The following is a 72,089-nucleotide window of genomic DNA, read 5'->3' on the forward strand; positions in this document are numbered from 1 at the left end:
TGGAGTGACATGTGATTTGGATCTACCACCTGGATAGGCATGCAATCATGGATCTCTGTCGTCAGTTGGAGCCAGATCTAATGTCTGTCATTTGTAATCCCTATAGTATACCTACCATTGTACAAGTAATGTCAATGCTCCACTTCCTGGCCACTGGCTCCTTTCAAAATACCATAGCCCTAGCTGCAGGTAAGTCTCAGCCTATGTTCAGGCTCTACTGTATGCATTTATTAAACACCCGGACAGCTAAATCTGATTTCCACAACATGAAGATTTGACCCATGTAAAGGCTGATTTCCATGCTTTGGGACATATTCCACATGTGGTTGGAGGCATAGATGACACCCACGTAGCCTTGGTTCCCCCTAATGCCAATGAACAGGTGTATAGGAACAGGAAAAAGGTCCACTCCATTGATTTCCAAGTGGTCTGTTTGGCTGACCTCTACATTTCACAAGCTTGTGTAAGGTACCCTGGGTCAGTCCATGAATCCTTCTTGAGGAACAGCAATATCCCACTGCTCATGACACAACAATACACAGAGAGGGCCTGGCTGGTTGTCAAGTCACATATGCCATGTGTGTCTGTACTTATATCTGTTTCCAGATACATATATGTACAAGATTTATGTTTGGCTTGTTGTAACCATTCCTTACAGGGGACTCTGGCTACCCAAACCATCTTTGGTAATTGACACCAGTGACACCCAACCACACCAGGGGAAATCCGCATCAATGAGGCCCACGGAAGGACAATGCGTGTTGTGGAGCGGACTTTTGGGCTCCTGAAGGCAAGATTCCACTGTATCAATAAGTCTAGAGGAGCTCATCTCTACTCACCCACCAAAGTATATCGAATTATTGTTGTTGTTGCCTGCTGCATGCTCCACAACCTCGCCCTGAGACGTCAAATACCATTTATATATCAGATGATGGGCAGCCAGCAGTTCCAGCGGGTGAGAATGTAGGTTTGCCAAGTGAGGATGAGTATGATGAGGATGAAGCAGGAGACATCAGGGCTGATCTAATCAAACAGTACCTCGTCTGACTTTAGGTATGTGATGTGATCTAATTAGAGTTATTAAGTGGGGAATTGCTGAGGTTAAGAATGCTTGATAAGGGTCTTAGTATGAGCATCAGAGAAGTCATAAGTAGCTCCAAAGACCATGACTCAGTTGTGCATGCAGATTGTTACATGGTCTAGTGTCCAGCCATTTGATGAGCCTGGTCTAAGTTTTTCACAATGCACAATCCGAATCACATTTGTATATATTAATTGTCTGTGTAATGTTTATGTATCATTGTGGCCTATTATTATTTTTGTCAATTACAAATTGCAGATTAAGTGAACAGGCTCATTCTCATTTGGCAATGTCAGACAAAGTCACAGGCGGATGGGATTTGCAGACTGACAATTGAGATGGTCATGGATTGTATTAGGTACTATCAGGCTTGAGATTTGTTGTGTGTGAGTCATATGCCCAGATTGTCAGGACAGTGGGATGGCAATGTCCTATTCCACACTAATGACCTGTTTGGCATTGGATGTGGGGCCAATGGTGCCATGTGTGTGTTCATTTGTTTCTGAAACATGTAGTCATGTGCTATCCATACCCTCTAACGTCATAACTGTTTATGTTGATAAAACAAACTTGTATGTTGCAGTCAGTGTGTTTCCTCGTTGCTGACCAATGTGCATGTGCCTGAAGGCTGATATATGTGACTGGCAAGCCTACAGATACCAGACCCTGGTGAGCTAAAGGTTCCATGAGTGGGGACATTTGTACTGACCTCTTTCTGTTTCATGGGGTTATGGCATGGGTATGTGATTAGGCTTTAGTTGATGATACACTGAAACAAAATGTTTGCCTCCTAGAATGGTGTAAAACTGACCTGTCCCTAACCTCAAAATTATGTGGGTTGGATAGTGCCTGACACCTATGCTGTAACTCTAAAGTTAGCAGCAGTACTTCACTGTGTGATCCTTGGCATTCTCCACACCTGTACGTGGGAATTGAATTACAGGTGATTTGAGTTATGTCTATCATTATCAGGCGATACAAAATCTAGCCTGGTTATACAGTACAGGTCTATGGAACACTACAAAGGTTTTACAATTGAGAGACACTTTTTGTGCAAGAGGTATTATACATTCCAGTTGTATATGGTTCATAAATGACTCTAACACATGATCTGTGGTTAAGTGGTATTTCTTGGGGAGTGCACAGCAAAATGAGTGAATTGAAACAAAAATAGAGCACAAGGTAAACAGTGACGGGTTCTGTTATGGTGGATGAAATCATTAAGGTAGCTGCTACAACATTTGTGGACACAAGTCCAGTGTCCTTGTAGCATGGGTAAATGGAGATAGGTCTCAGAACAGTCAAGTGGTGGTATCTGTGCAACATAAGGGGAACCAATCAGTAGAGGTTAACTCTTGGTAGTGGTTTTGGTCTTGGCATTTGCTCCTCCTGGATGTTTGGGAGGATATGCATGTTTGGGGGGGGGTGTTCTTCAGCTACAGGGGCTGGGGTGTCTGAGTTATACCCTTCCCCTGGCAGGGCCTCCATTCCACTAGCTGCCACAGATGTTGAAGGGCCTAATGTTTCATTGCTAGTGGAAGAGGCCAGATGTTGGGTACAAACCCTACTCAGGGTGATATTTATGTCCCTCAGCACCCCTGCAATGGTAACCAAGTGGGCATTTTGGGCTTGACACTGCTGCATGACCTCCTGGTGATTGTCCCTCTGCAGCTGTCTGATCTCCCCATCATGGTAACTACCTGGCCCATCATGCCTTGGGATTGTTGGTAAGCTCCCAAGACTTGGGAGACGGTGTCCTGGCCAGTTGTGTACCTAGGAACCTCCATCCTCTGGCCCACACCATCCCTCCCACATACCCTACCACCAAGTGGCCTGTGCCCCTGGCACAGTTTGCCCACTCCCACTGGTGGCAGGTCCATCACTGTCTGGGTGCACAACAGGAAACTCAGGTACTTATAATGGGGGGCACAAAATGAAGACACTGCCCTTGGGACACAGGTTTGGGTGCGAATGGTTGCCTGTGATGTTGATGCAACAGGGCTGGGAGGAGTCAATGTGGGCAGGGTAAGGCTGGCAGCTGTTGACTGACCAGGTGTCTGAGATGGGCCAGCTTCGTCCTCAATGTCCACACATCCAGGGCTGTTTTTCTCACTGGGGCCTTCATCTAGAGGGCTATTGGCAGTCTCTGGTGTCCTCTCCATGGTGACAATGGCAAGGTTACGTGTTGGAGAAGTGGAACACACAGTTGGTGAAAGTAATGCAACATGGTGATATGATGCACGATGTCCAAGACCTTCTCCTTCCATGATGTGAAAGTTGGGGGAGGAGGTGGGGTCCACCCCCAGTCTTGAGGACCACCAGCGGCCGTGGAATTGACCTTCCCCCCTGAGGTCATTCCACCTCTTCCTAATGTCCTCTCTTGTGCATGAATGGCTCCCTACAGAATTTACTCTGTGGACTATCCTTTGCCACAACTTCATTTTCCTGGCAATAGATATGTGCTGGACTTGTGCTCCAAATAGGTGTGACCTTACTCTTATAATTTCATCCACCATGACCCTCAACTTATCATCAGTGAAACGTGGATGTTTTTGTGGGGATGGTGGTGTTGGGAGAGATGGTGAGGTACAAGAAATGGAAAGGAAACTAAATTGGTGATAAGGTGTCTGTGCTGTGATGTGAGTGGGTGACGGTTGATGTCTATTGTGTTGGTTACTAATTTGTGTGTTGTGTGTGTTGTTCAGGTGTGGGATGAGTGCTAGGTGAAATGTGTAGGGGTGCCTTTTGTATACTTTGTGATATTTTTGTGGCTTTTATATGGCTCTATTTGGCCTTTTTGCTGCAAAGTATTGCAGAGTGTGAAGGGGTGTGTTTTATAGTGCAGTGTGTGTCAGGTGTGTGAATGTGTGTCAGGTGTGGGGTTTTCAACTATGCAATGTGGTGTGGTGTTTTACTGATGTGACCGCCGACCATCGCGGTTCACACTGCCATTGGTTTTTCACCATTGAAGAACTGCTATCATGATTTGTGGATCATACTATGATTGGTTTTTGGTGGATTGGTGGTGCTGTGGTGGAACTGCCTCTTTCCCATCCTCCAGTGTCCTGGCAGTATTGGAAATTTGACTGGATTTTGGCAGACTTCGCTGTGTGAATCTTAATGTGGCGGGCAAATAACCATCAACATGTCCGTCTTTTGGGGGACACCATCACAGCAGTCTTGCCAAAAGACTGCCAAACTTGTAATGAGGTCCATAGTTTTGCATTCTATGTCCAAGTTATATGATCATACTGGTATATTTGACTTTACCCAGTAATGATAATAACCAAAAAACACATAGGCCTGTATTTATACTTTTTTTGCGCCACATTTGCGCCGCTTTTTGATGCAAAAGCAGTACAAACTTACAAAATACAATTGTATTTTGTAAATTTGCACTGCTTTTGCGTAAAACAATTACGCAAATGCAGCGCTAAAGAAGTATAAATATGGCCTTAAGGCCTTATTCCGAGTTTGGCGGTCTGTGCACGGCCATTGCAATGGTGGCCTTTCAACTGCCATCAGCTTGGCAGTCGGGCCACTGTATTATTAGTCATGCAGGCCTATGGAGCAAAGACAGCAGCGGTCCCACTGGCACCCCCATGCAGCGCAGATCACCATGGTGATGAGGCAGCACAAACAGGCAGGCAGAGACAAAGTTTATTATGAGGTTGCACACCACACATGTGACCCTTGCAGTCCATCCACCATGTCCCAGCAGGTGGAAACAGAGAGTATAAAGGGAGCAACTCACCCACAGGCAGTTTTACACTTCCTGTGTTGCCATGGAGCCATCACACTCATCCTGCCACTGCTGCTGCTTATCAAAGATGCTCAAAATCCATGCTGCCATAGTCGCAACCAACCATAAGAACACCCACCTACATGTGTCATTAAGCTCAACAACAGCTTGTCACGCCATCATATACATGATATGGGGCTTACGCTATGGGAGCCAAGTACACTTGCCGTTGTGTATACAGTCAGAGTCATTCACAAAGAAGAGCACATTCTCCCCCTTTGGACAGGTCACTCACACTGCACTGTCACACTACACAAAAACAAGTGTCTGCACATCTTAGGCACAGGGACAGTGAAGTGTACACAACATTGTGTCACACAACAGCAACAACACAGCAACATCACATCTCCCAATACAACTGACAACCTCACATTCCTCACATGCCGTCGACTGTTGTCAATACAGATATGTATGGATGTGTCATGGAACACAAACACCACTCCCATTAAGCAACCCTGCAATGGACCCACATATCACCCATATTGCAACACAATGGAAGGACAATGGGATGCACAATAGTCAGTGAGACAAATATACAACACTCACTATGCAAACAATAGTGCACAATAGAGATGGGGCATTAGGAGCACTCAGAGAAGGATGTCGCACTGGGACACATTACACTTTGCACAAGCCCCTAAAACAACTATTGCACAAGAACTGGCCATACATGTATCTCTGGGGAAAACAATACTAGAGCCAAGTGACATGTCTATCTGCAGAATGTGGAAGTGCAAGTCAAGAAAGCAAATACAACAGCAGCTGCATGGGACATAAATCTAGATGAAGGATCTGCAAGGTACACACAGAAAAATGGACACATGCACAGTAAAATACAAAGGAAGACAGCACAATTGATCACCTTCTATGTCTGCACTAAGAAAACTCAAGCTGCTATGCATGAGACGACTACACAATCCACATCAGGTGGAAAAGTCTAACACCAAACATGCTGACAGCGGACCACACAAGATGAAATACTCACTATACCAAATATAACACAATGCAATGACACCACATTTGAAGTAACACCCACATATCCCTACAGTCAACATCTACATTTGTCTTGAGTGACACCAGCACTGCCCACAAAGTCAGATATTGCAAACAACAGCAAACAGATGAGCAAACAGGCTGAAAAACAACCATAACTGTAGGCAGACAACATAAGTTACACAGGAACAACATAAAGGTAGAAAAGGAATTGCAGGACAAGTATGTACCCAACAAAACAACTATTTGGGTTTATTAATAAGAAAATGCAAAATCTCAAAGGCCATTGGCTAGCCCAGCAGATTATCATTGCACAGTACTGTGCCCACACTTGACTCTTATTACTGCCAGGGAACCTCCACAGGAAGGGGCATCAAGTGGGCAGGCAGGCATTTCAGGGATTCATCTGGGGGGGAGGAATTTGGCATGGATAGGTTTGGTTGTGGGTTTGAGAGGGGAGACTGTTTCTTAGGAGGGGTGGTCTTCTTGAGGGGGGGTATGGGTGCTTGCAGGAGGGAGGTGTGAAGGGAGGACTTGGATTTGGAAGGGATGGGTTCGGAGGATGTGGGTCAGGTCCTCTTGGGTTTGGGACCAGCTACAGAGAACAGGGAAAAGGGCAAGTTCAAAAAGGAAACTTTCCTTTGGAACACACGGGGCGATCATCAGAAGGGGCTGGGGATTTCGAGATTGAGGGAGTGGTTGTCTGGTGTATCAGTGTTGATGTTTTTGGTGTGTGTGTGTGTCAGGTATGCTTATATTTGGGTGGTGTCTGTTGCGTATGTGAGTGTGGGCATTTGCATGTCTTGGGGGACTGGGAGGTGGAGGTGCAGGGTGATGAGGGAGTGGTGGATGTCTGTGTCTGTTGGGGTGGTGTCTGAAGGTAGGCTTGTAGTGGTGGATGTTTGTGTGTCTGTTGGGGCAGTGTTTGCAGGTATGATGGATGTGGTGCATGTCTGTGTCTGTTGGTGTGGTGCCTGTGAGTATGGTGGAAATCTGAGCTTCTGTTGGGGTTTTGTTTGTGTGGGTGGGTGTGGTGGGCATGTTACTGCCTGTTGTAGTGGTGCTTGTGGGTATGTTTGATGTGGTGTGTGGGTTGGTTGTGGTGCCTGGGGAAGTGGTGACTGATGTATGTGTGGGTGTATGTTAAGTGGTTGTGTGCCAGTATGTCTTGTGGTATTTGTGTATATGTGTGCTGCTTGTGTGTATTGAGGTTGGTGCATGTGGATGTGTCTGTGTGCTTGGGATAGGTAGGGGAATGGGGGATTTGGACTGGTAAGAGGGAGGTGGAGAGGGAACGGAATGTGGGGGTGACTGGCTGTCATCAATGAGGAGGTCAGAGTCTAAAAAGATTTTTGTAGGCCAGGCATGGTACTATGAATGCCTTCCAGGAAAGCTTTGGTCTGCTGAAGTTGACTGGCCAAACCCCTGGATGGCATTCACAATGACAGTCTGACCCACAGAGATTCTCCATAGCCTCCTCCCTCAGGGCACCAGGGGTAACAGGAGCAGGGGCAGATGTGCCTGTGGCAAAGGAGACTCCCACCCTCTTAGCGGGCACAGCCAACTGAGTGGGGAGCGGCAGGGAGGATGGCGTTAGAACTGGGGGTGGCCGACAAGGATGGTACAGGAGTATGCCCGGATGGGTCCGCCACCACTAGAGACTGGACACTGGAGGTAGAATCTGATGATGATGATCCGATCCAGTCTCCTCCGTGGCATTCCCCTCAACCTCCAGGCCACTGAGTCCCTCTTTGTCAGTGGTGTCAGATGTTTCCCTACATGGCTGTGCCCTGTCTACTTCACTTGCCCGAGCTGATGGTGCAAATACAAAGGCAAATAGGGTCACCACAGGTCCCTGAACACACTTGAACAACAGCTCTGATTAGCAAACATTACCATGATGTCATATAGACCCCAGCAACAAACTCCACCTAAGTGCCCCTTACATGTACCATACCATACGCATGTTTGCCACATGAACTGTCAGCAGTTGCCCATGGGAAACTGAGCATCTCAGACAACTACAGTTGCATGGCTGAAGTTGTGCAATCTCAGTAACCATTGAACAAGTAGGAGACCACATCACCCTCAATGCTTTGCCTCGTGGAACATACCTCAGTTACCTGTCATCGTACAATAGGAGGCCAATGCCAACTGCATTCCCACAGATCCCACATAAGGTCATGCAGACATTTATTTGTCACATGCAAAATAACATAAGAATAAGAAATGATGCTCCCAGAACATGCCATGTTGCTGACAACAGTACAGTAGCCTGGAGAAGGCGACATGGAAATACTCATGTCACACTGGAAACATATCCACAATGCACACTTCAAGTGACATTTGTCCCAATGGAGTCATGGAGGTAGTACCAACATTGATATGGTATTTCACATATTTGGCATGGAAATGTACACTGTAGACATCATGTGCAAATTGTCAGGGAGATATTTCCCTAACATCCACAACACAATGAATCAGCAAGCCCCATGGAAATCATCACTAACGTATAGTACCCCTTACAATTACATACTATGATTGCATCAGTAGAAGCCATTAGTCCTTTGTATGTTTGGGAGACACAGAGATTTGCAAGTACTTGTAGAAGGCCCTCAACAAGTTGCTCAGTCGGAAGCTACATCACTGTCTCCATTTTGGTCCTGCAAACCCAGATGTCTGTGGATGAATGGTTGTACCCAAACACATGTCATGATGTATGCCAACAGTCAGATAAAAACCTTTCCCATCAAACTTGTGTAGCGTACTTTGCTAGATGATGCCACATCCATTTCTGGAAATGCACTCTGTGGCTAAAAAATCTAGTAATTCACATCTTGTTCCTCATTGCTACTGCAGTTGTACATGCCAAATGACATCCAATGACAGCTGAGGGTATGTGTGAACAAAGAATCAATGGTGAGACACTCCTGTCTGTGGCACCACATGAAATATACTCCAATTGCAAATGTTCTATTCCATACCCAGGGTGGCATTCTCATATATGTGAGGGGAATACAGGAATCATCCCATGAACACAGGTAGAACATGCATGAAGCAACAGCCTACACATTTTGTCAAAAGCGAAAGGGACACATGCCAACATGTAGGCACAAGGAATGTTGGCAACAGTGATGGCACACAAATCATGTCCATGGACATTTCCCACTTACCAAGGGAAATAATTTATATGTAGCTGCACCCAAAGAACAATGTATGCTCTGTCACATGTTTGAAGGTCTTCTCCACATTACAGACAGTAGTAAGGCACCAGCACCCATTGCACACTGAAGACAATTAGCCTCTGGGTGGCTGATGCCAAAATACTAATTTAACCAGGCACATGATTGAGCACATCACTTCCTTTCATTTGGCCTGTAACACTGAGGAGTAGTGTTCTGTTGCACAGAATTGACACCCACTGTAACAACAAACAGTGCTTGATTGATCAATGTACACAGCCATATGTTCCTGGAGAGCAAATTGTTTGTGGATTGCACACAGTAGTGCCCTATGTCCCTGGGCCAATAGGCAAGGCACATCAGTATGCACCACATTACATAGCTACCCAAACAGTCACTCATTTAATGTGTCACACATGGTACATCCCTAATCATCAGGGGGAATATTCAGAACCTAACACATTAACATGCCAATGTGACAGGCAAGATTATGCCCTGTACTCACCCCGTTGTGGCTGCTGTGCTCCTCTCAAATGGCCATCTCCACCACCAGGACGCTGGACAATAGGGGGGGGGGGGGGGGTCATGGTCCGACATGTACCCTGTTCACGTTGGGAAGACAGACACAGCTGGACCTCGGTGATCTTCCCAGCCCAGTGTCTCAGGTACTCCCACCTCTTGCGACAGTGGGCACTCCGCCAGCTGTGAACCCCCAGGATCCATTCCTTCCCGGACATTGCTCTCCATATCTCCTTCTTCTGGCATTGACCCTCATGGATGCCATATCTAGAGATTACAATTCCAAGTTTTGTCACACACATGTCAGAAACACCACACTAGAAATGTTAAATTAGTTAACACACCACAAATGTAAAGCACAGAGGCCCATAAGTATATGGATATGACTGTATACATATATCTCCATCTGAAGATTAACCCACCGCCCTGCTCAGGGCCTACAATGACTAATCAGGCCTACTGACATCAAATAGCCCATGCTCCAGCAAAAAGTACTTTGATGTGAGCCACAATGAAATACTACACACATATGTGGCTTCTGAAGGGTACACTCCTGAGGTCTGACTGGATTAACACACTCACACTGTGAGATTGGCTCACTGCATACAGTCCCTACAGGCAACTGCCATAGTACAGACTTCACTCTTATATTTGAGTGACAATGAAGGGGCTGGCATGGTGGTACTGAAAGTGTATTCCTTGTGTATTTGTGGACATGTGGTCTACAAAATGCAGACTCAAGACACTTCAGAGGGTGGGTATGTACCTGGGCCACAGAACACTCCTTTGGACATATGTGTTTATCCTATAGAGATGGCATCCAACATACAATGGTATGCACTATACAATTTCTGCTATGTGACCAAGGTGTTGACTACATGTCATGGCCTCCCAGGAATTAACACACTGTCTGTACTGTGGTACTGTCATGAGTGCAATAACCCTGTGCAGGACAAGTATGACTTCTGGAAGGTGGCAACAGAGCTGTGGGAGTAAGGGACCAGTCATGAGTCAAAGACACACACTGATAATGATGCTAAATGCACTTATGTACTAGTTCATAGATTTACCTCAGTGTCCATTCCTAATCTAGTCAAGGGACTGAGGCACTCAAGGCAGGTTTAGGCTAATATTGGCCACATGACAGGATCTGTTGTTATACAGGGAATGGGAACTGTGCCTCAGTTGCATTACCACAGTGACTCTTCCACATACTGGGAGATACATGTGACAGACCCTGGTCTCTGCAAGCTGAGCATACAGACCCTACATGTCACTCCATTTCCATCACTTCCATCCATGCCAGTACACCATGTGGCCATCAGCAATTTGGCACGTGGTGTGTGTGGCAACCTGAAGGGAAGAGTGAGTCAGGATATGCCTTCCAGACTACAGTTGGCAAGGCCAGATGTGGGTTGCTGTGAACCCACACGCATTGCTTACAAGATCCTCAAATGGCTCAGACAAGATGCTTACTCAGCTCATGTTATCATACACATACATGATGTCTAACATTTACAAACATCCTATAGAAAAAGATGCCAGTGGATGGCAGTAAAGTCTCCATACCTAGTTATGTGCGTCCAACACAAGGAGGATCTAGGACCCCAAAAACCTTACACAACACACTGTGACTGAACGTAACATATAGTACTATCCACCAATACCTGCACCATGTACATCCCATTGATGCCACAGAGACTGCAACAGCAGGCACACAAAAAATCTAACTGGCACACCAGGGCACATTGTAGTAGTCTGTGAAGATGGTCTTGATGAGCATCAATTGTGCCTATGAGATTCTTACCTGCTCTTCTGGAGAGCCATAGAGCTGTTCATACAGGGATAGTACCTCATCATCAAGCCTCTCTAACTCCTCTGGAGAGAAGGCAGAAGCCGTATCACCTCCTGGACATGGCACAATTGCTCCCCGAGGCAACACATAGCAGCTCAGGTCATGGAGGTGTTGCTTGCTGCAATGTCAAAAGTCAAGTGAGTGAATGTACACAACATAATGGCCACGCCCACCACATGCGCAGTCATCACCGCCTGCGGACACAGCCATTGTGCAGCCAACTCCACAGGCAACAACGTTAGCCTATGGCTGGGTCTGCCACGGTTGCAACCGCCTACCGCCCTGGTGACTTCCACCAGTGTTCGCAGGCGGTTCCTAATGTCCAGTGGAGTATGTCAGGCATGTGCCATTTTGACGGCCTGACATGTTTTATTAGCCTTTATAAACTGCAACACACCTACAATATAGTTTTTTTTGCATTACAAACATCCTTATTCACTCTTGTCATGTAGGTCCTTCTACTCAACCACCAATGTAGTTTGTTGCAGGCACAGATGGCATTTAATGACAGTACACGGACCACCACGGCAATAGTCTTTTTGGAGGTTGGAATATATAGTCACATTTCGAGGGGCAATAGTGTAGCGCAATTTCGAGTTTTGTCGAAATACATGTTGTGGATGCATGTGATGAAAACCATGGGGGTCTCATGTGACCGTTGTATAGTTGCCAGCTGTGATGTGTACAGGGTGTCATGTCTATCAAGTAAGAAATGCTTTGCCACATGATAATGTTGACATGCATCATGTATGTTGCTGTGGCACACTGACTAATGTTCCAAATCATGTCTTATCACACATAGGCACCCTGGGAGAGGAAGAACGCCACGTCATACAGCTGTACTGTCTGAATAGGCAAACAATAGTGGACTTCTGCCATCAGTTGGAGCCAGATCTGATGCCAACTATTAGTTATGCAACCAGCATACCACCCATTGTACAAGTCATGTCAGCATTGCACTTCCTAACCACAGGGTCATTCCAAAATGCAGTGGCCCTGTATGCTGGTATGTCTGAACCTAAGTTCAGTCTGGTGTTGAAAGATTTTTCTCAGCAATGGTGAAACACATTGACACCTATTTCAGGTTGCCCTGAAATGAGGATTTAGCCAATGTGAAGGCTGACTTTTACAGTTTTGCCCTCCTCCCATGTGTGGAGGGGGCCATTGATGGCACACAAGTTGGCTTGGTGTCCCCACAGGCCCCTGAGCAAGTCTATTGCAACAGAAAGAACTTCCATTCTATCAACGTGCAAGTCTTCTGTTTGGCAGATCTCACATCTATGCTCATTATCAAGGTTCAGCCCATGATTCCTTCATAATGCCGAACAGCACTATACCTCAGCTGATGTCACAATTGCACCCAGAGAGTGTCTGGCTGGGTGGTAAGTCATGTCTGTCCTGATTATGTGTGCGCAATGTCATGTGCTACAATCATGAAGAGAGTGACCCATTGTTGCACTTATGTCCCATTCCTTGACAGGAGATTCCACATATCCAAACCGTCCTTGGTTGTTGGCGCCTCTGAGGAATCCAACTACGCCAGGGGAAGTCTGCTTCAATGAGGCCCATGACAGGACACAGAGACCATTTGAGGGGGCTTTTGGGCTCGCGAAGACCAATTTTGCTGTCTGGACTGGACTGGTGATGCCCCCCTCTACTCACCTGGGAAAGTGTGTCAGATCACTGTGGCATGCTGCGTGATCCATAACATCACTCTGAAGAGGAATATCCCATACATCCCAGAGAAGAGGGAGCCTGCAGTGCCACCGGCTGAGAATCATGAAATGCCAAGTGGTAATCGGAAGGAGCTGACTTGCAGGAAGATCTCATCAACAACTACTTTTCATGAGTTTAAGTATGTTATGTGATGTCATGACTATGACTGTACAATGAACTGTAGTTTTGAGAATGTGTAGAGTTGAGTGTTTTATAAACAGCTAGGGAGCTTATAATCTGCAATATTCAGCCAAAGGCTGCTTGATAATATAGCTTTTGACACATTCCCACCTTGATGATGTTGCTTTGTTTGTGTCAGTTTCCTTGCAATGTACTTTGTTTTCCAGTTGTTTGCTATGTGACTTGTGTCATATGTATGGTTTTAAGCCTATTCTCCTTGTTTTGTTCTTTGTACAGGTACTGTCACCATGGTATCTTCTTGTGGGCATTTCAGAAATGTGACATTGGCAGGTGTCTGATGCTGTTCTGATATACAAAGTGGGCATGGACTGTTCCAGGTAATGTAGGTCAAAGAGTTTGCATTTATGAAACCTTTACCAAGACATTTTGCACAGTGTTTGGGCGAAGGTACAGAAGTGCACATTGCATTTATTTTGTGTCTTGTGGTGGGTCTGATGCATCATGTGTGTCATCATGTGGTCTGAAAATATGTAGTTGTAGCTTTTGACCAAGTCATTTTTCCTTCACATTGGCTAAGCACTCTTTCCGTATGACCTGTATATAGCTGTACATGTGTTTCATCATTGCAGGCCACAGTGCCTGTGCCACAACACTGACAAATGTTTGTGTCATACCACCATATGTCTGAGCATTGGATTATGATGTCCCTGTAATCAGGGACTGTTGTACTGCCATCTGTCTGTATCTTGGATAATGTGATGTTGGATTACTTTGGTGTGGTATGTGATAAGGTTCAAGCTGCTGATACCAACCACTTTAATGTTTGCCCATTCTACAGGACAATGTCTGACAAATCCCTTCCTTCTGTGGTCTTGGGGTCTGTATCTTGAAATATGTACATTGACTTAGTGTGAGTCACACATTCTTGTTTCTAAAAGTCCAGACATATTAACAGACTATGGGGGTCATTCCAACCCTGGTGGTCGGTGTTAAAGATGCGGCTAAACCGCCAACAGGCAGGCAGTAAAAAAAATGGAATTCCGACCCTGGCGGAAACCGCCAACAGTGACCGCCACATCAACACACCGGCCGCCACGGCGGGACAAACAAACAGCGCGGCGGTCACCGCCAACAGACAGGCGGGAGACAATGTACCGCCCACCCTATCACAACACACCAATCTGCCACCTTTTCCGGGGCGGTAGACCCGCCGATAAAAACACGGCGGAAACAGCCATTTCAAACGGAAAACGATCACCTCCATACACCCCACGAGGAATCAGGACAGCATGGAACCCGAACTCCACATCCTCCAAGCGATTGTGTTCCTGCTCCTCTACCAGGAGCACGAACTCCGGCGCAGAAGACAATGGTGAGTACTGCACCTACGACACAGGGGAGGGGGGAGGAGAAAATATTACGGGCACACACATACGCGACACACCCACCCCCACCCTCACCCACTACAACACACACATCAACGCATAGAAATACATCACAGTTCCCCCCCCCCCAAACCCCCCGGAAGAAAGCAAAGACAAAAGGAAATGATTCTAAACATTGGAATATATTGTAATGCTGGCTGAATTATATATATTTATTTCTACACATCAAAAACACTTATAAACATATATGTACAAGTCCGAGCATTGTAGCAGGGATTGCCCGTGGACCACTGGGCCCAAATCACATGGGCAAAGCCCACACAGGATACCTGACTCCAACGGAGAGAACACTGCAGGGGCATCAGATAGGAAAACTACAGGCACCTCAGGGGGAAGGGAAGGGGGGGCACCTCAGCCAGATGAGTGCACAACGCCAGATCCACGAGGGGCCTCCATGGCTACTGTTCAATCCTGGGGAGTGCAAAGCCACAGTCTCTCAAGTCTCTACAGTGGGTGGCTTGCCCACTGTTCAATCCTGGGGAGTGCAAAGCCACAGTCTCTCAAGTCTCTACAGTGGGTGGGTTGCCCACTGCCATATCCTGGGGAGTGCAAAGCCACAGTCTCTCAAGTCTCTACAGTGGGTGGCTTGCCCACTGTTCAATCCTGGGGAGTGCAAAGCCACAGTCTCTCAAGTCTCTACAGTGGGTGGGTTGCCCACTGCCATATCCTGGGGAGTGCAAAGCCACAGTCTCTCAAGTCTCTACAGTGGGTGGCTTGCCCACTGCCATATCCTCAGGAGTGCAAAGCCACAGTCTCTCAAGTCTCTACAGTGGGTGGATTGCCCACTGTTCAATCCTGGGGAGTGCAAAGCCACAATCTCACAAGTCTCTACAGTGGGTGGGTTGCCCACTGTAACATCCTGGGGAGTGCAAAGCCACAGTCTCTCAAGTGGATGACAGTCTCCACTGGTTCTGGAGGGGGACTGGTGCCCAGAGTGCTTCGTGCAGCCCTGCCCGACACAGATGCGGGCCTGCCCCAGCCGCGAATGGGCCAGCCGTGCTTGAGACGGCGGTGCCCAGTTCAGCGGTGCTTGAGACGGCGGTGCCCAGTTCAGCGGTGCTTGAGACGGTGGGGCCCAGTTCAGCAGTGCTTGAGACGGCGGTGCCCAGTTCAGCGGTGCTTGAGTGAAAGGGCCCAGTTCAGCGGTGCTTGAGACGGCGGTGCCCAGTTCAGCGGTGCTTGAGACGGCGGTGCCCAGTTCAGCAGTGCTTGAGACGGCGGGGCCCAGTTCAGCGGTGCTTGAGACGGCGGTGCCCAGTTCAGCGGTGCTTGAGTGAAAGGGCCCAGTTCAGCGGTGCTTGAGACGGCGGTGCCCAGTTCAGCGGTGCTTGAGACGGCGGTGCCCAATTCAGCGGTGCTTGAGACGGCGGTGCCCAGTTCAGCGGTGCTTGAGACGGCGGTGCCCAGTTCAGCGGTGCTTGAGACGGCGGTGCCCAGTTCAGCGGTGCTTGAGACGGCAGTGCCCAGTTCAGCGGTGCTTGAGACGGCGAGGCTTGAGTGAAAGGGCCCAGTTCAACGGATCCGGCCATGGCGTGCAGGTCATTTGCCACCTGTCCTGTGGCTGGCGGGGCCTTCCTGCCCATCTGTCGGGTGGCTGGCGGGGCCTTCCTGGTCTGCGGTACCGGGCCTGTTGGTGTCCTCCTGCCCACCTGGGATTGGGCTGGCGGGGCCCTCCTGGCCAGCTGGGCTGATGGCGGTCTCCTCGGGCGTGCTGCCCTTCCCAGCCTTCCCTGTTCGCCTGTGGCCCTTCCCCACCTTGGGCGGTGTGCCACCTGTCTCCACACTTCGTGCCGGAGCCATGGTAGGGATTTTAGTGCCTGGCGTTTCACCCTCTCGCGCCAGCCGCTGACTATCTTCGGGTGTTTCTCCGGGGGTGGGTTGCCCGTGCCTTGGCTCCATACTGAACTGGCTGCCCTTGAGGGTGGGGGACTCCACAGTCCATGGCAGACTGTCATCACAGGGCCCGGTTTTGTGGTGGCTGAGGTGCTGACTGGAGTCCTATGAGATGGACGGGGTGGGGGAGTTGTAGGAAAGAGGTCAAGTTTGGACAGGAAAGCAATTTAGGACCAGTGGGACGGGTAGGTGTAGTGGGTATGGGAGTGGAGGAAGAGGTTGTGGTTGTAGGAGTTTTAAGTCTGGTGTCTTTGGGTGCAGGTGCTTGGGCTGGAGGCTGTCGTGAGGTGGATGGCTGACATACAGGCTTGACCGAGCCACTATTCAGGAACTGTGTGCCCAGCTGGAGCCAGACCTGATGTCACCCATCCGCCAACCCACAGGGATCCCCCCTCTAGTGCAGGTGCTGTCAGTACTCCATTTCTTTGCAAGTGGGTCATTTCAAACAACAGTGGCCATATCATCAGGGATGTCCCAGCCTATGTTTTCCAAGGTGTTGTCCAGAGTGTTGTCTGCCCTTCTGAAATACATGCGGAGCTACATTGTTTTCCCTGAGATGGAGGATTTGCCTACAGTGAAAGGTGATTTCTACGCCCTTGGACATATCCCCAACATCATAGGTGCCATTGATGGGACCCATGTGGCATTAGTACCCCCCAGGAGGAGTAAACAAGTGTACAGAAACAGAAAGAGTTATCATTCGATGAATGTACAGATGGTGTGTTTTGCAGACCAGTACATCTCCCATGTTAATGCCAAGTTCCCTGGCTCTGTGCATGACGCCTACATCATGCGGAATAGCAGCATCCCTTACGTGATGGGTCCACTCCAGAGGCACCGTGTGTGGCTAATTGGTGACTCTGGTTACCCCAACCTGTCATGGCTACTGACCCCAGTGAGGAATCCCCGGACAAGGGCAGAGGAACGGTACAATGAGGCCCATGGGAGAACTAGGAGGGTGATCGAGCGGACCTTCGGCCTTCTGAAGGCCAGGTTCCGCTGCCTCCATATGACAGGTGGATCCCTATTGTACTCACCAAAGAAGGTGTGCCAGATCATTGTGGCCTGCTGTATGCTTCACAACCTGGCTTTGCGACGCCAGGTGCCTTTTCTGCAGGAGGATGGTCCAGATGGTGGTGTTGTAGCAGCTGTGGAGCCTGTGGAGAGTGAAGAAGAGGAAGCCGAAGAGGACGAAATAGACAACAGGAACACAGTAATACAGCAGTATTTTCAATGACCCGCAGGTAAGAGTCCAACCCGTCATATTACATGTACTTAACCCCTACTACCTCTCTACTGTCTGACCTTTTCCCCCTGTGTATGGTAACTGAGTTGTGACTTTCCCTTCCAATTTCAGAGATGTGGGCCATACTGCGTGACATCTGCTTTGTTTCCCCATGGACTACAGCTGTGTGACAGTGGTATGTTGGCATCACAATGTAAATATGCATTTTGGGACGGTAATGTCTAATACATTAGTACAAAATCACAGCCAGACTCCTGATTGTTTGGACGTATAACTGTTTATTTCAGTGATCTATATTGGTGGGTAGTTGCAAGTCGGTGAGGGGTCATGGTGGAGGATTGTCCATGGCAGAGTCCAGACTATAAGTATCACAGGTGCAATGTCCAAATGCCTGTGGAAAGTGGAGCATGGGCAGTATAAGAATGGACAGGGTGTCAATGTGGGACAGTGGGATGACAATCAGGGAGGGATCCTTTCCTGGCGGGGTCTTGGCATCTTACTCTGTCTTCTTCCTGGATCTCAGGATGGTTCTCCTTCTGCAGGGGGTGGGGTGCTGGTGGCCTGTTGGTCCTGTGGCGGGCCTCCTGTCCGCAGTTCTTGGTCCATGCTAGTGTCAGGGGCCCTTTGTCCTGCCACAATGTCCCGCAATGTGGTGACTACCTGATTCAGAGCCCCTACAATGGTGGCCAGGGCGGAACTGATGTTTCGTAGTTCCTCCCTGAACCCCAAATACTGTTCCTCCTGCAGAAGCTGGATCTCCTGAAACCTGGCCAGGACCGTCGCCATCGTCTCCTGGGAGTGGTGGTAGGCTCCCATGATGTTGGAGAGGGCCTCGTGGAGAGTGGGTTCCCTGGGCCTGTCCCCCCCCCTGTCGCACAGCAGCCCTCCCAGTTCCCCTGTTTCCCTGTGCCTCTGTCCCCTGGACAGTGTGCCCACTACCACTGCCTCCAGGTCCCTGTTGTTGTTGGGGTGGGGGGTTAACCTGGGTGCCCTGTAGTGGTGGACACACCGCTGATTGACGTGTCCTGGGGACTGAGGGATGGGCCTGCTGGGTGGGTGCTGTGCTGGTGTTCCCAGAGGGGGGAAGGTCTGCTATGGGCTGTGGCTGTCTGAGGGGAACCGACTGTCCGAGGTCCCCGATGGGCTGGGCTGGTCATCTAGATCCAGCTCGACAGAGGTTCTGTCCTCACTGTGGGCCTCTTCTGGGGGTGGAGTGGACATTTGTGGACCCTCCTGCGCGGTGACGTGGCGTTCAGGTCCTGCAGGGGTATAAAAGTATGGTTATTGCATTTATGTGTGCCATAGCGTGTAATGGGTGGGTGCCCTTGTACCCCAGTGCTGGCATTCCCGTGTGGGGGCTTTTGTGACGGTGATTTGGTGGGGGATGGGTATGTGCAGTGGGCATGCTTTGGTGATGGGTGTCCATGCTTTGTGGTCGCATGCAGGGCTTGGTGTTGGGATGGGTGGGCTGTGATGGTGAGACATTTGCAGGATGTGATGGGGGTGAGGGTGAGGGTGGGGGTATGAGTTGGCATGCTGGTGGGGTGGTGGGGATGAAGTAGTGAAGATGAGACTTACCAGAGTTCATTCCTCCTCCTACTCCTGCGAGGCCCTCAGGATGCAGGATCGCCAAGACTTGCTCCTCCCATGTTGTAAATTCTGGGGGAGGAGGTGGGGGTCCGCCGCCAGTCCGCTGCACCGCGATGTTCTGCCTGGATACCATTGAACGCACCTTCCCCCGTAGGTCGTTCCACCGCTTCCTGATGTCATCCCTATTTCTTGGGTGCTGTCCCACAGCGTTGACCCTATCAACTATTCTGCTCCATAGCTCCATCTTCCTGGCAATGGTGGTGTGCTCCACCTGTGTCCCGAAGAGCTGTGGCTCTACCCGTACAATTTCCTCCACCATGACCCTGAGTTCATCCTCGGAGAACCTGGGGTGTCTTTGCGGTGCCATGGGGTGGTGTGGGTCATGTGTGGGGTGTATTGGTGTGTTGTGTGAAGTGCGTGGAAATATTGCTGGGTGAAAGTAAAGTGCGCGTCTGGGTGCTCAGTTCTCTTTTTCTCAGTGCGTGGTCCCGATTCTGTAGAAGTGGGGTTTGTGAGTGATGTGGGTGTGTGTTTTATAATGTATTGGGTGTGTGGGAGTGGTGTGTGTATGTGTATCAGGTGTGTGTATTTTGAATTGTCCAATGTGGATGTGTTTTGTATATGTGTGTGTATTTTGAGCGCGGCGGTGTGTACCGCCAATGGAATACCGCGGTTGAAAGACCGCCGCGTGGATTCGTGTGTCGTGATAGTGTGGGAGTATTTCTGTTGGCGTGACGGTGGAGGTTTGGTCATCGCCAGTTTCTCGCTGCCCTTTGGTGTGGCGGACTTTTGTGGATGTTTGTATTTTGGCGGTTTGCCTGTTGTGGGTCAGAATGACCGTGGCGGTTTACCGCGGCCGCGGCGGTATGTTGGCGGTCTTCTGACAGCGGTAAGCGGCTTTTACCGCCAAGGTTGGAATGACCACCTATGTGCTGTACAATGGAATAACATTTTTGTTTGGCCGGACACTTGTACTTATGTGTTGGTGTGTAATGGTTGTAATCCTGAGCTGGACACCCTTGTACCTGTAACATATCTCTAATTGCACAAGTAGCTTGTGTCTTCATCGTATGGTTCACATGGTCTGATATCTCTACATGGCTAAATGTGCAATGTAGGCAAAAAGACAATGAGTTTGTGATGGGTGAATTTATTCCAATGATAATACAGAAAATACATTTTGGACAGAAACAAAAAAAAGTTGTGAAGTGAACAGGTCAGTCATGGTGAATGAAATCATGGGAGTAGATTCTACACCATTGGGAGTCCAAAGTCCAGAGCGCTCCTTTCATTGGAACTGGTAGGTAGTTCATGACAAGTCAACAGAGCGAATGTGTGGTACACAAAGGAAGCCTTTTAGGAAGAGCTCACTTGCTGGCAGTGTTGGGTGTCTTGCCATCTGCACCTCCTGGATTCTTTGCTGGATGTCCCCGCTGATGTGTGTGCTATAGAGGCAGGGGTATCTGGGGCTGGTTCTTTCTCTGGTAGGGCCTCCCTGCCAGTGGCTGGTATCGATGATGAAGAGCCAAAAGAAGGGGTAGACTGTTGTTGAAAAGCCCTGCTCAGGAAGGTGTGAATGTTCCTCAGCACCCCTGTCAGGGAGGCCATGTTGTTATTGTAGGCCTCCATTTGTTCCTGCATGTCTCTGTGCATGTCCTTCTGCGGCTACCCCCACAGGCCTGTGCCCTTGCCATAGGGTGCCCTCTGCAACTTGTTCCTGGACTGTCACTGTCAGAAGTGTTGTGCTGCAACTCAGGATCCAGGACTAGGGACACAGGTGGAGGGCCGAATGGTTGCCTGTGATGTTGAGGCAACCGGGTTGGGAGGTGTTGATTTGGGCAGTGAGACTCACTATTGCCATCTGGCCAGGTTGCCCAGATGGGCCAGACCCGTCCATGTCCAGATATCCAGGAGTGTCGTCTTCACTGAGGGTGTCATCCAAGGGGCAGTGGCAGTCGCTTCTGTGGCCTCTGTGTGCCCAGAGGCGGCTCAACCTGTTCATATAAAACGTACAATGTTACTGGTTGTATTGTGAAATCAACCTCCAACGGTCTAGTCTCACAGTAAGCAGAGACCTTGTACAAGGTTAAGTTGCAGCTATTCCAATTGTGGCAAGTAACCATGGTATTAAGTGTATAACATCACATGTGCAAAGCATGCCAATTCATTTTGACTGAAGCAGCTGCTGAAATGTGCAATCATTTGCACTTGGGAGGATGGCCTGAAAATGACATCTTGTCACCAGTGCAGGCAAAACAGTGACTAGGCAAGATATGGCTTTGCCCATTAGGAGGCTTAGTTGAGTGTGATGCAAGCAAACCCAGGACTTTGCTGCATATGTGACTGGAGTCATTGCATATGTGACTGGAGTCATCATGTGCCGAGTGCAGTATGAATGCGCCTGTTACCAATACCCAAACTGGTGATACATCTTAAGGCCTTATACATTCTTGTTATACACACTGGGTAAGATTTCATTCCTGTCGTCCAATATTTCATATTAGGTTAGGAAGTCAAGATGGATCAATGTTGACAGATACATATGTGGTTTGTGCATGATCAGTCCCAGGAGAGTATGCATTTCAGTGTTTACAAACAAGGGTATTTGGACAAGTGTCCACTCTGCTGGTGGTTGGAGTTAGAGTTACATGGCCTTTTGGGCTTTGCAGTCATGTCACTCCCTCTACTTCCCAACACTTAGTAAATGGTATCCTCCCAGGTGAGTACACTTTGAGAGTTGTCAAACAAGGACCTTTAGACAAGTGAACAATGTTCTAGTGTTTGGAATCAGAGAAACAGTGCCTCCTGGAGTTACAGTCAGGTTATTCCCTCTACTTCACACACTTGACAAGTAGTATCCTCCCATAAGAGACACAGGGCATCCTGGGAGTTACAGTTTTGTCACTATCCTAACACACACACTATTCACATGGTATCCTCCCAGGTGAGTACACTTCAATTGAGAGTTGAGGAACAGGGATATTTGGACAAGTGACCACTGGGCTGGGCTGGTGGATAGAATTATAGATACAGGGCCTACTGGCCTAAGCAATCATGTCACTCTCTATACTACACACACTATACACATTTTATGTTCCCAGTTGAGTACACTTCTTTTGTGGGTTACCAAACAATAGTGCAGTGAAGTAGGTTAGGCACCCGCCTGAGGTTGTCCTTTGTGCACAGGGTGGTGTCTACAGTATTCACTCTGTAGGCTAGCCTGCCTCACATTTTGAGTTTCCTACTTAGAGGAGTATGCTGGACTTGTGCTCCAAACAATTGTGGCTCTGCTATTATGATTTCATCCACCATAACTCTTAACTCATCTTCAGAAAAACGTGGATTTTTAAAACGTGACATGGTGGGAAAAAAACAGGCAACAGTGAATTACTAAACAGGGGAAGTGCAAAAGGGTATGAATGGACAAAAGTAAGTGTAGGGTATTCTATGGGATGGTGAAAAAAGGGGTGTGTATTTTATAAAGTGTATGGGAAATAAGGTGCTCTGGTTTCTGTGTTTTGCATTGGAAATGCAAAAGATTGTGGTCTGTGAAGGGGTGTGTTTTATAGTGTCCTTTGCAGGTGTTTCCACTGCAGCAATGTGTGTCAGCTGTGTGTTTTCAAATTCATCCAATGTGCAGTTGTCTATTACTCTGCTGACCGTGAACTACTGTGGTTGGGGCCGCCAAAGGCTGACTGCCATGAAGGGTTCGCCACAGCGACTATGTGCTTGTAATATGCTCGGTGGTTGTTCGCGGCGCTGTCGGCGCTGGAAGTCAGACCGCCTATTTCCAGGCTGCCACACCGTTGGTGGTCTACCATTTTTGCTTGGCGGTCTGCAGTCCCGCCTGCGTAACTCGTAATAGGGTGGTCTGGGAGACCGCCGACATGGCAACATGGCTGTCTTGCGGTTCGACTGCCAAACACGTAATGAGGCCCTTCTTAAATTCCCTTTCCTATTATGACAAATTTGTGCTATTGTTTCCTTTAGTAATTTTCAAAGAATGCATCCTTCCAAAGCGATTCTCTATGTCCAAAGGTTCAGGAAAAATCGTGTGCATAAAATGTCACGAGGCAAATGTTAAATCCACATCAAAATCACTGAAACGTTGTTTAAAATGCATATTAACTGTGATTTTTGCCAAAGACTTCTGCTGGTGAATGTATTCTTGTTTCTTGTAAGACAGTTCATTCGGGGACTTTTTTAATGTTCAATATCATCTTTAAGCGACCCTCTTTTTAGTTACCTACACTTGTTGCTTAAGTTGTTTTTGCTTAGAGCGGATATGGATTTGTTAGTGGGTATATGCCAGCCGTGCATGTCTGATACATTTCTTTCACTAAGTTCTCAACACACCAATGCCCTTTCCACTTTAGAAATGGCCACTTTATCATATCTAGAAATCATAAAACAGTACAACTGCACAATTCAAAATATAAATTGCAGTTGGCTGTACCAATGTGTATACCGTGGTTATTAGATCTCAAATTCCAGGAACAAAAATACGTTTATCCCAGTCTCTCTTCCAAGGCAATTAACGATTTTTCATCGTTACCTTCCGAAGGTGCCTGTCAATTTCCAATAATAAACAACTTCAAATTGGCCAAGGGCATTGCACAACCACTTTTGATGGAAGTTCCAACCAACACATTTGACAGATCAGAATCAATACAATAGTTAACTATTGTCAGAGCTCGTGAAGCTGGGATAATTTACTCAGTTTGTGTGCAATATGCTCTATTTAAAGAAGACAGGAAAAGGAGTCAAATTGCACAAGGGTTATTTTATGACAATAGTTATAGGTTAGTAAAGGTACTGTTCAGATATATTACAATTATTCCCCAGCATTTACCCAATTTATGAAGAAGGTTTTAGAAAATATATGGAAAAAATTACATGACTTTGATTTTAGACTGCAAGCTTCAACTAAGTTTATGTACAGATTGGAACTTCTGTTACAATGGACGGCGTATTCCAGCCTTAGTTGTTTACTCGACATCTGAACAACTGTTTAATTACTGCTTTCTGTCCTGATTGATTCATCTTATTCTTAGAATTAGGGCTTCAGCATTCAATCTATGTTTGTAGCTTTTTCACTTGTGCATAGTAAGTGTGAAACCTGGAAAACGTCAAACTGCTTTACTGCGTGCACTAGTGGGACGGGGTTTTAACTTTTTCAACTGAGTTGTTTCACTGTGCCCAAAAAGTCATATTGTAATGTTAGTTCTCTAGTCCTACAAGCAGCAGAGGACACGCCAGTTGCTTAGTCATCTTTACAAACTCACCGTTAAACTATTGAAAGCTCACAAGACTCTATCTGGCTTAAAAAAACAGTAAAACAGCATATACCGATTGCAAACACTTGCACATTATGACTACACATAGATTTCTAACTTCACCTTATTCGGAGAGAGTCGCCGAGTATCGATTTGAACCAGCCTTGTTTCGTTAGAGAGTGTAACATTTTTATTTCATATCGAGTGCAAGACTTTTTGACACACTCGTTATTTTGATGCCCCTCCCCATTAAATAGGCACTCTCTCATGTGCCCTGTACCTCATGCATTAAATGACACTATTTGTGTGGCATGGGAATATAAAAACAGTACACTCTCACGCACTTCAGTAGCGCTGGCAATACTGCTTACACCCTCCCCTTGGTCACTTCCTACACTCATGCCTCCCATCTTAAACCTAGTCAAATCAATTCTTCACCTCCTTGAACAACTAGAAGGACTAATGACTACCCTTTAGTCACTACTGCTGCCACACCAGCCATAACAACAATTATATGAGTGTCTGCAGAACCAATCGCTGGAGCGACTACCAGACCAATCTTCAGAAGAAACAACCAAAGTTGGACACCTAGGCCCGTATTTATACTTTTTGACGCTAAACTGCGCTAACGCAGTTTAGCGTCAAAAATTTTTGCGCCGGCAAACGCCATTCTGAAGCACCATGCGGGCGCCGTATTTATTGAATGGCGTTAGCCGGCGCAAGCAGACCGGCGCTGCCTGGTGTGCGTGGAAAAAAACCACGTACACCAGGCAGCGCCGGCGTTGGGAAAAATGGCGCTAGGGCGTCTTAAAAATGGTGCAAGTCAGGTTGACGCAAAAAATCGCCTCCACCCGATTTGCGCCATTTTTAACGACGCCCAGACGCCATTTACATGACTCCTGTCTTAGTAAAGACAGGAGTCATGCCCCCTTGCCCAATGGCCATGCCCAGGGGACTTATGTCCCCTGGGCATGGTCATTGGGCATTGTGGCATGTAGGGGGGCACAAATCAGGCCCCCCTATGCCAAAAAAAAAAATTAAAAAAAAAAAAAAATTATACTTACCTGAACTTACCTGAATGTCCCTGGGGTGGGTCCCTCCAGCCTTGGGTGTCCTCCTGGGGTGGGCAAGGGTGGCAGGGGGGGTCCCTGGGGCATGGGAGGGCAGCTGTGGGCTAATTTTGAGCCCACAGGTCCCTTAACGCCTGCCCTGACCCAGGCGCTAAAATCCGGCGCAAATGCGGGGTTTTTTGCCCCGCCGACTCCCGGGCGTCATTTTTGCCCGGGAGTATAAATATGACGCATTTGCGGCGCAGTCATTTTTTTAGACGGGAACACCTACCTTGCATCTCATTAACGCAAGGAAGGCGTTCACGCAAAAAAATGACGCTCTTTACTCATAGTTTGGCGCTAGACGCGTCTAACGCCAAAGTATAAATATGGCGTTAGTTTTGCGCCGAATTTGCGTCGAAAAAAACGACCCAAATTCGGCGCAAACGGAGTATAAATATGCCCCCTAATTCTTTAGATTTGCACAACACCTTCAAAGATATTGCCTCTCCCTTGGGGTCGACTCTTGCAAGAAAAGTCACCAGTGCTATCCTGTCTTCCATATTTTCCCAAAAAAATCCACTGAGCAACCATTAAAGCAGTCGGCTCAATACTGGTCATCTAGAGTCTGATCCCACATCTTTCATAACAGCCTCCCATATGTGTTATAAAGCAAGAGAAGAGGAATGATCAATATCAGCTCTGCTTCTGTAGCAACTAAATTAATCTTCAGAACCATTATAGTTGCTAGCTACAAACCATTTTTCAATAAAAAGTACTAAATTCTGAAACAATACTAACACAATAATATCCATTGTTGCATAACAGGCAAAAATAATTAATAATCCGAACTCTGCTGTCATGTTGGCTGAGGAAACAACTAAGTATTCTTCTGTGAAATCACCAGGATCTTGATCAATAAACTCATAACTACACTTGTCTAAATCTCCACCTGTGGCTGACAAAGCCTCATACAGCAGTGCTTCCCATGTAAACAAGATGCCTTCCTCAACAGCTCCATGAGTTGGGATGGTTTAACACAGAGGTCTTCAAACTGTGGAGTGTACCCCTCTGGTAGTCCATGGCTGTGTTCCCAGGGGGCACAATTGCCTTTTTTAAATACTTCTAAATGAAGGTGGCCTGGAAGTGCAGCTTTGTTTATTTATCAAGTTTCCAGGGTGTCTTCACTTACATCCAGGTGTTTAAGTACTTAAAAAATACGGCAACTGTGATTCTAAACACTACGGTATCATGGTCAAGAACGTGGGCAAAAAGAACAACATTTTGCCTAAGTATTTAGTAGTTGTTTTTTTAATGTTTATCCAACTGCATATAAAATAATGCACATATCATAAATGAAAAATAAATTCAAATTAAACTAATCATTGAGAAGTCTTTCTTTTATGTTATGAAACCTCAGTTGGTTAATCTGATCACTGCAGATGGCTGTTTGTGAGACTAGAGAGCCACACAATTGAATCATGGTTGGTGCAGATCATAACAGTGTATTGTGAGTTTATAACGCTATGAAGACCCAGCCTATAACAAAAAGCACTGTCAATACTCAAGTCATTATTTAAAAATTGTATTACACACGGTTTTAGAAGGGCCACTGGAATTATGCAGCAGAGGAGGACAAATATGCAGCAGGATTGACTAAATTACGTAACGAAATATGCTGCTTAATGAAGCACATTTGGGATAGTATTACTTCCTTATTTGTCAGTTTTACAAACTCTAACACTGTCTGGGACAAGGTTTTACCTCAGTACCAGAATAACACACAAATACAGCAATAAGCAACAGAAGAGTAACCAGTCAACCTTAACGATGGTCCTTCCACTGCGCAACAACATGTATCACTGCATTATTAGTAACTTTTGATCTATTTAAATAGTAACAATTTATGTTGAAATCAGCAAATTATGCAGCAGATGGTGGGATACTTCCAAAACTCAGCACCCTTATATCACCTCTCAAAAAGAATACATCTTTGTCACCATGAAGTTTCAAGTAGTTCCATAAATTAAAGCCTGTACTCGCTTCCAAGCAGCCTCTACATTTGGTGATCAACCAATGGCACACATTTACATTTCTTTCAAGTAGCAAGTACTCTGGTGAGAAGTCCCGTCTCTTCTTTAGCTCTCTGTCCATAAATTGCATTAAAAAGATGGCCTAGAGGAGAGTGTGCTATTTGGGCGCTAATTTTTTCGTTTACATATGGAGAGGCAAGGTTTCTCAGGGAGATGCCCTGAAGAAGGTGGAGAGTGAGGTGGACTCTTTTTTTGTATCTTCCCATTACTACCATTAGTGCAACAGGTTCAGTAGCACTGGGACAATGCTGTGAGGGACCACGGCACCCCAATTCTGCCTGTGTTACTAGCAAAGGGGTGGGTGATAACCCTTTTCCTTGTTAGCATTAGGGTCCAGGTAACCCTTGCTACTCAGAAAACAGGCCCCAAGCAACAGGAGGGTGAGATGTGGGCTTTTCTCTTTTTTTCCAAAAGGGGCAGACAGCGTGCTTTGCAGTGGCATGGGGGCCCAGTTTTGTGAAGCACAAACTAAACCCTAATTAGTGTTGTTTTACTATCCTTCCTTTGTTACGTTAGGACCCATTGAACCATGGCTGTGCCAGTGTTACTTTGGGCTTCAAACTAATAGCCAAAAAGAGGGGAAAATTAACTTAGAGAATGCACCTTAGCTTAGGCATCAGAGAGATAATAAAGTGGGGAATGGGGCAAGATGGAGGCCCATATTTTCAACAAGGGGCAGAGAAGACTGCCTACTTCACAAGGTAATCACTCTCATTAGTGAAGCAGGCCCAGTGACACTAGAGTCCAGGATTGTGAAGGGCCCACTGCATCACAGTTATGACTTCCTTACTTAGTAAAAGAGGCAGAAGGCACTGCAAATAATGTGGAGCAGATACAGGAACAACATCTACTACTTAACACTGTTTGTTGTTTTCAAAAGGTATACTGATCAAGGTCATCAGAAGCTCAAAATATTCCCCTTTTGATGCTAAAATAAGCTTAGTTAGCCAAGGGAAGGGAGGGGTTAGGAATCCAATGCAGATGATACACAATTAGATTACAGTATTTCCACTTCTTTTGTTTATTGACAAATGTTGCTGCCACTATCTTGTTTTTTTTTTATAGTAAATATTATTAACATTGTGTACACTACGATAGGTGTTTAATTTTATTTTAATTATCTTCTAGTGTGAGTTGTTCAATGTGTCTTTCAGTGACGAAAGAGGTTTAGGAGTCCACTGGCACTACCTACGTTTGTGAGTCTCAAGGGACTGATCGTTATCGATCATGCTCCTTACCCATGTAATGTTCAGTGGGTTGCTGGAGGTTACACTGCCCGACAGTCTACAGAACCTTTTTCAAGCTGTGTTCTGTGGACAATTCTAGAAAAAACATATCAAAGGTATGATGGAAATAGTGACAGAATTCAAATTGATCAGATTGAGTGCAAAATCTTTAGAAAGCAAGATTGCCATAATGTGTCATGAAGCTGGGTTATATAACATGTTGGCCATCTTGAATGTAAAGAAAATAATGCCTTCTTATTTTTTTTAATGTATTTTTAGCATGGTTGGTAGATGATACTAGCTTTGCCAGTTCTGCCACATTAGAAAAGCATTTGACATTGGCATAGCCAATTGCACCAGCCACCACGGACTGGAAGAGGTGTGGTGGAAGAGGGCAGAATGGCAAGAGGGTGCCAAGCAGGGAGTGTGCAGGAGTCTCAAAGGAGCTACAAGAATATTGCACCAACAGCCAAGTATGATGGGGAGTGTCAAGCAAGAGAGAGAGAGCTGGCACAGGCTTCCAGTCTGTGTTAGAGCACCCAGCCAGGGCTCTGAGCAACTCATGATTGGCGTAGGGCAGGCTGGGAGCTTGTGCCTTGAGTGCAACGGCAGTGACGTGGGAGCAGTGCAGCGACAAGGTAAGTAGATTTTTTTATATATATTTTATTTGTATATTTTTTTGCCTCCCCCTGCTCTGCCACTTTGCCTATCTGCGAACCGCGACTGAGAGAAGAAAGAGATTATCAGGGTATAGGAGTGCAACACAGAGTGTGAACAAGATTAATGGGGAAACAGCACAGAGGAGAAAGAGGGAGAGAGTAAGAAAACCCATGCAATCTCAAGGAATGATAAAAGAAAAAGGAAAAAGTAGATCACTGAACACTAGCAGTGGAAGAGTACAAATCATCCAATCAAAAGAATGGTGAAGAAGCTGAGCAAAAGAGGACAAATACAAGAAGAGGATGGAAAATCATTGAATACAAAGTAAGCTTATTTGATTGACAAGAAAGTCAACAAATAATAATTGCAATGGCCTGGCTCAAAGCTCACTGTCTGTTGTGGCATTGTTTACCTTAGGTCTTTTAACTATAGATAGCCAAAACCTGCCTTTGGGTAAGACCTGAAAAGGTCAGGAGGAGATTCTCTTCAATAAACCACTTCAACATTGTATTATCCTGGACTGAACCAATGGGAACCTTTTCTCTTTTCCAAGATAATGACACAGGAAAACCCTAGTGGTAGGTCTGGTATTTATTCTGAATGGCAACAAAACAAAAATTATTTCCAGTGTTTTCAAAACCATAACTGAGTTGGGGAAGTCAAAACGTATGGTGTGTGGTGACTATTGACCCTATACTAAATACACCACATAGACCAGATATTCACAATGGCAAAGACAAGGCTATGTTTAAGGATTCAGTTAAGGTTCAAACACTGATGGACGTTTGGAGAATATTACACTGGTGTGAAAGAGAATACACATTTGTTATGTACATATTTATTTCTTCCTGGCATCAAATATATTGTTCCCATATTCCTCTTCCTTTTTATTATTAGACAGCACAATTTAAGACAATCTTCTAGCACCATTGATCAAACTATGGAAAAAGAAAACTATTAATTGTAGACAGCCAAAAGCGAAGTGCATTGTATAGTCATACCTGAGAGAATACTTGACCCTCAATGCAGACTGAATATCATCAACACAGCCTCTGTGGGTGGCAGGAAAGGCATAAATGTATTTTAAAATAATCTGAGAACCAGTCTTGAAGTGTAAAAGTGATAAAAAGAAACAGTCAATAATAAGAGAAACAGTCAAAAATAGAGACCCAAATTTGTGACCTAAGAAGAAATAAAATATCCTCATCAACATTATTGCAGGAGTTACCAATGACAAGATTGAACCTGAATGCCCTTCCACATATCAGACACAATATTAAATAGCCCACTTACAACTTAGGCAGTATGAACATAGCGAGAAGGTGGGACATCTACTGCCATCAACCTGCAATGAGAATCTTCATTGGTTATACCAGTATTGAGGAATAGCCAAGATGAAGTGATAAGGTGCCCAGTAGACATTACCAGGAAATTTATTATATACCTCTGAGACTTACGCGATTTCACTGCATTGAGACAATTAAACATGAGATTACCCATTTCTGGAGGATGTTAGCCTACCAACCCTGGCACTGATAAAATACTGACATCTATCTGGATGCAAAAAAGGTGTTAGACTAAGTCAAATGGAACTATTATTTTGAGCACTGGAGAGAGCGGGGTTAGGATCTGACTTTGTGATAAAAGAGTGATAGTTATACACTGAGGGGCCCATTCACAAAGATGAGAGTAAATCTACAGGTGCAAATTTACTCATAGCCTTTGTAGTAACTTTGCTACTTTTGACTATCTACAATTTCAGAATGTAAAGTTACTGTTAAGTGTAGACTTACACTTCTTCATCCTCTCAATATAATGGGTGAAGTCTTCATAAACATATTTTATGACCATAAAGTTACTAGTAGAAAATGTACAACCATATTTTACATTCCACATACTTGGTGGAGACTCCACAAAGGGGGCAGTCGGAACTCCAAAACCAGGGTGGATAATTCATTATGGAAGGGAATAGGAGAATTATATACATCTGAACAAAAACCTACACACCTGACACCAGTGGTGTAACAACACCTGATGGGGCTCCACCGCACAGCACAGAGGGGGGCCCCCTCCAGACTCACTCGGGAGCTCTTAGGCCAGGGTGCTGTGATTTAGTGCTTGCAATTTAGTGCTTGCTCCTGTCATTTGTATGCAAATTATAGATCACTTCTGAATCTCTGCATAGATGGTTCAGCCTTTCATCTCTCTAAGATTAACACAATTAGTGCCATTGAGATGGGTGTTAATCAGAGCTACTGTCAACAAAGGCAGTGAGGGCCTTGTAAATGAGATGGAATGGAGGTATTAATATGTCCGTCAGGGTAGTAGCTTGGACTATGACATTGAGGATCTATGTTTTCTTTTTACAAAACCGTGCAAGTGACATTCGGTCATATATAATGTTACATAAACAGCCCATGGTCTCAAATGTGAAATAGCATCATCTCTGTGGATACTTGTCATTCCAACCTTCAGAGTCACAAAATTATTTGGATATTTTCAGTTATGTTTCTCATGTGCAATATACTATGTTTCAGCAGTTAATTGGTGCAATGTGAAAGGAACAAATGGACAAAAAGCATCATAAAATTAAGTGGAAGGAAGCAACAGTCAGATTTCACACACAACCATTTCCCGCTTGTATCTCAGGCTAAAGAGGATCATAAATCCTTCAAATACGAGCACACATCACCGCACAAGCAGCATCTGTCAAACTAGTTTGCTTGTCCTTAAGTAAATTTTGTTTGTGACAAGGGGAGCCCCTGGAGTTCAGGCCCCCATGCACTGCAGAGGCTGCGGGGGACTTTGTAACATCAGTGTCTGACGCCCATCCACTTCCAATAATGTAAATATTGCCCACTACATAGGATATGCTCTTTAATTCCCTTCATTTAGCTCCTACAGCCATCACATTCTGCCAGAAGAATGCAGACCCCATTTCTCAAGACATATGGCTCTTCTCAAGTTTCAGTTGTCATTGAAAACCTCATGCATCGGGAGCATTGCTGTCCTAGAGCTCCATGTGGGCATCAGCGTGCTCTAGTATGTGGATGACTATCAGCCCTAATGGAAAGGCTTATCTGGACTCTAAATTGACTGACTGAAACATTTCTCTGCCTTCATCAAATACCATCTTGACTATCCCTAGCCTGCCTCAAGCAGAATCTTAACAAAACAGAATTCATAATCATCACAAAAGCTAACATGCAATAACAGGTCAAGGAGTGGCTCACAGAACATAATCTTGGCTAATTCACTCAATGACTCATAGGGAGTGCTAAGTCTATGAGCTTCAACATCAACACCAACTGCAGCTTCAAACCCATGTCATGCACAAGATGAAGATTGCTGGCACCGACTGGTCCTACTCGGTAAGTGAACCCATCACTTCCAGAAGCTGATTTCCGAACTATGCTGGTCCTTTTCCCATCTTAATGGAATAAGGATATGCTCATTGGCATCTCTGTGAAACAGCTTCCACCCCTGAGGAGTGTCCTAAATGTGTTGGTACGTTTCATCAAAAGACCATTGAAATGCAACAAAGTAACACCAAACCTCTAGGAACACCATTGTGTCCTTCTGCCCTCTCACACAACTTTCAAAAGGAATCATGGTCAAAACAGTAATCTCAGGCACGACACCGCATCTGGTGGTCAAGCATTCTGGCGAATTTTTCCAGACGTTCAGCATGATCCCAGGCTTGAGGAAATGCAAGAAAGAAAACAAGGTGCTCGGTTTTTGCCGATAAGCCCTAAGGATGTGGAATTTAATTTCAGTGCAGATATGCGGAGTACCATTCCTCCTCCACTTCAAGAAAGAACTGAAGACCATGCCCTGCAAACAACATCTCTACAGTTAAGATTCTTTCCAAGAGTAACCTTCACCTAGGTCTTCTGCACCACCGGGTTTCCCTATGTTATCTGGTGCCTTCTGTTATTAGCTCATTTCATAAAATTCTGTAGCCTACCTGTCCATGTCGCAAAAAATAACACTTTCCTGTCACGGCCACATTGGCGATGCTTTTATCTAAACCAACGAAACTGCTCACGCAATTTAGTGCTTGCTCCTGTCATTTGTATGCAAATTATAGATCACTTCTGAATCTCTGCATAGATGGTTCAGCCTTTCATCTCTCTAAGATTAACACAATTAGTGCCATTGAGATGGGTGTTAATCAGAGCTACTGTCAACAAAGGCAGTGAGGGCCTTGTAAATGAGATGGAATGGAGGTATTAATATGTCCGTCAGGGTAGTAGCTTGGACTATGACATTGAGGATCTATGTTTTCTTTTTACAAAACCGTGCAAGTGACATTCGGTCATATATAATGTTACATAAACAGCCCATGGTCTCAAATGTGAAATAGCATCATCTCTGTGGATACTTGTCATTCCAACCTTCAGAGTCACAAAATTATTTGGATATTTTCAGTTATGTTTCTCATGTGCAATATACTATGTTTCAGCAGTTAATTGGTGCAATGTGAAAGGAACAAATGGACAAAAAGCATCATAAAATTAAGTGGAAGGAAGCAACAGTCAGATTTCACACACAACCATTTCCCGCTTGTATCTCAGGCTAAAGAGGATCATAAATCCTTCAAATACGAGCACACATCACCGCACAAGCAGCATCTGTCAAACTAGTTTGCTTGTCCTTAAGTAAATTTTGTTTGTAGTGAACAGTGGTTTAGGTGAAGAACCACCGCTGCAAACCATCCCTACCACATCCCTGTTGCACAAGCATGACCTGCAGTAGGAAGACCGCAGAGAGTCAACATGATGTGGCAGGGCTCCATGTAGGTGTCCCTTGGACGCATTTAAACAGTAATACTGTTTTTATAATGCAAGTAAGCTGCACAGACATGCGGCTAGGCGATTAACCTACCACAGCCATTTTTTCGAAGTTCTAAGTTTATATTTTGAAAGGAAAATAGCATAACTCGTGGGTATTTTGCTTCTTTCTTGATTTAGGCAGACCCCATGCACATGTTAATATTAGAAGATTCTCGTGATGGGGATAACTGTGTGCACACAAAGCAATATTTTATATATGTGTACTTGAAGAACAAATAAATTGAGAGGCTTCGTATCATAAATTCGCTTGTGGCCTTGCAGTTGTGACCAGCTTTACATTTATGGGGCACTGCAAGAAATTCAGCCCACTACTGAGCGTTTGCAGATTCTGCAGATATGTGATCCGAGCCACAGTCACACAAGGGGAGAATTACCACCATATCGCATCACAAACATGAAAGTGAGTAATGCCCACTTCCAGTGAAAGCCTTGCTCCAGACTGCGTCTGACCAAGCCACTCTCCTGGCACTGACCGCACTGCACCTATCAGGTCCTAACAGATGATAACAAACTTTTGGATGAGTGAAATTCCACCACAAATACCTCATTTTGTTCGGAGTTTATTACCTACTTGCTTATACACCCCTATGAAGAGCCACTGTAGTGTAGTACATTGTTATTTAACGGACTAGACTATAAACCACATTTTTTTAAAAGTAAGTTTCATCGACATTGCCATAGGTCTCACCACCCACCAATGCCCAATTAAACTCTGTGGAGGCCCCTTGGCAGTAAAAATTTCACCCCCCCCCCCTCGAAAATAATCTCCTGATACGTTTTTAATTTTACCAACCAATAAGTTTAATAAACCAATTTTATTAGACAAAACTAAACATTGCACGTACATAGTTTGTACGGAATGTTTTTGCAAACTGAAGAAGATGAGCTTTTAAGAGACAAATGATGTGAATCTGATGTCTATGGTTCATGTAGTTTACGTTGTTAATGGGTACACTACATTAATACAGTACTTTCTCTATAGAGTCTTTATTGTAAAGTTTTCGTTTCTTTGAGTTGGTTAATTTTTTTTCTATATTTTGTAAATAATTTAAGAAAGCTTGATTGTAATTTTCTTCGAAAATCAAATCAATATTATTTTGATCAGTTACTGCAGGCCTCTAAAAAGAGTGGGCCCATGGGCCCGTGCCTACTTTGCCTATTTGGTAATCCGGCACTGCCATCCACTGGGTGAGAGGATGTGAGCACTGCAGGTGGTCAGCACTTGCTCAAGGTCCGCTGTTTCAGAGCTTCTTCAGAAGATAGCATTGGAGCTCTTTTGACATGTAATTACAGAAGAACTGAACGGAGATATTGTAATTACTCAACAAGGCCACTCACCCTCCCACTGAGACCCTAGAGTTAGAATACGTTCTCTAAGAATTACATGAAAAAAGTTTTGACAAAAAGCATCGAGGCCCAGACTTACACGTATGTTACGTTGGGGTTGCTCACTTTTTTGACACAACCCAATGCAAAATCCTTTTTGTAAGAAAAAGTAATGCAATGCAGCGCACTGTGCTTCCTTGCATTTGTTTGCATCAGTAAACATTCCATGGTGATGCATGGTCGTTCTTGTGCATTCACCCATGGATTATGAGTCAAACCTATATTTATAAATAGCTGTAGACATTAGTTCACGTCAAAATGGTACATCTGCCTTGAGGCTGGCGTAATGAAGAGAAGTATTTTTATATCTCCTCATTACTTCCTTTTTCCAAGATGCTACATTTTTAAGCACACATGCAAAAAGGAAATAGCCTCAAAGAGTAGTTTTTGTGCAGGAAGGTATGGCCACCTGCACAAAACTATTCTGACCTTAACACAGACACCCCTGCATTATGGGGCAAGGGTGCTTGGGTCATGCTAGGCAGCCCTAAGTGTGCCAACACTTGGAGAGAGCGGGACCGCACCATTTCTTTGGTATGAAGATATGGTGTACTTCTGTACTCTCCAGGTGATGCAACACAGAGCACCAACTTTGCTTGATGCACTGCGTTGCACCACTTCTTTGTAAATATGCCCCCAAATGTGCAGGAATTGCCCAGAAATATTGCTTTCACACCTGTTCCCAGTTCATCACGTTCTTTCATGTGACTTTTTGAAACCCCCAGTGAAAGGATGCCTTTTATCTACAATCCTAATGCTGCTGTTTTGTATTGGAAAAGCATTTGTTGTTCCTAACTAATCTACGACGGTTGCATTCCTCCACAGTTCAGTCAGCTCTGCAAGCCCTTGTAGGATTCTGCTGTGTTCAGGTATATGGTACAGCCGGCCTGCTCCATGGGATTTCAGATGGTTCCACAAGACACTTTTGTGATCATTAGCTTCTATGGGATCTACAGGAGCTGTTGGATGGTGCAACCAGTTGACTAGAAAACATAAATTCACACCCCCATGTGGCACATTGGATCTTGCCTGCTATCTCTAGTCATTCCTTGTGAGAGTTCCCGCTCCCAACTTCTCCACACAACACTGCAAACATCTGGCTTGTACATTTATGTTACTCACTTCTTTCCGGCTTGTTTACCATATCTTTACATTGCTTTTTCGGAGTTGAATCATCCTTATTCAACAACTTTGACATTGATGAAGGTAGACAGCAGGAGCATTTTCTTCTTCCATTGTGTCAACATCCTATTGGTGGCAGTGTCATACAGCAGCTCGGTTTTCCTGTGAAGGTGCTGTACTAAAACATATAGGTAATATTTTGGGATGTAAGTGTTTCCTCACTCTTCTCCCACTTGCATCTCCTCTTACTTTAAGTGCCTAATATCACTCCTGCAATATACACTGCAGTTGTTGCTTCTGTTGGGAGACTTGTCTGCTGTAAAGATCACAAGTAAGGCACAATCTTGTGCTTCCTTTCCTTTGCTTTAGGTGTTTTGGAGAGTGCAGCATTTTCTGCCTTCTGATGTGCTCCCAAAGCCCCCTCTAGTAGGTAGCATATGTGCAAGTATATAGTTTAGTCCTATGGGCAGTGGTGCAGTTGTAATCTTCCATTCATCTTTGGCTTTCATTTTTCGGTATTCTAATGGACTTTACGTGTTGAGATTGTGAGTGGATATTGGTCACTTGTACCACTGGTGGCAGGTCGGCCTTTACATGAATCCACTACTTATTGTCATTTTTGCTAAGACACACTTGATGCTACATTAGTTTTAGAGCCAATGCATTCTATTTTGCAATGTGCAGCGTTTGTGTGTGAATATGGAAAGAGGGCTAACAAGTCACCTGCTGTACTTAAAAACCTTGAGACCACAAATGGTTCATAGTTACCACAGACTTCATGCTGAAAAATGACTCCTTAATGCAAGTGATTAAGGATCAGGTCTTGATTCTTCACCAAGCAGTTTTTGTTTAAATTATAAGGTTGTGCTATGAAAGAGAAGCATTATCAAATCCTCTTGATTGTGTCCACATCGAAGGCTGGATCCCACATTGAAACCTACTACTTTCTTCATACAGCTTTGTTACTCAATGTGTGAGTTGGCAAACCTATTTGAAAACGCGCTTACCTGAATCGAAGGGGACTACATATCCCAGACTGCCTAGAGGCCCCAGGAGGCGGCCATCTTTGCATCACTTGCTCCCACTCTCATTCCAATGAGCGCTATAAAGCGCAGGGGACAAACCGCAGCACTGGCCGCGCCCAGGCAAAGGGCGGGCCCGTCCTCACCCGTCAGAGCCTGGGCTGGGCCATGTCACTTTAATTTTTGATCTGGTATTCCAGATCGATATAGATAGTTCCATCAGACAAGAGTCCAGGGCGCTAGGCTTTGAGAGCAATCCTGAGCAGGAAGGAAAGCCCTGCATTAGACATAGTGGAGGAGGAGGATTAAGTAGTTAGATAAACAGGCATGGGGAAACGTAAGGCATCAGAACCCCCACGGGGAAAGGAGAAAATTACAAAGAAACTCAGGAATGCAGGCGAAAATTGTACGATATCTGAAATTAATGACCTAATAGAGGAGGTAGAATCTTTACTAAGTAATAGATCTAACCCTCGGGAGAGCTCTGATAAAAAGATAACTTCCTATTATACAAAGAAACCAGAACTAGGGAAAGGGAAATCAATTGATAGGAAAGAGAACGACGGCCAGCAAGAGGAAAACCCACGCCCTGATATTAGCTTAGTCAGGCATAAAGATGATGCTATACGGGCCTCATGCCATTCCCCAACTTCAACAGGAAGTACTAGGAAGAAGGGCTATGCGCAGAGGAGTGATATTGTGTGTTCCAATAGATACGCAGCCCTGGCAGATCCCGTTGTAAATAAGGTACAGAAGGATCAGGAGGGGGAACCCACGGGCAAGCACGACCAAACTACCCCCTTAGCACAGTCAGTCATAGAGAGGATACCACCGGCTAACCAAGATTCAGAAAACTGCCCAAAATGCAAAACTAGGAGTTTAACAGATCTTTATGATCTAATGGTTAGACTAATGCAGGAAGTCAGGGAGCTAAAATTTGAAGTAGGAACCCTGTCAGCTCTTGTGGAAAAAGGGGGCGGTATGGGAACCCGTAGAGACCAGCGTGCAGAAGGGTTCCCAACTGTATCACTGCACTTACAAGGAAGACCCATATCCCCCCAGAGGCCGAATGCCCAGTGCAACTCTACTTTAACTAAAGCTAGTGCTCCCTGTGCACCGCAAGGGTGCGCAAAAGGGGACAATGATTGCAATATTGGGTCACGCAACATCCCAGCAGTTAAGGTAGGAGAGTTATGACAAGAATCTGGGAATTCTGTATGGGAGAGTCGCCCGAAACCAAGGTCACAAGGAGAGAAGGCGGGACGTACACTTAAACCCTATACCCTATCATATAATGATAGCGTGCCCACTACTACATGGGGCAGACACCTTGAAGAAAATCTAAGGTCTTCTAGGGCCGATGTAATTTATTTGTTAAATGTCCCGAAATTGTCCCAAAATAGTATGGAGGACGAGGACTCCCTAAAGAATAAACCTATATATTGGATCAGATACAAACGTCATTGCCTATCCCTAATCCGTTCAGATATTATGAGGGTGGAAAGAATGCCGGGAGAGATTGGGAAGCAAGATGTTGTCGCTGTGACACTAAGGGATGAAAGATTAATTGAAGGCTTGATTACTGTAGAGCAGAGAGCCAGTGCTCCCCCAAAAAATGTCATGAGATTTAGTTTGGATCCGTTTACCTGTAAGCTTATAGCTCAGAGGAGCAACCATAGAAATGGGGGAGCGCAAATGATAAAGGGAGATTCTGACCTTGAAGCAGTTGATTGACTAACTCAACCAGACCAATCATACTTGGGACTGATTAGAGATCCAATAGTAGTAGAGACCCAGGAAAAAAATAACCAACAAGTTACAGGGGTAGGGCACCCACCACGTTTAAATACCTTGGAGTGAATATATACCATAAACTAGAAGACCTAATAGAGGGCAACATACACCGAGCTCTGCGAAAGCTCAGGTCAAACATAAGATTCTGGGAAAAACTTACCTTGACGGTCACAGGGAGAGTAGCGTTACTTAAGATGATAGTACTACCAAGACTGCTGTATTTTTTCCGTACTACCCCTAACTGTCCCGAAATCATTGTTCAAAGACATTAACTCCATATTTACGAGCTTTATCTGGGGAACTGGTAGACACAGAATAGCGTTACACACCCTTCAAAGACCTACTGAGGAGGGGGGCTTAGCTGCCCCTGACATGGAGATGTACTTCTGGGCAGGTCAGCTACAATGGTTAGCAAGATTAATCAGTAATATTTCAACTATCCAGGAATCACTGAACACCCTAAATAGTTCAATAGATGACAATCTTAGTATTATTTTGAACCCTAGGGGGAAACATCAACAACTCCCATTGGAATGGAATTCGATAAGACTTTGCTGGGCACAGATTCTGAGAAGCACACATACAGTAACACCTTATGCACCAGAGGTACCACTAATTTGTCTGAAATATATAACTGCGAACTCAGCACTCACAGGGATAAAAAAACTAGCGACATATGGTATAACTGTTTTGGGGGACTGGTATAATAACGGTAAACTACGCACCTTTACGGAACTGCAGGATCAATTTAACGTCCTATCAGGAATGTTCATCACATATAGTGCAATAACTAGAATTATACACAAGACAAGGAAAACGGGTACGCTGGAACCTCCTACACATGGGAGCTTATTTGCTCAATAGGAGAACAAAGAGGGGTCATCTCAGCAACTTACCAAGTACTCCTTAAAAACCTACATACACCCTTGAACAAACTTAGATTGAAATGGCAGTCAGAAATGGACATCACCATAGAAGAACAACAGTGGTCTAGAATGACTTCACATATATACCCGTGTCCAGAAATGCCCGATTTAAGTTAATCAACTTATATACATATCATAGAGCATACCTTACTCCAAAAGACATTGCAAAAATGTTCAACACCGGAGGGGGAATCTGCCCTAGATGCTCAGAACCTGCAGCTGGGTTGGAGCATATGCTTTGGACTTGCACGCAAGTAAAATCGTACTGGGAAGAAATATTTAAGCAGTTATCGATAATAACGGAAAGAAACTTAACGCCCTCCCCTATAATTGCACTACTTGGAGACTTCCCACACCCTTCAAAAAAAAAAACAACCAACAAAATTATTGATTTAGCTTTACTGTTGGTCAAAAGAGAGATCACATCGCACTGGAAAGATGTAAAAGGCCCTCTTCTACCGAGATGGTCAGATGCTCTAATAAAATGGGCAGAAGCTGAGGGAGCTATACTACAACTAGAAGCAGCACGGGGAAAGCAGCCTAGGGAAGTAGCTGAACAGTGGGATATAATGTTAGATTGCTTGAAACACCCTGACAACACAAGATCTGAAAAATCAGGTACAACATCGGACTCCGAAGTGGAATATGCCTCCAATGCATAAATATATAATTAACTGTATTTGTGAAAGAATAAAAAACTGTTAAATTTATAATGTGCTGATTATAAAACATAATATATGGCGGGCCGAGATGCATATTAAGGGGGGGGATTAGAACTTAAGGTTAAAAGGGGGGAATTTTGCTTATTTTGCATTAATCATTGTATTATTGTGAAAAGTAATAAAAGACATTAAAAAAAAAATACATTGATAAGGGCCCAGCAGCTTCCCAAATCATAAAATTGTGCAAAAACCATGACCAAACAAAAACAAAAGTTGCCGAAAAGCTGGAGGCTGATTCCCGACCTATTGAATTTGCCAATGCTTGTTTATTTTGTGTGTAGCACCCCTTTAGAGTGTGTGTGTTTTAAGCCATCTTCCTTATGTACATCTCTCAACCTGCACTCTGTGTTGCTCTCTGCTGCCCAACTGCTTTTTCCTACCCTTGTATGTTTGTCTCTGCACTTCTCCCCATCACTCAGTGGCAGCTGGTGACATTTGAAAGTGGTGGGGTGTAAAAGTTGAAGATAAATGTTGTGCAGCGAGGAAGCAAAGCGAGCAAAACTGACTATCATAAGGAAGAAATCCGGGGCAAAAGTTCAAAAAAAGAGAGAGCAAATGGGCTTTTTAAAGCAAATTTGAGAAAACAAGATGGTTTATAAATCACAGATATTACCCATAGGCTTTATATCGCTTTGCAATAAAACAGGTTTCATTACAAGAGATAACGTTTTTAGAAACAGTTGCTAGTAATTATGATAATTACAAAAGGCACAAAGAGGTGGGAAGATGTTATATAATGGCTTGCAAGTAAGATGCCACTTCTGCATTTTATTTGTCTAATAAAGTGTATTGATAAATGAATATAACATAAGTTATACAGATATATGTATTCTGTCACTTTGTGATGTAGAACAAGCTAGCTGCACTACACAGCACATCTGCTAATTCCGTGGCCTGGTCACAAGATGTGCATGATCAAAGGCAACTGGGTCCTCCAAGGAATTATTTTCCCAAAGATTATTTTACAGCAGGAATTCTGACCGAAATGGTGTTTGTGGGTTTAGGGAGGATGAGTTCTATCTATGTTCTATCCAAGTTGGACCAGATCGTTTACACTATTTGCTTTAGGCAATTTATTTTAAAAATAGTAATTGTAATAATGGAGATCGATCACTTAGCTACTCTGCCGTCTAAAACAGAAACTGTGTAGTGGAAAGTAGTGAGGGTAAATAAATCGAAGCAAGCATGAAAGTCAGAAACACTAAGGGCCACATGAACAAAGCATTTTTCTAGTCACAAAGGGGCTGATTCTGCGAATCGGCCCGTTTGCAACTAGAAAAATGCTTTTTAGGCTGTACAAAGCCCAAACTGCGATTTGGTAACTTGTAACAAAATCGCACTTTGGGTTTGCAATTCGGTATTAGGAAGGGGCGTGTCCATGGCATTCCTTCCTAATACGGAATCTAAATGGCATGTATGATTGTTTTGTGACCTTGAATGAAATTGCAAAACAATTGCAGTTAGCACCAATTTCAAATTGGTGCTAACTCATTTGCAAAGGGGAAGGGGTCTCTAAGGGACCCCTTCCCCATTGTGAATGAATGCAAAAACATTTTTTAAGAGCAGGCAGTGGTCCCAGGGACCACTGCCCACGGACCACTGCCTACTCTTAAAAAATGAAACTGAAACGCTTTATTTTGTATTTTTAAACGCAGTCTGTTTTCCTTTATTTAAAAGCAATCACAGACATGGTGGTCTGCTGACACCAGCAGGCCACCACTCCTTGAATTTTGCGATTACAGGTGGGTCGCAAATTACGACCTACCTCATTAATATCGATGAGGCGGGTCTATTTGTGACTCACCGGAAATCGCAAAATAAACTCAGTGGAGTTTCTTACATTTGGAATTGCGATTCCCTAATTGTGATTTGCATGGAATCGCATTTAGGGAATCACAGTACCAAATATTTGTACATATGGCCCTAAATCCTGTATCGAGGTCCCTTTCCCTCGCTGTCGCCTTCAGCTTCAGCCCCTGAGTGCTGTGGGGGGCACGCCCTAAGGCCACCAAAGTATGACACGCACATACTTGATGCTAGTATGCAGAGTAAGCCACACGCGACCGCTTGCACCCTTATTTATAACATCGGGCCAAACGTATGGGAGAGTCCGGGTGGCTCTCTACATATCCTTCACATTTTGGGCATTTTTGGAAACAACTTTTTTCAACCAATGTGTCTCTGAGCTGAAAGTATCAGCAGTGACGTGCTGACATTTTGTAACACAACTTGGCGTGATGTAGAGCTGATTATAATTAATAATATCCCACATGTACCAGCGTCCGACTGTGCAGATTTTGATTTAAACACGACGCCCGTCAGAGAAGCTCATTTTAGTTTAGGGGATGTCAGTCATTCACAATCAATAAATTCATTTATCATTAAGCAGCACATTTTAAATTGCAAGACAATATCTCTCTACCTCTCCCGATTGATCGCCCTCCGTGTGGCTTTTACTCAATCTCCCGTTTTGGATTTGTTCCCATTCTCGCCTCTGGAGGGGCCCGCGGAGAGGAAGAGACGCAGTCTAGTCTCTCTCCGCTGCCATTTTCGGGAAAGGGAAGTGGCGCGCAAGGCGCCTCATTGGTTGGAAGGTAGGTGGGGGTGGATCTTTAGGTAGGCTATAAAAGGGGGGTGGAGGTTGGGGTCGGCCTCTTTACCACGCCGACGTTTAGGTAGGAAGGGGTTTCCTGATTTAGGAGCTTAGGTAAGGAGTTTGGGCAGGCCAGCAGGCCACAGGGTCAGCTCAGGCAGGTTTTCTTCCGACGGGCAGGCGCCCTGCCTCGCGGGGCCCTGTGTAAACCTTTTTTCCCCATTTTTAGTGATTTAAGGCATCAGCGGCAGGGGTGGGCGGGCCGTTTCGGGCGGGGGGGAGCGGCTCCGTTTTTGGTAGTAAACCAGCGGGGGGATCAGGGGACGGCGGCCCCACCCCTTTTTGGGACAAATACAGAGCGCGGAACCGCGCGATTGCGGGAGGCGGCCCCCGGGGCATTTCTGGTTTGGAAGTCAGGACCCAAGGGGAGCGGCACATAAACCGGCAGGAGCAGGACGCCGGCACCGACGCGCGGGGCCTCAAGGGCCATTAAAAAGTGACGGGCCACGCGCAAGGGCCCCCCTCAAAAAAAAAAAACATATATATAAACACAACATGGCCAACGGCCACGACGCGGAGGCAGTCAGGGCCGCACTGCGAGTGCTAGGTGAGGCAGGGAGGGCGGATTTGCTTAGACCTGGGGTTCTAGACCAGGCCTGGGTGGGGATGATGCGCCCCAGCAGGGCGGCATCCGGGCGGGTGGCGGCCGCAATAGCGGCATGCGAGTCACAGGACTCTGAAGGGGAAGGAGACGACGAGGCGATAGCCCCAGGGCAGGACCGTACCACGGGACGCAGAGCCCGCTGATGTTTGGTGGGGAAACCCAGGTGTCACAGGACGCAGCGCCAGCCAGAGCGCAAGCAGGCGCAGACCCAGCGGGTAGTGGGGGACACAAGGCGGGGGAGGCAGGAGACGACAATCATAACAAAGAGACAGAGCAACCCATAGCGGGGCCCAGCGGGGATTTCGCACCGCTAGATCTGTCATACCATAGGGGGGAGCCCCACAGCTTGGGTTTTTTCGGGGCGCCCGCCAAGAAAAGAGGGAAATATGCCGGAAGACACAGGGAGGGCCAGGAAGGGCCAAGGCAGCGCCCCGCCAGGCCAAGGGAGGAAAAGTCAAGGCAGCGCAGGGAACAGGGACCGCGGGGGACCTGAGCCCGCACAGGCAGGTGGCCTGGGACCAGGCAGAGACATGGGATTTGGAGGCTAGAATAAGGGAACAGACAGCGCAAGGCAGTGGCAGAAACGGAGGCCAGGTGGGCACAGCTATGTAAGGACAGGGATGAAGCACAGGCCCACAGAGAGACAACCCCAAAGTTCAGAGAGGTCAAGGGTCAGGCGGGGCCACAGCAACCGGGGCAGGGAGGTGGAACCTGGGTATGGGTGCCACAGGCAAGGGGAGAACAGAGACAAGAGGCTCGAGCGGCCGAAGGGGCAGTTGGCGCGGTGAAACCCGGTGACGCAGACGGTCAAGGGGTCAGAAGGGCAGAAATGCCGGCGGCAGAGGTCGGCAAGAGATGGAGTACGCCAACTGGGCGCAATACGGCCCAAACGCGTTGGCACGAAGCTCTGGAGGGGTCTGCAGCGGCCTTCTCCACACCAAGGGACCACGGACACCGTCCCGATGGCACGCGCCATGCGGGTGGGGAAGCAAGCACGAGTACATCTGACAATACTAGAGAATTTGGCCAGCGCAGGGGCCAGTGGGAAGGAGATGACGAAATTGATCTAGACTATGAGGAGGAAGGGGATGACTGGGAAGATGGCGAAATACGTGATTGGGAAGTGAATACGGTTAGCAAAAGGGGCGGTAGTGGGCGCAAGAGCGGCGCAACCTCTTCGTTGTCTGTTTTGCAGGTGGCAGCTCCGCTGGAAGGCCCCGTGGGCGGTCGGCAAAGTACGCCGCGAGGCAGAGGCCTAAAAAGAATACCAAGGAGTCTGGCAGACAACACTGGAGGTAAGAACTGGTGGTCAGTCTGGGACGAAGGGAGTGGTATAAGGAAGGAGGCTAACACAAAAAGGTCCATCGGGGTAGGGGACGGGTCAGTTTTAGAAAAGGCAGGTGATAGCGACATTCAGAAAACGGCCGAGGGCAAAGGCAAAGAAGGCACAGCCATGAGTGGTACAGCGACGACAGGGAAGGAGGATACGGGAGAAAAGACAGTAGAGGACAAAGAAGGGGGGGGCCTTAGAAAGAGACTGCCATACATGGGTTTAGCCATGCCTCTGGGTTCGCATGTGGTGGAAAAAACAAAGAACAAGATATGGAAGCACGAATATGTGGACATGTTTAAACTGTTGCATAGGGACATACAGGCAAAGGAAGGGTCCAAGGAGGAGGAATGGGAGCTAGCGCGTAGACCTAGGGTGCCGATAACAATGGATAACTGGACATCAGCCTTTTTGATATTTGCCAGTATATACTGCGAAAAATACCCGGACAGGGCCATTGCACTTTTCAAATACATGGATATAATTAGAAAGGCGCAGATGCATTTTGGAGGTTTTGCATGGCTCAGTTATGATGAGGAATTCAGGGCCCGGGTGAGTGTTAATCCGGAGAAACCGTGGGGAGACGTGGACCCCGAATTATGGATGCAATGGATGGCATCGGCGCAGACAGCGGCGTCCACTCACACTGCGAGTGGCCTGCCAGTGACGTATAAGCCCTTTCAAAATCGCCCCGCCCAGGGAGAGGCGGGCAACAATACTAAGACAACAGGGACAACGGCAGGGGCTTGTTGGAACTTTAACAAAGGTTTTTGTACCAGGGCACAATGCAGATTCAAGCACGACTGCTCCAAGTGCGGGGGCCGTCATCCAGTCACCCAGTGTTTCTCATTGTCCAGCCCAGCTGAACAGTGGAGGGCCGCTAGAGGGAGAGGGGGACATGGCACTCCTGCGCCAAAAGGGGCCTACACCAGTTAGACTGGAATTTCTGTTACCATGGTTGCATAGATACCCAGACAGGGATAAAGCGCGTCTACTAGAATGGGGTTTTAGAGAAGGTTTTAGAATAGGTTATCAAGGTCCGTGGCAATGTAGAAGGGCTGACAATTTGCGGTCAGCCAAAGAACGCACGCAGATAGTGCGTGACAAGTTGGCAAAGGAGGTAGCTTTAGGCAGAATAGCTGGCCCATTCTTTGGGTGGCCAAGTGACACTCTTATGATATCCCCCTTGGGAGTGGTACCCAAGAAAGCACAAGGGGAATTCCGGCTGATTCATCATTTGTCTTGGCCGGAAGGGACTTCGGTCAATGACTTCATTGCCCAAGAGGACTCTAAGGTAATTTACGCATCAGTTGATGATGCGATAAAGTTAGTTTTGAAGTGTGGCAGGATGGCGGAATTGGCAAAATGCGACATTCAATCAGCTTTTAGACTGCTCCCTATTCACCCGGCAGATTTTGACCTCTTGGGCATGCAGCTGGATGGCAACATATACGTGGACAGGGTGCTGCCATGGGCTGCTCGATATCATGTGCCCTTTTCGAGACTTTCAGCACCTTTTTACAATGGGTTTTCGTAAGGGCGAGCGGCCATAGGTGGGTGACGCATTACTTAGATGATTTCTTATTCGTAGGGCCAGCGGCATCCGGGGCATGTGGGCGGGCCCTGGACGCTTTCAAAAAGCTGACACAACAGGCAGGTGTGCCATTGGCCCCAGAGAAAACAGAAGGCCCAGTGCAGAGGCTAACCTTTTTGGGCATTGAATTGGACACACAAAATTTGGTCGCCAGGTTGCCAGCGGCAAAGGTGAGGGAAATGCTAGATTGCTTAGAGGAAGTGCACGTTTTGCGTAAGATGGATCTGAGAACTGCTCAGAGGCTGTTAGGTTATCTTAACTTTGCGTGCAGGGTAGTTAGGGGAGGTAGAACTTTTTGTAGGCGTTTGGGACTTTCCATGTCGGGTGCTGTGCTTCGCACCACAGGATACGAGTATCATTGTCATTACGAGAAGACATTAGAGTGTGGGAGATCTTTCTGAGACATTTCAATGGAGTGCCTATGTCTTTTGGAGAGTCGGACATGGTATGGCAAATACAAATTTTTTCAGACGCAGCAGGAGCGTCAGGTTTTGGTTTGTATTGGGATGGGAGGTGGTGTGCGGAGGAATGGCCGGCAGCTTGGATGCAGCAAGGGAGAAGCATTGCTTTTTTGGAGTTTTTTCCTCTTTTAGTTGCACTGGCAGTGTGGGGTCAAGAATTGGCGAACAGGACAGTGATTTTTCAGATAGACAATATGGCAGTGGTAGAATTGGTCAATAGGCAGAGAGCAAGGGACCTCAGAGTTTTGCGCTTGTTGCGCCAGTTCATGCTGTTATGCCTGTCATTGAATGTTATTTTTAAAGCTGCACATATACCGGGGATTTACAACGAGATTGCAGACTCACTATCTCGTTCACAGTGGCGGCGTTTCCGCGAATTGGCACCTGGAGCGGATCGGAACAAGACTGTGGTCCCGGCAGACATCTGGGAATGGGGGGCATGATGATCACGGGGCTGGTGGAGATGTCATTAGCAGTATCTACGCGGCATAATTACAGAATGGCATGGTTGGAATTTCAATCTTTTGAACGGTTTTGGCGCAATTTTTGGGCACAAAGCCTGCCAATGCTGGAAGCCAGAACTAGACGTTTCGTGCTGTTTTTGATCGGGGAGGGCCTATCTCCAGCTACCACTGGGGGGAAATTGGCTGGTGTGTCGTTCTATGGCAAATTGTTTTTTGGCTATGATCCAGCACGTATCGACTTATTGGGAAAAATGCTGAGGGGATGGAGCAAAGTTAGAGCGAGCGGAGATAAGCCAGCCAGGGAGCCCATTACGTTTGAAATGTTGGTAGAGATGTTACAGGTGCTGCCAGTTTGTTGTAGGGATGAGTATGAGGTGGGCTTGTTTAGGATATGTATGTTGTGGATGTTTTTTGGCGCTTTTAGAGTATCAGAGTTGTTGGGGGTGGGTAAAGAAATCGGGGTAAGGAGAAAAGAGGTATATGTGCATAGAGACAGGTTGGGGATATGGTTAAGACGGTCAAAAACTGACCAACTGGGAAAAGGCAAATGGATATGGTTGAGGAAAGGGGGTGTGGTTTTAGCTTGCCCATTTGAGGAATGGGTCAGTTTCAAAGACAGATGGCCAAGGGCAGGTGAAACAGACATTTTCATGCATGCATCAGGAAAGAAACTAACGAGTTACCAACTTTTACAAGTTATGAGAATGACACTTGGAAGGATAGGGCGGCGTGCAGGTGATTACGGAACGCACTCTTTTAGGATTGGCGCGGCAACAGAGGCGGCACATTTGGGATGGGATTGGGCTAAGATCAAGGCCATAGGGAGATGGAAGTCGAGGTGCTGCGAAAGATATGTTAGGCCGTGAAGAATACGGTACTGACAGAGGAGGGAAAATAGGGGAGTGAAGGGTTTTTTTTTGTCTTGTATATCCAGGCAGTTGTTATAATGTTTTTTCTTTATAGGTTGCGTGGCTGGGCCAGAGAAGGGGAAGATGACGACATGGTTGGTGGGCCATTCATTTGTACATTGGGCGGCGAAATTCGCGGAGAAGCAGGTGTACGGCAGATCATTGGGACTGCCCAGCAGAAACCATGAAGTGCGCTGGTGGGGCAAGAGTGGTATGAGGTGGGGGAGCCTGCTTCCATTTATTACGAGTAACTTGCCGCATTGGGGGTGTCCAGATTTGTTATTGGTACACCTGGGGGAGAATGATCTGGTGAAGCTATCGGGACTCACATTGATTCAAATGATGCAGAGGGATCTGGAACTTTTAAAACACAAACTGTGTGGAACATGCTTGATCTGGACGGAATTTGTGCCAAGAAGGGCTTGGAGAGGGGCTATCAATCATGGAGCCATTGAGCGGGATCGGAAAAAATTGAACAGAGCTATGAGGGTTTTCTGCTGGGCCCAGGGGATCAAAGTGCTGAGACACGGGGACATAAAAGAACAAGAAAAATAATTGTTTCGTGATGATGGGGTACATTTATCACAACTGGGCAATGTGTATTATATTACGGAATTGAGATTGATGTTAGAAAGTGCATGGGGTACAAATTTGTGTACCAAGGAATAAGAGAGGGTGGGGCAGCGAAACGCCTCACGGGTTTCACTGGTTGGCAGGAGATGGGGGAGGGTGGAGAGCCAGGTGCGGGCTTGTCCACCCTTCCAGGGGGAAAAACAAGGATTTGAAGGATCTGAGCGGGGAGGGGTAGGCTACAGGCAGGGAAGGCATGGGAAGAATAGGGGAGTAGATATGGTAGGGAAATTGAAGGGAGATATTTTAAGGAGGAAATAAAGGAAAAGGAATTGTTTAAGTTAAAGTCTGTTAAAGGAATATAGTCAAGTTTTGTGTAATGATGTTAAAAACCTGTTCTAATAAATGACCTTTTACACCAACAAGAGTGTCACGCCTGAATGTCCCGATGGAGGGGCCCGCGGAGAGGAAGAGACGCAGTCTAGTCTCTCTCCGCGGGCATTTTCGGGAAAGGGAAGTGGCGCGCAAGGCGCCTCATTGGTAGGAAGGTAGGTGGGGGTGGGTCTTTAGGTAGGCTATAAAAGGGGGGTGGAGGTTGGGGTCGGCCTCTTTACCGCGCCGACGTTTAGGTAGGAAGGGGTTTCCTGATTTAGGACCACCCACCCACCCAGCTTAGGTAGACAGAAGGAGGAGATCGTAGGTAGGCAGGAGGGTGTAAGTAGGGGCGGTTAATAGTAATTTAGGACAGGTGAATTCGGAAGGTTGGCAGGAGATGGGGGAGGGTGGAGAGCCAGGTGCGGGCTTGTCCACCCTTCCAGGTGGAAAAACAAGGATTTGAAGGATCAGAGCAGGGAGGGGTAGGCTACAGGCAGGGAAGGCATGGGAAGAATAGGGGAGTAGATATGGTAGGGAAATTGAAGGGAGATATTTTAAGGAGGAAATAAAGGAAAAGGAATTGTTTAAGTTAAAGTCTGTTAAAGGAATATAGTCAAGTTTTGTGTAATGATGTTGAAAACCTGTTCTAATAAATGACCTTTTACACCAACAAGAGTGTCACGCCTGTATGTCCCGACTTGCTTTTGCGTCCTCCTTGTGTTGCTTCGCTATTCACCCGACCCTCTCCTGAGTTGCTTCGCTGTTTACCCACCATCATCTGTGTTGCTTCTGCTCCTCTGCCCAATTTTACTAAAAAAATGATTTGCTCATTGTATTTTGTTTTTTAATTACCGATCCACTTTATATTAGTAACTAACAAGTAAAAAAGCACATGCGTCATTTGCAGGCGCGCGCATTTGTGGTGAGTGCACCTACAAAATGCAACAGGCGACTGCATCAAAAGCTTTTGCTTTTTTGTTTATATTTATCTTCAGCCATGCTGCATAATATCGTAGCTAAAAACCATTGGCAATACCAATAGTTCACGAAAGCGAGACCTATTGGCTTTGGCAATGCTTGTTGCAGGTGAAAGAAATACTGAGAAGTCTCACTATTACTTATCAACAATGGTGAATGTGATATGCACGTAAGCATAAACCGTACGCCCCAGTGGATTGGTCCGAAGAAGTAACACTTCTGCAGACTATAACATTGTTGCTCCAGGAGTAACTAAACTCCTTTAAAGGGAAATAAATATATTTCAGAGTTACAGAAAAATCAACTCATATGACCTTATGTAGGGTTTATTAAAAATGATTAGGGTTTAGAATACAAGACATTTGTCTGCATAATATCCTTAATGAACTTTCACTAATAAAAGAACCGTAAACATCTTTTCCAGCTATTGCGGTTAAAAAGACTTTTGCATGGTGCTGGAAAATTAGTGACTAGTTCATCCACAAGCCAGGCTTATCGAAAAAACATGGGTCACAGCTTTTCTACGTAAAATAATTTGCCTTTGTAACAGATGTTTTCCACTCAGAAAAATTGGGGTCGGGATGGGACACAAGTATGGGCTGGAATGATAGAGTGGCCACACGCACAGATATGCAAGCACGTATACCAAAAATGTGAGAGAGAATGCAAATTACAGAGACATTTACAAAAGCATGATTGACATAAAGAGACAGAGAAGCAAGAGCCAAACAGAATGTGCAAATCTATGGCATGTAATGTTGGACTAGACGGCCAAGACATCTGCAAACCATAGAGTTGTGTTTACATCTCCTAATTGTGCCTCTCTTGCCTTAAGATGTTGACAGATCTATTTATGGAGAAGTTCGTTCACAAGCAACATGATCAATTGTGTTGCGGTTGTTTCTGTTGATGCAACAAGAACTGTTTTTGTTTTCCGGATGCATAGTTCCTCCAAAGGAAGCAATGGAAGATTCATCAAGTTGGCAGAAAAACTGGAGCTGTACAAATTCATCACGAAATACCAATACAAAACAGTATTCATTTGCGTTGAGAATTGTTTGTATTTTTCACGCAGCCCCACCTTAGGAATTCATGGCGTAGCTTTGCAATGTGACTTTTCATTTCGCATTTCGTGCTGTCTATGTATAATTGTTAACTGTTGACCCTTGTCCTTGGTTAACATGTCTTTGGAGAAACCCTGTAGGGTCATTGCCACGTGCGTATTAAGAAGAGAATGGTTGAGGCAGAGACACCATAATGCCCATCCTGGTTGCTGCTCCATCTTTGAATTTATATTCTCAGGAACAGTGTCAAAGAGTCACATAGTTCGAACCCCTTGTGTACGGTTGACTTCTAGTTGCAGCTGCATTCTTTGTTATGTTATGTTACAGCGTTTTATATAGCGCCTGTACACCTAACGTTTTCATGTCGCTTTCAGGAAAACTGAGAGAGACACTGGTAGGCCAGTAATTATTATAAGCTAGCCTGAAGAGCCAGGTTTCAGTGCCTTCCTGATTGATTCATAACTGTTAGCAGATCTTATCCCATAAGAAAAGGTGTCCCATAATTTGGAAGTGACCACAGAGAATCAAACCCCACCCAATCGCTAATGTTTCAAGTTGGGAACTGACACCAAAGAATTAGAGGCAGTGGGGATATACCTCTGAATTCGAGAATGAGTGAAGGAAGGATTATTACAGTGGAGAGATTGCTCTATAGGTAGCCAATGGAGATTCTTCATCAGAGGGGTAGTGTGGCAATGTTTAGGTTGTTTATAAATCAGGCTAGACGCTTGATTCTGCACTACCTGCAATCTTTTAATGAGGCCTTTAGAAAGGCCAGCATATAAGGAATTTGCATAATCGAACCTGGACAGCCTTTCAAAATGTTATTTTCCTGAGGAAGTTGGCTGTTAGCTGTCAGATAGGGTGTATTGAGGGCTAAATGTGAATTTGTTTGATTTGATGAGGACAGTATACATCGCTGGGTTTATTCTATTGTGTGTAGACATGTCAGCTTGCAAGAATATCGAGTATCAAGCTGCTACTTTTGATTATTCATGATTTAAATGAAATTGCCAAAATGATGTACTTAAGCATAGTAATTTATGGCACAAACAAGATGAAGCATTCTATAAACTTAAAAGCCTACAGCTTCTCATTATGAGATTCTCTTCCTTTTCGTTCTTAGGGTTGAGTGTGCAAGCGCTCTAGCCTGCAGTAATCTCTCTGTGGGCTTTTAACCACACCCAGCGCACGCCCATCAGTTTCGTTGGTTCGTGGGCTTGCCTTTTAAAAATAGCTTGATTTTATTTGTGAAAGGCATGCATACGTCATGCCTTTTCCGGTGTTTAGACCTCCTCGAGCGCACCAGCCAACTACTGAAAACATACGAGGCTCCATGTTTTCAGCATGGTTTCTGGAGTACTTTTTCTTTTTATCTCCTACAGAGCGCGATCTCGCTGTACATTTGCCAATACGTTTGACTGCGAGCGAACTTCTGTTTAATTTTGTGTGCTCCTTCATGCTCATGGCATGGTGCTTTAAATCAACATGCTTAAGTAAAACTGAATTACTTTTCATTTTCATTTTATGTGCCAATAAAAGTCCGGTTAGGACTTTACAACTCTAATAGCTCCAAGTCGAGCAAATGCGAGACCCATTGGATTGCAAATGCCTGTCTTATTTTACATTAGATGGCAAATTCCCATTCTTGTTCTTTACTCTGATCACATTGTAAATGTAATGACTTTTGTATATCACTTTATAACCCAATGCGATGTGCTGAGGAACATTATCAGTCAGACAGAATGCTACAGCGATAGCCACTGTCAGATCTTTTGAAGGGGGGCAGTACAAACAGGGGCTACTGCCCCCAACTGTGGTGTTTAAAGTTGTTTGCCACTGGAGTCTTTGCATCCGTTGTACCGTGGCTCTGGTAAGTAAGGCAAATACAACTTTACCACACTTCATCCTCAGAGTAATGAGAGGAAGCAGTTAAAGTTTTCTGAGGGAGGTAGAGTGGGGAAGCAAGATCTCAGAAATCAACATACAACAGACATATTAATGTATTGTCTTGCAGAGTTCTTTTCTTTAGATAAAAGGAAAGTACTTTAACAACACATCATAACATAATACTACACATCACAATTAGAGGAGACAAGCACAGGACTGTAATCCTGGTTGTAATATTCAAAGAGGAGTTACTCCCTTTGGTACCCTCACTTTTCAAACAGAGTCCCAGTTTCTATATTACATGGTGTGTAGTATGTGACAAGGCACTCATTAGGACAGGGGGAGTTTACTCAGTATACCCTCAAATAGTAGATGTGCAGAACAGTTCAGTTTGCTTTCACCACTTAAAGTTCACCTGGTCAAAGCCTTAGCTTCATATAGCAGAAGTCTGTCTGCTCCCTCAGTCTCTTGTTACATGCACAACTGTGGTCATCAATTACCTGTGGTTCCACTCCAACAGTGGCAGTTCCTGGGCTGTGGGGGCCATAGTTAAAGACTCATTCAGAACTTGATGGCTGGATAAGATCAGGCTGCTTTGATGGCAGGGGCAGCCACCTGGACGTGGCAGCACCAGCCTCTTTGTCATGCGGTGGGCTGCTGAACAAGCACAATGCTTGGCAATTTCAAAAGTGTGTGTGCAATTCACACCAAGAACTGCTCAGTGAGACCCAGGCACCCCAGTACATGCTTCTTCACAGCCTCTCATTTTCTCTGGTTGTTATCCTTGCTCGGAAATCACCAGCCTCTCCTTCTAGGCAGCCTTTCCTTCTGCAGGGCCAGGTAAACTGCTTTCCTCTCTCATCAGGCACACAAGCTTCTAGGCTTCAAGCAGACCCTCAACTCCTCCAGTAGAAAGTGGAGACTTCAGGTGATGCCCCTTCAACTCTTGGAAACTGGTTGCCATGCAGACACCACCCAGAGGCAGACACTAGGCCTCTGAATACTTGTTAGAGCAATCCCTTTCTTGGTCATGAATTACTTGAGGTGGGGTCAATCAGATCCCACTTTTATAGTGACAGGGGATGTGGATCGACTGTCTAAGATTTCCGAACCAGTTTGGGGTTGTTCTTTTACAAATGTAATTTTCTGGATGTTCCTAAAGCACAGCTTTTGTGCAAGATAATGACTCTCACAGCAGCTAGCAATGGGTCTAACTCCATGCAGGAGTGTCCAAATTCCGAGTACACTGAACTGTGAGACTTCAGCACCTGGCTGTCATCAGCCTTCCTGAAGCAGAAATCAGAGACCATAAAAACAATCAGGCACTGCCTGGAAACATCCTTATCTGAAACAACAGAAACTGCAGTCTCAGCTCACATCTTCCATCTACCAAATGGCAGAACTCAGACAGAACTAATCACCAATGCTTTGCTAACAAGGTCCACATTGAAATTCTAAGAGTAGCTTTGTCTCCTTCCTTCTTCACTTCAGTGTCTGGGTCTCCACAGTCGAGCCACAGGAATGCGGTAATTTGAGTTAATTTGTTTGACCCAAGCAGACCGTTCAGGTCATTTTCAAGTGCAAAATTGCTACTGTACATAGAGCATACGGTATCAACTTCCTCTTCCTATCCTAAAGACTCCTCCCTTTGCTTTGTTTATCCCTTGGTCATTTTGGATTTTGATATAGCAGGAAAAGCATCACTCCTCCTTTGTCTGCAAAAAATGTTGCATCATTCACCCTTGGAACCAGTACTGTTTTTGGAAGAACCAAGTAAACTCAGTTCAGTACTGTGCACAATGTGTTTTGTTGGCAGACACCACTATTTTTGTTCTTTTTGCTTTTTGCTGCCTGGTCTCGAGTTTGGAGAAGGAGGTGCAAGCAGGCCCACACAGGAATAAGGGATAACAAACCTTTTTGGATGTTCATGGCCTGGGGTCCATATATATGCAAAAACACAAGGAAAATGAGGAAATATATATATGTATATATATTTCCTCATTTTCCTTGTGTTTTTGTCAATTTCAATTTGGAGTTGGTACTGCAGTCTTAAACACATCAAGGAATCTTAACATATTTCAGTAATCTGATTTCCTGTCTACCTACAGACAGCATACAATGTTTAGTGGACAAAGCAGTATAGCCTCCGGTGTACATTTTGACTCAGTCCAATGGACTTTTTATTGTAATGCAGCCATTAATTAAAATCATTAAACATCATGTTAAGACACTTTCATACAATAATAATGTGTATTTTTAGATATTTTAAGAGCATAATTTTAAACAATTCAGCCCTGTTTCTGATATTACAAATACTTGAAAACATTGCCATGTTAAATCACAAAACACTTCTCTAATGCAGGTTAATCATTGACAACAGCTGCAGCACAACAACCAGTGACATACTTTAGGGCCCACATTAACAGAGCATTAGGTTGCTGAAATATCACTGAGGCAATCTAGATCTCTGGGTGTATACTTCTGCATTCCTGTTTAGTTATTTACCTTTAAGGAATGAATGGACGCTAAGTTGTTTGTTTTTATACAGCTCATTAAAGTGAGCACAATATAGATGAAACAGATAGCGTTCATCAATACTTCTTTCAATCTCTGTATCCTAGATGTGCCCGGGCAATTCCAGTTTTGTGGATGTCTATCACAGCATCCCCAAACATTTCTCTAAATTAACTATATGTTCCTGTTTTAAAAGAGGGGTCAGCTGAGCACACTTACTATAGTTGAGGACTAATATTTTTGAGCAGGGGTGCAACTCTCCTAACTTGACAGTACTGTTGCTTCTCAGTGATTAACAGATACTAGGAGACAGTGAGTACCTGCATGTTTAAGTTACATTTCAAACACGGAGCATGTCCAGAGTACCATCGTCCCTCTTGTAGGAAAGTACCATCTTGCCTGGCATGTTACCCCCATTTTTCACTGTATATATGTTGTTTTAGTTGTATGTGTCACTGGGACCCTGTCACCCAGGGCCCCAGTGCTCATAAGTGTGCCTGAATGTGTTACCTGTGTAGTGACTAACTGTCTCACTGAGGCTCTGCTAATCAGAACCTCAGTGGTTATGCTCTCTCATTTCTTTCAAATTGTCACTAACAGGCTAGTGACCAATTTTACCAATTTACATTGGCTTACTGGAACACCCTTATAATTCCCTAGTATATGGTACTGAGGTACCCAGGGTATTGGGGTTCCAGGAGATCCCTATGGGGTGCAGCATTTCTTTTGCCAGCCATAGGGAGCTCTGACAATTCTTACACAGGCCTGCCACTGCAGCCTGAGTGAAATAACGTCCACGTTATTTCACAGCCATTTTACACTGCACTTAAGTAACTTATGAGTCACCTATATGTCTAACCTTTACCTGGTAAAGGTTAGGTGCAAAGTTACTTAGTGTGAGGGCACCCTGGCACTAGCCAAGGTGCCCCCACATTGTTCAGGGCCAATTCCCCGGACTTTGTGAGTGAGGGGACACCATTACACGCGTGCACTACATATAGGTCACTACCTATATGTAGCTGCACAATGGTAACTCCGAATATGGCCATGTAACATGTCTATGATCATGGAATTGCCCCCTCTATACCATCCTGGCATAGTTGACACAATCCCATGATCCCAGTGGTCTGTAGCACAGACCCTGGTACTGCCAAACTGCCTTTTCAGGGGTTTCACTGCAGCTGCTGCTGCTGCCAACCCCTCAGACAGGCTTCTGCCCTCCTGGGGTCCAGCCAGGCCTGGCCCAGGATGGCAGAACAAAGGACTTCCTCTGAGAGAGGGTGTTACACCCTCTCCCTTTGGAAAATGGTGTGAAGGCAGAGGAGGAGTAGCCTCCCCCAGCCTCTGAAAATGCTTTCATGGGCACTTTTGGTGCCCATTTCTGCATAAGCCAGTCTACACCGGTTCAGGGACCCCTTAGCCCTGCTCTGGCGCGAAACTGGACAAAGGAAAGGGGAGTGACCACTCCCCTGACCTGCACCTCCCCTGGGAGGTGTCCAGAGCTCCTCCAGTGTGCTCCAGACCTCTGCCATCTTGGAAACAGAGGTGCTGCTGGCACACTGGACTGCTCTGAGTGGCCAGTGCCACCAGGTGACGTCAGAGACTCCTTCTGATAGGCTCCTTCAGGTGTTGCTAGCCTATCCTTTCTCCTAGGTAGCCAAACCCTCTTTTCTGGCTATTTAGGGTCTCTGTCTCTGGGGAAACTTTAGATAACGAATGCAAGAGCTCATCCGAGTTCCTCTGCATCTCTCTCTTCACCTTCTGCCAAGGAATCGACTGCTGACCGCGCTGGAAGCCTGCAAAACTGCAACATAGTAGCAAAGACGACTACTGCAACTCTGTAACGCTGATCCTGCCGCTTTCTCGACTATTTTCCTGGTGGTGCATGCTGTGGGGGTAGTCTGCCTCCTCTCTGCACTAGAAGCTCCGAAGAAATCTCCCGTGGGTCGACGGAATCGTCTCCCTGCAACCGCAGGCACCAAAGAACTGCATCACTGGTCCCTTGGGTCTCCTCTCAGCACGACGAGCGAGGTCCCTCGAATCCAGCAACTGTGTCCAAGTGACCCCAACAGTCCAGTGACTCTTCAGTCCAAGTTTGGTGGAGGTAAGTCCTTGCCTCCCCACGCCAGACTGCATTGCTGGGAACCGCGACTTTTGCAGCTACTCCGGCCCCTGTGCACTTCCGGCGGAAATCCTTTGTGCACAGCCAAGCCTGGGTCCACGCACTCTAACCTGCATTGCACGACCTCCTAAGTTGTTCTCCTGCGACGTGGGACTCCTTTGTGCGACTTCGGGTGAGCACCGTTTCACGCATCCTCGTAGTGCCTGTTTCTGGTACTTCTCCGGGTGCTACCTGCTGCTGAGAGGGCTCCTTGTCTTACTCGATGTCCCCTCTCTCTCCTGACGCAATTTGCGACATCCTGGTCCCTCCTGGGCCACAGCAGCATCCAAAAACGCTTACTGCACAATTTGCAGCTAGCAAGGCTTGTTGGCGGTCTTTCGGGGGGAAAACACTTCTGCACGACTCTCCACGGCGTGTGGGATCCGTCCTCCAAAGGGGAAGTCTCTAGCTATTGTCGTTCCTGCAGAAACCTCAGCTTCTTCTGTCCAGTAGAAGCTTCTTTGCACCCACAGCTGGCATTTCCTGGGCATCAGCCCATCTCCGACTTGCTTGTGACTTTTGGACTTGGTCCCCTTGTTCCACAGGTACCCTCAACTGGAAATCCATCGTTGTTGCATTGCTGGTTTGTGTCTTTCCTGTAGTATTCCCCTATCACGACTTCTTTGTCCTTTGGGGAACTTTAGTGCACTTTGCACTCACTTTTCAGGGTCTTGGGGTGGGCTATTTTTCTAACCCTCACTATTTTCTAATAGTCCCAGCGACCCTCTACAAGGTCACATAGGTTTGGGGTCCATTCGTGGTTCGCATTCCACTTTTGGAGTATATTGTTTGTGTTGTCCCTATCCCTATGTGTCCCCATTGCATCCTATTGTAACTATACATTGTTTGCACTGTTTTCTAAGACTATACTGCATATGTTTGGTATTGTGTACATATATCTTGTGTATATTTCCTATCCTCTCACTGAGGGTACACTCTAAGATACTTTGGCATATTGTCATAAAAATAAAGTGCCTTTATTTTTAGTATAACTGTGTATTGTGTTTTCTTATGATATTGTGCATATGACACTAGGTGGTACTGTAGGAGCTTCACTCGTCTCCTAGTTCAGCCTAAGCTGCTCTGCTAAGCTACCATTATCTATCAGCCTATGCTGCTAGACACCCTATACACTAATAAGGGATAACTGGGCCTGGTGCAAGGTGCAAGTACCCCTTGGTACTCACTACAAGCCAGTCCAGCCTCCTACACCTCTCTCTAGTTATTGTCAAAAAGCTGACTGGCATGGAAGACAGACTAACACAGCTGCTGCTTTCCCTTACACTAGTGGTCTTCAGGGCCACATATTGCATCACCATCTCAGAAGACCTCAAGGTCCACATTTACCTTACTTCCCCTTGCATTTTGTCTGTACAGTGTGGTAAATAAGCCCCATCCATATGAGGCCCAGAGATTGAGACAAGCCTCCACCTAGTGGGCATGTTGACTGCTGTATGTGCCCTTATTCAGATTCTTGACTAATGCATTCTCTAAAATGTGACAACGGCAAATTTGTTTTTTTATGTTCCTTGATGCTGCTTTCATCCTTTTTATGTCAATGAGTTGTGTCGTTAGTGTCCCCCTTCTATGCACAAGGTTGCTGCTAAATTATAGATCTACTTTCATCTTTGTGGCATGTCCCAGTTTCTTGTTTTAAAAAATCGCTATCTTGAAGGCACATAAGCACCATCAGGAGGATAATGCACCAGCACAATTATCTTGATAAAAGGAAACGTATTGAGGATTACATTGGGCTTTTGGGGTTTCCTTCAAATTTACTTGTCTTCCAGACATTCCCTGCAAATAGGTCGTTTTTCTGGTTTCTCACAGCTGTAAATCAGGCCCACAGGAAAACCTCTGATTTATGAAAGAAGTGTTCATTGAAAAGGAGAATCTGCAGCTGAATCTTTTCCACCATATTGCCCCAGGGATGTCAGATATTACACCAGCATTTTCTCATTTAGGTTCAGCCCTTCCACAATTGGGAGAGTTCTCCGTTAGGACTTAACCACCTAGGTTTTATGAAGCTCTTAAGATCTCAGATGTCTTTCAAAGCATCCCCAGACATTTCTGTAAATTAAATATATGTTCCTGTTTTTAAAAGTGTGGATCAGCTGAGTACACTTACTATAGTTGAAATGTGTGTGTGTGTGCTTTCAATGGGTATTGGCAATGAAACTGAGGCAGGAATAGATTAAAGGGCTGATTTAGAGATGCATTCCAACAGAAAATATGTTGATTTGTTAAGATAAATCCCTCCTTCCGATAGTAACTTCAAAAAAGGGTTTATATTGTTTGCCTTTAGGAAAGACATACTTTACTGGGTGGCACCTCATCTATAATATATAGTAAATCGATGGGCACTTCACCAAATAATTCAATTACTCCTCATGTAGGTCTATCACTCGAGATAAAAGGGCCCTAGATTGTATCAAAAACACACATTTAGCAGTTCTGTCTACACACTGTTCATTCAGGTGCTGCTATCAGGAACTGTTCTCTCATCTAGTCACCTGGTGTGAGGTATGCTTGATGTCCATCCTTTCCAAATACAAATATTTCAAGTGCCAGTTCAGTGCCAGTCCATCATTTCCTAAAATTCATGAATCTCTGGTGGTCTGGAGCAGTGATTCCCAACCTTTTGACTTATGTGGCCCCCCACTTTGTCATTACTGGAACCCAGGGACCCCCACTGAATTATCATAGGAATCCAGGGAGACCCCAATGAGTCATTACTGTAAGCCGGGGACCCTGACCTAAACATTGTCCATGATTTGAACTGCAAAACAAAACACAAATAATATAGAAACAAGCATTCATCAAACACATACAGAAATGATAGCACAGTTTATTTAATTTGCAAACAAATATGAGTTAAAAAAGAATTTTATTAGGTCAGAGTTTTTCTAATTCAATTGAAACCACCCATCGCCTATGCTATACTCTTTTTGATGCACCTGCACTGCTCCCACGAATCCACATGAGGATACTAATTTAATTTTTAGCCCCCAATTTCACATTCCTTGACATTTACAGTAAGTTTTGAAATTTTCAAATGTACATTTAACCACTATATTTATATAGATGTTATTAATCTGTTAATATTATTTGGTTTTCTAAGCAGTCACGGACCCCCTGAGGATGCTTTGCGGACCCCCAGGCATCCCCGGATGGCAGGTTGGGAACCACTCACTGATCTAGAGCAGTGTGTGGTATCAAAGTTGAGTAAGAGTCCAAGTCCACGCATGTGATGATTATAGAACCATTTATTCCAGGAAACTTCATAGATAAAATAACAGGAACTCCAGCCTACAGTAAAACCTCCAGCTCCATCAACTGTCCAGCACGGAATGCTGTCCAGCTGAGGAAGAAACTAAATGCTGAAGGAGGGACCAGAAGATACCAAATGAGAACAACACTAAACAAATAACCTTAAAACATAACATACAAACATATCCTAATATACTACAAAACAATACCTACAATGTTGATAAAGATATAAATACAATACCACACCACCCCCCTCTCTATATAAGTTAAATCACAACAATTCTATTCATATTCCAGATCCTCCCATCAAGTTTGACAGCCCCTCTAAACACTTTGACAACTTCATGTACAGGACTGAACTTGGAAGTACTAGACCTGCAAATTCTAGGTAATTTGACTCTAACTTTGTCTCCAACACGTACAACGCTTTCTTTGACAGATTTACGAACATCATAGATTTCTTTCCTTTTCAGACAGTGATATTCATCTTTATCTTTAGCATTTCTTTCAATAGATTCTCTATCCACAGCACAAGAAAGATGTTTCCTAAGCCAGGGAGGATTGATTTTGGTATGTGGCACTCGTTTCCTAAACAATAAGAACGGTGTCTGTCCAGTGCTGGAATGTGGAGTAAACCTGTACTCTTCAACTTTTCCTTCCACCCAACTCTCCCACGCAACTCCATTTAATTTAGCTAATTGTATGGTTTCTTTCAAAGTTCTATTAAAACGTTCCACCATACCATTGGTTTCTGGATGATAAAGAGCACATTTTTTGTGAACAATTCCCCTTGACAAAAGAAAATCTCTCATAAACTTCGAGGTGAACTGAACCCCATTGTCTGACAATATCGCACCAGGATTCCCCTCCCTGCTGAAAACTTTGGACAAAAAGTCCACCACTATCTTTGAAGTGATCTCAGAAGCTATGCACACCTCAGGCCAACGGGAAAGCATGTCCATCAGCACTATGATATACTTAGAGCTAGACCCGGAGGACACAGGACCCAAAATGTCAATAGCAACTTCTTCCCACACTTCATTTGGAATCTCTTTAAGTACTAACGGTTGAGTCCTCACCTTAAGTGTCTTGTCTGCTAAACGGCATTCAACACAATCTCGTACTCTCCTTTCTAAAGCAATATCCATTCCTGGCCACCAATAAGAAGCCCTCATTCTTTCTTTAGTTTTGCTTATGCCAGGATGACCCGAATGAGAGAGAGAAAGAAGCCGATCACGTAAAGATGTTGGAGGAACAAGCTTGTTACCCCTTAGCAACATACCTTCATGTGACCACAACTCATCCCACACCTTCTTGAAAGGAGATAATGAGGTGCCATGGTACTCCTTCAATTTCCCAGATTCCACCAATTTTATAACCTCAGAAAGATCTTGATCTTTACTTAATTCATCACGCCATTCACCTTCTAAAACACACCCATCCGTTATAGTGCAAACTTTAACTTCTTCATCCGTCCACCACGACAAACTATCACACTCATTAGTCTCATCACCAGACCCTAACCTAGACAAGCAATCTGCTGTCTTGTTGTCACATCCTGGAACATATTTTACTGTAAAACGATAATCTTGGAGCCCAACAATCCATTTACAAATGCGGGAAGAAATATTATCCAAACCTTTCTTCCCAAAAATCTCCTGTAATGGTTTATGATCGGAGTGAACTTCAAAAGAAATTCCCCAAAGAAACTGTCTAAATTTCTTAATAGCCCAATAAATTGCCAGAGCTTCTTTCTCTATGGTAGAATAATTAAATTCTGCACCACGTAGAGTGCGAGAAGCAAAAGCAACCGTAGATTCATTTTTTCCCCTTAGTTGCTTTAACACACAACCCAGACCTTTATCAGATGCATCTGTAATAAGATGACAAGGAAGACCAGGTTGAAAGCCACAAAGAGAATGAGCAGAAGAAAGAGCTTCCTTGAGATCTTGAAATTCTCTCTCACAATCTGAGGACCAAACAAAGTCACTTCCCTTCTTGAGCAAAGATCTAATAGAGCATGATCTTTTAGCAAAGTCGGAAATGTACCTGGCATAGAATTCTGCCATGCCTAAAAAGATTTGAATGTCTTTTTTACACATAGGAGTAGACAAACCTGTAATGGTACGTACTAGATCATCTTTCGGTTTGACCCCATCACATGAAATGACATGTCCTAAATACGTTATCTGAGACTGAACAAATTTACATTTTTCTTTTTTCAGCGTGATACCCTTGGCTCTGAACAATGAAAGTACACATCTTAATTTCCTAAGATGTTCTTCATGAGTATTGGTGAATACTAGAACATCGTCTTGGAAAAAACATACACCTTCTAACTTCCCTAACATATCTTGCATAAGCCTTTGGAATACAGCTGCTGCAGAACACAGACCAAAAGGCATACGATTGAATTTGAAGACACCAAAGGGAGTAATGAAAGACGTGAGAAGTTTCGAATCTTCAGTCAGTTGCACTTGATGGTATGCAGAAGTTAGGTCAAGAGTAGAAAAAACTTTTGCATTTCCTAAAGAACTTATCATTTCCTTAATGTTCGGTAAAGGAAATCTGTCTTCAACCACTTCCTTATTCAGGTTGCGAAGATCAATACATAGTCTAATGTCTCCAGAATGTTTGGTGGCAACAACAACCGGAGCTATCCATTGTGCTGCTTCTACTTCCTGGATAATTCCACTGCCTTTAAGTCTTTCAAGTTCTTGCTTCACCTTACCTCTTAAACTTATAGGAATGTTTCTCAATTTTGAAACTATGGGTTGCGCATCTTTCTTCAAAACAATCTGATGTTTGTAGCCTTTTATGCATCCTACTTTAGCACTAAACACATCCGGATATTCATTCCATAATTGATGTTCAATATCTGTCACCTCTTGAACCATAACTTGAGGCACAGCATTAGGGTTTAAAACTATTCCCAATTCTTTCTGATGTGGCCAACTCAAAATGGTGTCACCAACCACAGGAACGTAAATTTTACCAGATATTTCATTGCCTTTAAAATTTATCATTGCATTAAAGTATCCTTTTAATTCAATGGGTTTACCCCCATACGAAAAAGGCAAAACATCAGGAGATAATAGGTCAACTTTACCCTCAAAGGACATCATATGATCTTCCACAGATACGAGAGAGAGCTTAGCACCCGAATCCATCATCATAGTGATCGGGATTTCATTTATCATTACAAGATCTCTTGGATACTCACACCGGACAGTGGAAATACAGTTAACATCATTTACCACTTGTAAGATGAAAGTTTGATTTTCATTATCATCAGACACTTCATTAATTTTCACATTGCTTTTGCTAGTGGACTTACAACACTTAGCAAAATGACCCGTTTTGTTGCATTTGTTGCAGACAACATGAATAGCAGGACAGTCTTTAGAATTCGCAAGATGAGAAGGTGAGCCACATCTAAAACAGAAAGTTTTGGTTTTGTTCCTTGGGTTGATGAAACTTTTAGACTTTGAATCAATTTTGTTTATGGAAGAAGAGGCTTTAGAATTCTTCAAAGTTTCAATACAAGATTGTGAATGTTCAATTTGCTTTGCAACCTTCAACACTTCATCAAGAGAAGGATCACTCTTGGACCATAGAGCCTCCCTAACTTTATCACTTTTGCATTCCAACATGAATTGGTCCCGTATGCGTTCATCTATAGAAGAGCCAAATTTGCAAAGAGAAGCGAGTTTGCGAAGCTTCGTTATATAATCTTCTATAGATTCTTCCTCCATCTGTTTACTTTTGCCAAAATAGAACCTTTGTAAAAGAACAGATAACCTTGGTAAAAAATGAGTGTCAAGGCGAAGCAGAGTTTCTTCAAAGTCATTTAAAGGAGCATCACCAACAGCTCCATCCACAATAGACACTGCAGGTAAGGTCTCCAAAATTTCTTGCCCCTCCGCACCTAAACAATGTTGAAGCAGAGAAGTTTTCCTTTCAATAGATAAATTGGTTCCACAGACTTTTAAATAAGTTAAAAAAACTTTTTTCCATTTTGGCCAAGGAATTGTTGGATCACCAGGAGAGGATAAGAAAAAAGGAGGAGGAGAAATATTCTGCATTATGACAAGAAGCAAAAGGAATGTTAAGGTGAAAGAGAAACAGAGCAACAGAGTAAAAGATTAAGTAAAAGTAAAGGATCAGTATCAAACTCAAATCCAAAGAAATACAATGTTCATATTAATAAAATAAAAAAAATAAACAAGTAACAATGAAATTTCCGATTGCAATATGAAACGGAAGAATATAGCAAGAACAACAGGTAAATGATGATTTAAAAATTCACACAATTTAAATATTAATGTGCACCCACAATACATAAAATGTAAGATAAGCCAAAAGTTAGAAGCTTTATAACGCAGGTGGAAATAGAAAAGAAAAGAAACTGGAAACGCACCAATTAATGTGAAAAAGAAATCAGCTGTACGTTAGAACAGTATAGCAATTATGTCTGTTTGTAGGCCTGTGATTACTTCGTACATCCACCAGATTAGGCGAGTTTGTCTATCTGCTTCACCTATCTGCAGTACTCAGTACTGCTGCACTGTGCAATTAAACACAACGCGTACCTCGTTGCCGCGTGCCTAGATGCTTTGCAATCGCACGCGTATTAGAACAGAATACATAGTTGCTTGGCAACCGCACGCTCTGCTAAAGCTTGATATTGTAAAATGCAACACGTGCGGTTCCCTGGCAACGAGGCACACACGCGGCCGATAAACGGAGAAAGACGGCGCGTGTGAATATAAACGCCAGCCTCGTTACTAATCAAAATTAACTCGGGCCGCAAAGAGAATCGTTTCTCAATTTTTGAAGAGAAACAAAATGAAAAGGCACCCTGAAAGACAAAACGTGGAATAACAAACCTTACGAAGGGGAAAGGAAAGAGATTCCCCTAAAGATTAACGGCAAAAGTAAAAGTAAAAAACAGAACACTACAAAACAAATGAGAATAGAAAAGAAAAGAAAGAAAGAAATAGATATTAAATAACATACAAGGAATATAAAATAAAGAACAAATAAGAGTAAGATGAGGTGATCAACAATACCAGGGCCAAAATTTCGACTAGAGTTCCTGTTGCAGGAATGAAGTTCGCCAGCTCGTCGCCAAAATGTGGTATCAAAGTTGCGTAAGAGTCCAAGTCCACGCATGTGATGATTATAGAACCATTTATTCCAGGAAACTTCATAGATAAAATAACAGGAACTCCAGCCTACAGTAAAACCTCCAGCTCCATCAACTGTCCAGCACGGAATGCTGTCCAGCTGAGGAAGAAACTAAATGCTGAAGGAGGGACCAGAAGATACCAAATGAGAACAACACTAAACAAATAACCTTAAAACATAACATACAAACATATCCTAATATACTACAAAACAATACCTACAATGTTGATAAAGATATAAATACAATACCACACAGTGTTTTCCTGATTTTTGTGGGTTGCCAAAGTTCAAACAATAAATTAAAATGCCTTTACATTCTGTATTTATCTTGTCACATTACTGTGCTTGAAAGACAGGTTATTTCTTATGACACGTTGCTGCTTTTTTCAACATGGTGATTGATGTTTACAAACTCTTCTCACTGTGTTGTCAGAGAAAGAAAAGTAAAGTGAATTATGTGACAATATTGCTAGGGGAATAGGTGTTTGGATGTAATGATTGTAAGTTGTAATTTGTTTTTTGTAGCACACAACAAAATGAACTGCACTCATTCGACAGCTAGGAATGCAAAAATGAAGCCCATTTGTAAAGCTGAAGTGTAATGGGAACAAAGATTTTAATAGGATCAAAACAAATCAAGTTGCTTTACTTGGTGGTGCAAAAATGCTAAATTTTCACTGCAACCCGATTTCCACACATTATCATTTGTGTGCGATATTTGTTTATCAGTAAAACTGTATGTCTGTGCAAATTTAGAGGACGTTTCAATGGAACATGTGCTGTCTATAAATGACAATGCCCTACTACATGATGCTTTAGTTATGTTAAAAAATGGTCATTAAAGTTTGGTGTGTTATGAAAGTTTGTCGATCTACAAAGTGGGTTGTGGTTTTAAAAAGTTTGGGAACTGCTGGTTTTGAGTGTTGTGTAGTATTGCCACAAAAGCTGATGAGGTGAGGTTAAGACAATGACCATTTGTTTTGTTCATTGTGGACCCTACGTCCTATCAGTAAGCATTAAGATGGGTATAGGATAAAACAATATGTGTGATGTCCTTTTCTGGCTGCCCACACATCCTTATGGAGTTTGTGAGAGGATTGGAACGGTCTTGTAGTATATAAAAAATACCAACATTTAAATTAAATTCCTGCAATCACCATAAATGTGAAGCACTCACCCTCAGTTTAGTCTTTTAGAATTCTAGTGTGTTATTCATAATCGAGGAGTCGCTCTGCTGGTTTACAATTTATTTTTCTATCAATGCATTATTCAAATCTGAAATCACTCCCCTAAAGTCTCTCTAGATAGGTGCAGATTGCAGATTCCTGTAAATTAAAAGTCATACTGCCAAACCTGTTCCAAGTTGAGTTGAAAATATTTCGTTTTTTAGATCTGGTGTATATGGAGTTCTTGACTCAACATATCAAAAGATTTCAGGTCGTCATCCATAGATCCTCTTTTTATGTTCAATATGCACTGGGAAGGCTGGTGAGATATTATAAGATTTGCAATATTCCATCTAGGGGCATTTAGATGCTTAAATGCAGAAAACAAACCATTCAGTTTGCTTGAATACTTTCAGCCCCAGGCTTTTCCCATCCACTACCTGGTCAGCTCTACCAACTGTGAGTGAGAGATGTTCCAAAGCATTCCAAAGTCATAATTGAATACACATGCCAGAACTCTATTCATCTGGTTTCTACCACATAATGACAGTTGCAACTTTTCCCATTTTCCAAAATTACATTTTGTTTTGGCCAGCACCTAAATAACAGTATCACCTATTGTATTAGGTATGTTACGACTCACTACAATATCTACATTTTTTAGTTTACTGAACACCCACTCGAAAGGCATTCCATGCACAGAGTGTTTAGTGGCGTACTTTGTCATTGCCTTTGCTTTGCTTGTCTTCTAGTTCACTTTGTATACTGAAAAACTCAAGAATCTTGTCATAATCTCAAGAGGAGCCTGTACTGAAATGTGCAGTTCAGTAGTTGTCAACATATTGGAATATATAATATCAGTTTTAAAAGTCCAGCAGCCATAGTTACGTTTTACTTCAGCTGACTGACTGACGGCTAGTGCCAGTGCCTCCAATCATACCTGGAAAAAGTAAGGAGACAGAGGGCAACCCTGCCGTGTAGATATGCACGCCTTTAGATAAACTCAATCTAATCAAGGCTTTCTAGCATTAAGAGAGAGAGAGTTACTGATGTCACCTTTCACTTTCCACAGTAGGTGCATCAGCATCCCCAGGTGATCCCTAGAAGACCTCCCAGGCACAAAGGTCACCTGATTTCTCTATATAAGTAGCAATATCACTTTGTTTCAATCAGTAAGCTAACAGATTAGCCAATAGCTCAACATCTGATTTAATTAATGAAATAGGACTGTAGTTAAAACAAAGGGAGGGTTCCTTTTGATTTAGGATTTGGGGAAATAATTTCTCTGTGGAATTCCAATTGTCACCTTCATTTACTGACATCTCCGTGAAACTTATAACAGAAGAGCAAATGTCTGTGTGTTGATTTTTAAAAACGTAATTGGGAACACTGGTGCCTTCTTTGTATTAAAGAGCTCACCTTTTAGGTAATCAAGAAATTCAGGTGAAAAAGCAGTAATGATGGGCCCTGCATAAAGCTACAATCCCATTGTATAGGTTTTCCAGAAATTGGGGAATACAAGTAAAAAAAAGAAGGTTAATTCTTAATTTATTTATACTCATGAAAGACTCTGGCTCTCATTATGAACTTGGCAGCTATCACTGCCGACTGCCATGTTGACGGTGAACAAAAGACTGCCAGTGGCGGTGACCTGCATACCGCCGTACTATGATGCCAAAAAGACAAACCTCCAAAAATCTTGCAACCACCACCCCCCGTCAGGGCTAACGACGGCAGAAAGCCAGTACACCTCACCCCGCCACCGCCATGCAGACAAATCCCCCCTGCCCACCAAATAATGATGCCTAAATCAGCTCGGCGGACAGTGAATGTCGAAAAACCATTGGTGGTGCGGACCACCGCGGCCAGCAATGGGACCCGGCAGCAGCAAATGCACACATTGGCAAGTTCGAAAAGCACACACCTGACACACATCCACAACACTTTAAAACATACACATACACACCCCACAATCCTTTGCAATGCCAATAGCATGACAGAAATTGACAACACAACACGCATACACTGAACCCACCATCACACAAGTCACACACACAAAAACTGCCACCAAAACTCATAGATTGCTCAACCACCATCAAAAGCCACACACCCAACCACACAACAGCAACCTCACCAATACACCTACAGCACACCACCCACAATACACACCATGGCACCCCTAGGCATCCCCGCTTCACAGAAAGGGAGCTAAGGACCATGGTGGACGAAATACTCAGGGTCGAGCCACACCTATTCGGGGCACGAGGATCGTCAACAAGGTCAATGCTTTGGGAAAGCACCCACGCACAAGGGATGACATCAGGAAGGGATTGAACGATCTGCTCGGGAAGGTGTGTTCCATGGCATCCAGGCACAACATCGCCTTACAGAAGACTGGTGGTTGTCCACACCTCCTCCCCCCGAATACACTGACTGGGAGGAGAAGGTCCTGGCTATCATGCACCCGGAGGGCCTCTCTGGACTCACTGGAGGACTGGACTCGGTTAAGTCAACTACAATACCTTAACAGTCACCACAACTATAATGCATGTATCACCCTATCCCTCTCACTACCACCAGGACCCGATACCCTTCCCAGTCCACAACACCCACACAGTCACATCCAAGTCACCTGCATACCCACAATCCCCCATACAAATCACCATCCAGAACCCTGTGCACAGTCACCAACCCATGCTTGTAATTCTAGCAGCACTACAACACCCACAATGCACCACCACCTCCCTCAATAAATGCATCAAAATGTACATGAAGGGACCTTGCATGCCACTACATGGGAATTCAAACGCCAATTACTGCTGAACAGTGCTGCAATTGACAAGAAAGTGCAGGTCACCCACATCTCCATTATCTTACACACAGGCACCACCACTCATGCCACCTGGACGGAGACGTCAAGGAGTGCCAGTCCTCCACCTGAAGACGAAGACCCCACTCAGGAGAGTGCAGAGGGATGTCTGAACACAGAGGAAATCCCTGGCCCATCCCACAGCCCTGGACAGTCACCCTCCATAAGCCCCACCTAGGACACCACTGACACCCCTACCACTCAGCCACCACCATCAACTCTTGCCAAAAGACCCCACACCAGTGTCACCAGCCCACGGACTGGCTGCCAACATGTACAGAGGCCAGAGTCTACACCCACCACCAGGCAGGATGATGAAGGGCCAACTGCAAGTGGGACTGCCAGTCCTTTGCAGGGGACACAGGCACAGGGGGCTAGGGCCAGTGGGAGGTCATCAGTGGCCCAGGGGGGTGGCCCAATGAGGGATGCTGCT

The sequence above is a fragment of the Pleurodeles waltl genome, chromosome 1_2 (genome assembly GCF_031143425.1).
Source record: "Pleurodeles waltl isolate 20211129_DDA chromosome 1_2, aPleWal1.hap1.20221129, whole genome shotgun sequence".
Classification (NCBI taxonomy): Eukaryota; Metazoa; Chordata; class Amphibia; order Caudata; family Salamandridae; genus Pleurodeles; species Pleurodeles waltl.